General features: G+C 47.6%; 2 protein-coding genes across 6 annotated transcripts; one reads left to right on the forward strand and one right to left on the reverse strand.

Annotated features, from left to right (window-relative positions):
* Window positions 1–546: 546 nt before the first annotated feature.
* LOC116981469 (zinc finger protein 239-like) lies at window positions 547–11,684 on the forward strand. The gene is made up of 4 exons (XM_033034521.1): window positions 547–657; window positions 8,455–9,462; window positions 9,539–9,687; window positions 11,667–11,684. Exons 2-4 carry the CDS (start codon window positions 8,568–8,570, stop codon window positions 11,682–11,684), a joined length of 1,062 nt encoding a protein of 353 aa, XP_032890412.1. The 5' UTR covers window positions 547–657; window positions 8,455–8,567.
* An 11,575-nt stretch (window positions 11,685–23,259) lies between these two features.
* LOC116981401 (NACHT, LRR and PYD domains-containing protein 3-like) lies at window positions 23,260–39,965 on the reverse strand. Of its 5 annotated transcripts, none has more exons than XM_033034456.1 (8): window positions 39,962–39,965; window positions 25,944–26,548; window positions 25,364–25,450; window positions 25,044–25,214; window positions 24,854–24,890; window positions 24,396–24,529; window positions 24,073–24,240; window positions 23,260–23,895 (listed from the first exon to the last, which is right to left on the reverse strand). In XM_033034456.1, exons 2-8 carry the CDS (start codon window positions 26,519–26,521, stop codon window positions 23,808–23,810), a joined length of 1,263 nt encoding a protein of 420 aa, XP_032890347.1. In that variant the 5' UTR covers window positions 26,522–26,548; window positions 39,962–39,965; the 3' UTR covers window positions 23,260–23,807. The 5 variants fall into 5 exon arrangements, with proteins under 5 accessions (XP_032890347.1, XP_032890343.1, XP_032890344.1 ...); XM_033034452.1 differs by having other exon boundaries at window positions 24,396–24,566; window positions 24,720–24,890; XM_033034453.1 differs by lacking the exon at window positions 25,044–25,214 and having other exon boundaries at window positions 24,396–24,566; window positions 24,720–24,890.
* Between the last annotated feature and the right edge of the window lie 31,866 nt (window positions 39,966–71,831).

Raw genomic sequence — 71,831 nt, forward strand, 5'->3', positions numbered from 1 at the left:
CAGGAGGCGGGCCGACTGGGCGGGGCACGGCGGTGACGTCATCACGCCCCGCATTTGGGCGGGGCACGGCGGTGACGTCATCACGCAACGGCACGCCGGGCGGTGACGTCATCGCGCAACGCCACGCGCTGGGCGTACGTCGTCGGGACGCAGGCCGAGGCCCCGCGCGATGTCGGCACCAGCCCCGCACAACTCCATACGACTCCGCGCTTGGAAGCGGCCCGTACGCCTCAGGCGACCACGTTTGGAGAGAGAGAGGAGAGAGAGAGGAGAGAGAGAGAGAGAGGGAGAAAGGGAGAAAGGGAGGAAGAGGAGAGGGCGACAGGGAAGGATGCGGGACGATGCAGAGCGATATCACTCCGTGATGGGAGCCAGCGGTCGGTCCTCCAGGCCGGGTGAGCCGAACGGCGGCGGGTCGATGGCAGTCTGGCCTGACGGGGGCGGGGCCTGAGCGCGAGGGGGCGGGGCCTGAGAGACAGGGGCGGGGCCTGGGCCTGAGCGAGGCCTTTGCGCGAGGGGGCGGGGCCTAGACCTGAGCGAGGGGGCGGGGCGGCCGCGGGTGAGTGACGTGTCCAGCGGGACGATGAGGCCGGAGACCTGGTCTTGGCCCAGATGGAGGCGGCGCCCGCACTGACCGGCCGGCGGCTGGATGGATGGATGGGTGAGTGGCCGGGATCAGGCTCATGGCGGCGCCGGGGGGGAGGAGGGAGGGAGATGGAGTAGGAGAGAGAGAGAGAGAAGGGGAGAGAGGGAGGCAGGATGTGGGATAGTTAACTAAAACCAGAGAATGACATTTGTCAACTGGAACAAAGTTTGACAAGTAGCCGAGTGTCCCGACCTGAAACGTTGCCCATAGTCTTCCCCCATCACGTGGTGCCCATCTGTGTCAGACACAAGGAACTGCAGATGCTGGTTCATACACAAAAAGACACAAAGTGCTGGAGGCAGCATCTGTGGAGAACATGGATAGGTGGCATTTCACAGCGTGCTGGAGTAATGCCCCTGTCCCACTTAGGAACCTGAATGGAAACCTCTGGAGATTTTGCGCCCCAGCCAAGGTTTCCGTGAGGTTCCCGGAGGTTTTTGTCAGTCTCCCTACCTGCTTCCACTACCTGCAACCTCCGGCAACCACCTGCAACCTCCGGCAACCACCTGCAACCTCCGCACGGAAACCTTGGGTGGGGCGCAGAGTCTCCAGAGGTTTCCGTTCAGATTTCCTAAGTGGGACAGGGGCATTACTCAGCGGGTCAGGCAGCATCTGTGGAGAACATGGATAGGTGACGTTTCACAAAGTGCTGGAGTGACTCAGCGGGTCAGGCAGCATCTGTGGAGAACATGGATGGGTGAGGTTTCACAAAGTGCTGGAGTAACTCAGTGGGTCGGGCAGCATCTGTGGAGAGAAGGAATCTTCTTCAGACTGAGAGTCACAGGAGAGGGAGACACAGAGATCAGTATTTATTTAATATTTTAACTGAGTACTTGCATACACAGATGAAACGAAAAAAACGTTTCTCGATCAGTTTCCATTCAGTGTAGTTAATAAAAACAGGATAAATACATAGAGCTTTAAAAAAAATTTAAATGACCATATCTAAAAACAGAAAGTAGGCCTAAAATTTACAATAAAATAAAAACAGACATTCCGACCGACAGTGGCTATGTTTTGACAGGTGGCTAGCTGTCAAAGTATGGGCGAGGTTAGATGTGTTGATGAACGATATATGGGGAGGGGACACAGTCCGTTAACCAGTCTTATTGCCTGTGGGAAGAAGCTGTGGAGCATCCTGCTGGTTTTGCAGCTGATGCTCCTGTATCTCTTCCCAGATGGCAGAATGGAGAAGATGTGGAAGATAAGGAAGTGTAAGGTTTTACTCCAGCACTCTGTTATCTAAGTGGTATCAGGTTAGGAAAAGAGGAAGTACAGCGAGGCCTGGGTGTCCTTGTACATCAGTCACTGAAAGTAAGCATGCAGTAAAGGGCATAATTGAGCAAAGGGGACTATGGAACCATGAGGGAGGAGCTGGCCAACGTTGACTGGAAAGAGACCCTAGCAGGGATGACAGTGGAATAACAATGGCAGGTATTTCTGGGAATAATACAGAAGGTGCAGGATCAGTTCATTCCAAAGAGGAAGAACGTTTCTATGGGAGTAAGATGAGTGGGAAAGCAGAGGACTGGGCAACGTTTAAAGAGCAACAGAAGATAACTAAAAAGGAAATACGGGGGGGAAAAAGACGAGGTACGAGGGTAAACTAGCCAAGAATATAAAGGAGGATGGTAAAAGCTTTGTTAGATATGTGAAGAGGAAAAAAATAGTTAAGACAAATGTGGGTCCCTTGATGACAGAAACAGGTGAATTTATTATGGGGAACAAGAAAATGGCAAACGAGGCGAACAGGTACTTTGGATCTGTCTTCACTAAGGAAGACACAAACAATCTTCCAGCTGTACTCGTGGCCAGAGGACCTAGGGTGACGGAGGAACTGAAGGAAATTCACATTAGTCAGGAAATGGTGTTGTGTAAACTGATGGGACTGAAGGCTGATAAATCCCCAGGACTTGATGGTCTGCATCCCAGGGTACTTAAGGAGGTGGGTCTAGAAATCGTGGACGCGTTGGTGATCATTTTCCAATGTTCTATGGGGGTGTTGCACGCAAGGTCACTGGGTCATAGGGCTTGACGCACGGAGCCGCTCAATCCATCTGGAGGACATCCGTAACTTCCGGTATATGTTATTAATGCAAGAAACGCGTACTTTCCTACCTGTTGAAAACCGCCAAAATGTTCAATATTTGCGCTGAAAAAAATTGTGGAAGCCGGGGTAAGTGTGAGAGACATGTCCCCAACTTTAGAATTCCAAAAGTGAAGCGAAATGTAGGTAAATAGAAGCGAGAGCTGAAGGGCCAACAACAGCTAAAGTGCTTGGCAAACATTGGCCGTGCAGATATAGGAATTGAAAATATTGGGAATTATTGCGTTTGCTCACTGCATTTCATCAAAAGTAAGGCATTATTTGTGTTTTTTTCTTGATTCCTTTGGTATCTAAAAAGTCTCAGGTCATAAATCTGGCTGTAAATTTTGCTTCAGATGCGATTTCATTTTGTATGCAAAAACCCACTTGAGAACCATGGGTGATTTAAAACATTTTCAGCCAGATTTATCATTTCTGAAACTTTTTAGATGCCAAAGGAATCAAGAAAAAACACAAATAATGCCTTAGTTGATGAAATGCAGTGAGCAAACGGCCAATGTTCGCCAAGCACTCTGGCTGTTGTTGTCCCTTCAGCTCTCGCTTCTATCTACCGTCATTTCTCCTCACTTTTGGAATTCTGAAGAAGGCTAAATGTCTCTCACGCTTATCCCGATTTCCATAATTATTTACAGCGCAAAAATTGACAATTTCAGCGGGTTTTAACGGGCCCACTACGCTGGAAACAATGGTAAGTGCCTACCTGCAGTTCATCGCGTGTAATCCATTTGGAGTAACGTAGCAACAGTACGGGTCATGGGTCCTGACCCGACTGCCGTGAAACCTCCCTATAGATTCAGGATCAGTTCTGTTAATTGGTGGATAGCTAATGTTATCCCATTTATTAAGAAAGGAGCGAGAGAGAAAACAGGGAATCAGAGACCAGTTTGCCTGACATTGGTGGTGGGGAAGATGCTGGAGTCAATCATAAAAGATGAAATAGCGGCACATTTGGATAGCAGTAACAGGATGGATTTACGAAGGGGAAATCATGCTTGACTAATCTTCTGGAATTTTTTGAGGATTTAACTCGGAAAATGGACAAGGAGAGCCAGTGGATGAAGTATAGTTGACTTTCAGAAAGCCTTTGATAAGGTCCCACATAGGGGGGGGGGGGCAACCCCTACAGGCCAAACACAAATAAATATAATACATTTATTGACAGCTCCCTAGCCCAATCACAAAGTACCCCATTACATTGTTTTCACAGAAGGTTCTAGTTGGAAGACAGTTCACCAAAGTAAAGAAACATTTCCCCAGGTGGTATAAACATTGTGAACAAGTCTCCATACTTTGACCAATCACAAGATAACATAGAAACATAGAAAATAGGTGCAGGAGTAGGCCATTCGGCCCTTCGAGCCTGCACCGCCATTCAATATGATCATGGCTGATCATCCAACTCAGTATCCTGTACCTGCCTTCTCTCCATACCCCCTGATCCCTTTAGCCACAAGGGCCACATCTAACTCCCTCTTAAATATAGCCAATGAACTGGCCTCAACTACCTTCTGCGGCAGAGAATTCCAGAGATTCACCACTCTCTGTGCAGTACAAACACTCTGCAACATAATGAACAATACTTTACAACATACCATTCTATAACCAATCCTAATCATGCATTTGCAACCCTGCTCAGCTCTTTCTGCAAAACCCTCATACATATTATCAATAGGGAGGACATCTGGACATCACCTTGTACTTAACTTCTTCCCAGGGTCCAGAGACTCATGGCCCTGCAGCTTTTCACAGAAACAGAACAAGCAGGCTTTGCAAATACAGAGATCCTCCATTTTATGACATATTTATTTGGTCAATAGTATCAAGACCACACCTGAAGTATTGTGTGTAGTTTTGGTCTAAATTGAGAAAGGATATTCTTGCTATTGGGGGAGTGCAGCGTGGGTTCACAAGGTTAATTCCCAGGATGGCGGGAATGATGAAAGAATGGGTCGTCTGGGCTTAAGGATTTCAGTATAGGAATAAAGAGGTTTTTCTGCAGTTGTATAGGGCTCTGGTGGGCAACATCTGGAGTATTGTGTACAGTTTTGGTCTCCTATTTTGAGGAAGGACATCCTTGTGATTGAGGCAGTGCAGCGTAGGTTCACGAGATTGATCCCTAGGATGGCGGGACTGTCATATGAGGAAAGATCGAAAAGACTAGGCTTGTATTCAATGGAATTTAGAAGGATGAGAGGAGATCTTATGGAAACATGTTAAATTATTAAAGGATTGGACAAGATAGATGCAGGAAACATGCTCCTGATGTTGGGGGAGTCCAGAACCTGGGGTCACAGTTTAAGAATGAGGTGTAGGCCATTTAGGACTGAGAGAGGGAAAAACTCACCCAGTGAGTTGTGAATTTGTGAAATTCTCTGCCACAGAAGGCAGTGGAGGCCAATTCACTGGATGTTTTCAAGAGAGAGTTAGATTTAACTCTTAGGGCTAACAGAATCAAGGGATGTGGGGAGAAAGCAGGAACAAGGTGCTGATTGTGGATGATCAGCCATGATCATATTGAATGGCGGTGCTGGCTCGTAGGGCTGAATGGGTAGAGCGGCGAAACACTAAGGGGCAGAAAACGCTAGTGGGAGTTGTGTACAGGCCACCTAACAGTAGTAGTGGAGTTGGGGATGGCATCAAACAGGAAATTAGAAATGCGTGCAACAAAGGTAAAACAGTTATAATGGGTGACTTCAATCTACATATAGATTGGGTGAATCAAATTGGCAAGGGTGCTGAGGAAGAGGATTTCTTGTAAGGTATGCGGGATAGTTTTCTAAACCAACATGTAGAGGAACCAACGAGAGAGCAGGCTATTCTAGACTGGGTATTGAGTAATGAGGAAGGGTTAGTTAGCAGTCTTGTTGTGCGTGGCCCCTTGGGCAAGAGTGACCATAATATGGTTGACTTCTTCATTAGGATGGAGAGTGACATCGTTAATTCAGAAACAAGGGTCCTGAACTTAAAGAAAGGTAACTTTGAGGGCATGAGACGTGAATTGGCCAAGATAGACTGGCGATTGATTCTTAATGGGTTGACGGTGGATATGCAATGGAAGACATTTAAAGACTGCATGGATGAACTACAAAAATTGTTCATCCCAGTTTGGCAAAAGAATAAATCAGGGAAGGTAGTACATCCGTGGATAACAAGGGAAATCAGGGATAGTATCAAAGCGAAGGATGATGCGTACAAATTAGCCAGAAAAAGCAGCATACCGGAGGACTGGGAGAAATTCAGAGACCAGCAGAGGAGGACAAAGGGCTTAATTAGGAAAGGAAAAATAGATTATGAAAGAAAACTGGCAGGGAACATAAAAACTGACTGCAAAAGTTTTTATAGATATGTGAAAAGAAAGAGATTAGTTAAAACAAATGTAGGTCCCTTGCAGTCAGAAACAGGTGAGTTGATCATGGGGAACAAGGATATGGCGGACCAATTGAATAACTACTTTGGTTCCGTCTTCACTAAGGAAGACATAAATAATCTGCCGGAAATAGCAGGGGACCGCGGGTCAAAGGAGTTGGAGGAATTGAGTGAAATCCAGGTTAGCCGGGAAGTGGTGTTGGGTAAATTGAATGGATTAAAGGCCGATAAATCCCCAGGGCCAGATAGGCTGCATCCCAGAGTACTTAAGGAAGTAGCTCCAGAAATAGTGGATGCATTAGTAATAATCTTTCAAAACTCTTTAGATTCTGGAGTAGTTCCTGAGGATTGGCGGGTAGCAAACGTAACCCCACTTTTTAAGAAGGGAGGGAGAGAGAAAACGGGGAATTACAGACCAGTTAGTCTAACATCGGTAGTGGGGAAACTGCTAGAGTCAGTTATTAAAGATGGGATAGCAGCACATTTGGAAAGTGGTGAAATCATTGGACAAAGTCAGCATGGATTTACAAAAGGTAAATCATGTCTGACGAATCTTATAGAATTTTTCGAGGATGTAACTAGTAGCGTGGATAGGGGGAGAACCAGTGGATGTGGTGTATCTGGACTTCCAGAAGGCTTTCGACAAGGTCCCACATAAGAGATTAGTATACAAACTTAAAGCACACGGCATTGGGGGTTCAGTATTGATGTGGATAGAGAACTGGCTGGCAAACAGGAAGCAAAGAGTAGGAGTAAACGGGTCCTTTTCACAATGGCAGGCAGTGACTAGTGGGGTACCGCAAGGCTCAGTGCTGGGACCCCAGCTATTTACAATATATATTAATGATCTGGATGGGGGAATTGAAGGCAATATCTCCAAATTTGCGGATGACACTAAGCTGGGGGGCAGTGTTAGCTGTGAGGAGGATGCTAGGAGACTGCAAGGTGACTTGGATAGGCTGAGTGAGTGGGCAAATGTTCGGCAGATGCAGTATAATGTGGATAAATGTGAGGTTATCCATTTTGGTGGCAAAAACAGGAAAGAAGACTATTATCTAAATAGTGGCCGACTAGGAAAAGGGGAGATGCAGCGAGACCTGGGTGTCATGGTACACCAGTCATTGAAAGTAGGCATGCAGGTGCAGCAGGCAGTGAAGAAAGCGAATGGTATGTTAGCTTTCATAGCAAAAGGATTTGAGTATAGGAGCAGGGAGGTTCTACTGCAGTTGTACAGGGTCTTGGTGAGACCACACCTGGAGTATTGCGTACAGTTTTGGTCTCCAAATCTGAGGAAGGACATTATTGCCATAGAGGGAGTGCAGAGAAGGTTCACCAGACTGATTCCTGGGATGTCAGGACTGTCTTATGAAGAAAGACTGGATAGACTTGGTTTATACTCTCTAGAATTTAGGAGATTGAGAGGGGATCTTATAGAAACTTATAAAATTCTTAAGGGGTTGGACAGGCTAGATGCAGTAAGATTGCTCCCGATGTTGGGGAAGTCCAGGACAAGGGGTCACAACTTAAGGATAAGGTGGAAATCCTTTAAAACCGAGATGAGAAGAACTTTTTTCACACAGAGAGTGGTGAATCTCTGGAACTCTCTGCCACAGAGGGTAGTCGAGGCCAGTTCATTGGCTATATTTAAGAGGGAGTTAGATGTGGCCCTTGTGGCTAAGGGGATGAGAGGGTATGGAGAGAAGGCAGGTACGGGATACTGAGTTGGATGATCAGCCATGATCATATTGAATGGCGGTGCAGGCTCGAAGGGCCGAATGGCCTACTCCTGCACCTAATTTCTATGTTTCTATGCACCTGTAGTCTATGTTTCTGTGAAATGTCACCTATCCACGTTTCTCACAGACGCTGCCCGATCCGCTGAGTTACTCCAGCATTCTGTGACCTTCTTCCCATGATGCATGACGCCCCCCCCCCCCCCCCCCCACGTGGCTCAGCGTCAATCACTGGCGGGGCGGTGCCGGCAGTCCCCCTCGTATTGGGGGTGATGTCAGGGCGGTGGTCGTGCGCGCCATACGTGTGGCGGCGTCACGGCGCAGGGCAGCTGGCTGGAGGACGTGCGTGCGGCTCGACACACAGCCCGGATGCTCGGCGCCCCAGGTCAATGTGCCCCCCCCCCTTCTTCCACTGGTCTCCTCACCCCCCCCACCCTTCTCCCCTCCCCTCACTTCCAATTATCCCCCTCACTCCCCCTTAACCCCCCTCCCCCCCACCCTTGCCCCCTGCCCATTCCCCCCCTTCAAGCACTAGTAATGTTCACGAGTTAGTAATGTACCTGTTTGCCAGCTTGTTGACCCTCTGTGTTCCCCTCCTGCAGGGTTTAGGAGCCGTTGCTGTGGACGGAGAGATGGGGATGTGAGGGCGGTTAGGGTGCCGGGGAGCCCCCCCACATCTGCTCGGTGTGCGGACTGAGCTTCGGTGGGAGACCACATGACGGGGCACAACAAGGAGAAGCGTTATGAGTGTGACGTGTGTGGCAAGGCCTGGCAGCGCCCGAGCCAGCTGGAGATCCACCGGCGGGTGCACACGGGCGAGAAGCCCTATGACTGCTCCACCTGCGGCAAGGGCTTTGCCCACTTGTCGGGGCTACGGCAGCACCGGCGGGTTCACACGGGCGAGAAGCCCTATGGCTGCTCCACCTGTGGCAAGAGCTTTGCCTGGTGGTCAGGGCTACAGGAGCACCAGCGGGTGCACAGCAGTGAGCGGCCCTTCACCTGCTCCGACTGCGGCAAAGGCTTCAAATCGTCGCCGGACCTGTTGATGCACAGGCGCCTGCACACCGGGGAGCGGCCTTACACCTGCAGCGACTGCGGCAAGAGCTTCACCCGCTCCACTATCCTGCTGGTTCACAAGTGCACCCACACCGGCGAGCGCCCGTACACCTGCGCCCAATGCGGCAAGGGCTTCACCTGCTCCACCTATCTGCTGTCTCACCAGCGGATGCACGCCGTTGACCGTCCCATCCACAGGCCCTTCGGCTGCTCTGACTGCGGCAAGGAATTCAAGAGGGCAGACAAGCTGAAGATTCACCAGCGGGTTCACACGGGCGAGATGCCCTATGGCTGCTCCGACTGCGGCAAGAGCTTCAAGACGACGAATGAGCTGAAGGTCCACAGGCGGATGCACAGCAGTGAGCGGCCCTTCACCTGCTCCGACTGCGGCAAAGGTTTCAAGTCGTCCACGCACCTGCAGATCCATATGCGCCTGCACACTGGGGAGCGGCCCTACACCTGCAGCGACTGCGGCAAAGGCTTCACCCAATCCGGCAGCCTGCAGCTGCACCAGCGCACCCACACCGGCGAGCGCCCCTTCACCTGCACCCAGTGCGGCAAGGCCTTCACCCGCTCCACCTATCTGCTGTCCCACCAGCTGGTACACGCCGGTGACTGTCCCGTCCCCAGCCCGGTGTGTGGAGAGCGCTTTGCCACGGCCTCCCACGCCCAGTCTCACCAGCGCGTGCACACCAGTGGTCAGCCCTATGATTGCCCACACTGCGGTGAGGCGTTTGACAGCTCGCGGGGGTTGCGGCAGCACCGGCGGATCCACGCCGGTGAGCGGATGTTCCCACTGCAGCAAGCGTTTCAAGAGAGCACAGGGGCTGCGGGAGCACCAGCGGATACACACCAGAGAGAGACCCTTTGTGTGCGCTGAGTGTGGCAAGGGTTTCACCCGCATGCTCAGCCTGTGTCAGCACCGGCGTACCCACAGCGGTGAGCGTCCCTTCCCCTGCCCGTCCTGTTGCAAGGGCTTCACCCACCTTGATCACCTGCTGGAACACCGACGAGTCCACACCGGCCAGCGCCCCTTCACCTGCCCACTCTGTGGCAAGGCCTTTGTCCGCTCCTCCAGCCTACTGGCACACCGGGACGTGGATAGGCACTGTTTAGGTAGACACAAAATGCTGGAAGGAATGGGTAACGTTTCAGGTCGAGACACTTCTTCAGCCTCAACCCGAAACGTCACCCATTCCTTCTCTCATGAGATGCTGCCTGTCCCGCTGAGTTACTCCAGCACTTTGTGTCGTGTTCTGTAAACAAGTATGTGCAGTTCCTTGTTTTTAATCCATTCTGGTTAACCATCTCTGCACCTTCCCCAAATCCTCCACACCAGTCCTGTAATGGAGTGACCAGAACTGTAGGCAATACTCCAAATGCTATCTGACCAATGTCCCTTAATGCTGCACAGATACATTCCTCTCTCCTTATCTCACACCCTTTTATCTCCTTATTTTCTCTCACCTCTGTCACTTACTCCACTCATCTGCCGATCACCCCCTCATCTGTAAACATAGTGTCAGTCTGAAGAAGGGTCCTGACCTGAAACATCACCTATCGATGTTCTCTACAGATGCTGCCTGACCCGCCGAGTTACTGCAGCACTCTGAGAAACGTCACCTATCCATGTTCTCCACAGATGCTGCCTGACCCGCTGAGTTATTGCAGCAGTTCGTGTTAGAGCCACAGTGTGATACAGAGCGGAAACAGGCCCTTCGGCCCAACTTGCCCGCACCGACCAACATGTCCCAGCTACACTCGTCCCACCTGCCTGCGTTTGGTCCATATCCCTCCAAACCTGTCATATCCATGTACCTGTCTAACTTTTTCTTCAACATTGGGATAGCCCCGGCCTCAACTACTTCCTCTGGCAGCTTGTTCCATACACCCACCACTCTTTGTGTGGAAAAGTGACCCCTCAGATTCCTATTAAATCTTTTTCCCTTCTCCTTGAACCAATGTCCTCTGGTCCTCGATTCCCCCACTCTGGGCAAGAGATTCTGTGCATCTAACTAAATTGTGTTCTATGCAAGATTCCAGCATCTGCAGTTTCTTGTGTCTCCCTCACCTATATCCATCTTCACTGCTGAAGATGGGTCTCAACCTGAAACCTGTCCCACTGAGTTACTCCAGCATTTTGTGTCAACCTATCACTTGCCAGACTTTGTCCAGCCCCCATCTCTCTTTTCCAGCTTTCTCCCCCCACCTCCACCAAGCGGACTTCAACTTCACGGGGCCTGTGATCCTTTGCCGAGGATCGCCTGCGAAGAGCTCCAAACGTGGGGTCTGTGGACTTTAACACCGTGAAGCCCACGGTCTCTCCGGTAAGAAGAGGCCGACTCGGGAGCTCCGTGCTGCGGAGTGCTCCAATCCGTCCCGACGCCGGAGTTTCCATCATCCCGACCCGAGGGCTTCGGACATCGGACCATCGGCAGCGGCGACTGCGGAGGGTTCTACAGCCCCGACCACGGGTGAACAAACGAGGAAGATGATTGAACTTTATTACCTTCCATCACAGTGAGGAATGTGGATTCCGCTGTGGTGGATGTTGATGTTACATTTTATTTTATGTGTCTGTGTGTCTTGTTGCTTTTTACTTAGTATGGCTGTATGGTCACTCCAATATCACTGTTCCTTAATTTGTGCATGTGACAATAAATTCAAACTTGAACTTGATGAGCTTTCGTCTATATATTAAAAAAAGAATAATGCTAACTGATCGTGCACGATTGTGACGGCTTGATTTCACTGCCAGGGCAGGGACATTCCCTGAGGGACTCGGGGGGGTTGGAAGAGGTTTCTTCTGTGTTTTTCCCCTCAGTTGTTTGTGGAGGAAGGCGGTGGCACTCGGCCCGTCGGGGCTAGGTTGCGCGGGAGGAAGGCTGAGCTTGGATTGAGGCTTGGAAGGCTGAGCTCGCCTCCCCTGCCCCGACGGGCTGGGGGGGGAGGGAGCGTGCAAACTCCACACGGACAGCGTCAGTGGTCGCCCTGCCTCAGAGACAGGCCCTTCGGCCCCTTGTCCGTGCTACCCCGGGCTTTCTCCAACACAGCCTTGCACTGTTCTGCACTGGATATTGCATTTATTGCATTTGTCATCACCGTGTGTGCACTGTTTCCTCTGGCGGCTGCGTGTGAACGGGCGATTTCAATGCGCAGAACAACAAACTAATGAAGCATCTGGAACACAGTTCTCATTGGTTGCTGCAGGCCCACAGCACAGAAACACACAGCCATGGCTATCGAAGCTAGTCCCACATGCTCGCGTCTGGCCCCTAACCCTCTTTGCCTTTCCCATCCAAGCCTTTCGAAAGGAGTTGAGGAGGAATTTCTTTAGCCAGAGGGTAGTGAATCTGTGGAATTCATTGCCACAGACGGTGGTGGAGGCCAAGTCACTGGGTATTTAGGCTTGTATTCACTGGAGTCTAGAAGGATGAGGGGGTGTCTTATAGAAAAATATAAAATTATAAAAGGACTGGACAAGCTAGATGCAGGAAAAATGTTCCCAATGTTGGGCGAGTCCAGAACCAGGGGCCACAGTCTTAGAATAAAGGGGAGGTCATTTAAGACTGAGGTGAGAAAAAACGTTTTCACCCAGAGAGTTGTGAATTTATGGAATTCTCTGCCACAGGGCAGTGGAGGCGAAATCACTGGATGGATTTAAGAGAGAGTTAGATACTCTTGGGGCAAGTGGAGTCAAGGGATATGGGAAGAAGGCAGGCACGGGTTATTGATAGGGGACAATCAGCCATGATCACAACGAATGGCGGTGCTTGCTCGAAGGGCCGAATGGCCTCCTCCTGCACCTATTTTCTATGTTTCTATTGTTTAGATTTTAGAGATACTGTTCTCCTTTCATTGAATTTCTTCAACAACAGAATGGTTGAACCACAAATTTAAAAGCGATGCTTGGGTTGGGTTAGCGGGTGTAGGGAAGGATAGTGGGATATATCTCCTGGTTTTTTTCCTCTTTTTATTCTCTCACTTCTTTGTCAGTTCAGGGGTTTTTGCTTCTCTCTTTTTTGTATCTTCTTTCTCTTCATTCTTTCCTTTTTACTTTTTTTCCGATTCATTTATCAGGTTATAAAACGTTAAAACTGAAGCTGTACAAAAATTGTATCATTGTTATGTCGGTTGCTTTCTTCTTGTACAATTGCTTCTAAAAAGTAAAAAAGATTTTAGAGATACTGCGCGGAAACAGGCCCTTCGGCCCACCGAGTCCTTGCCAGCCAGTGATCACCCCGTACACTAGCTCCATCCTACACACATTAGGGAAAATGTTACAGAACCCAATGTACGTCTTTGGAATGCGGGATAAAACCAGAGCACCCGGAGAAAACCCACGACGGTCACAGGGAGAACGTGCAAACTCCGTACAGACAGCACCCACGGTCAGGATGGAACCCGGGTCTCTGGCGCTGTGAGGCAGAAACTGTACCGTTGCACCACCGTGCCGCGCATTTTAAAGCGGGGATTGTCAGGTTCCTGATTAGTACGGATGTCAGGGGTTATGGGGAGAAGGCAGGAGAATGGGGTTGAGTGGGAGAGATAGATCAGTCATTGAATGGTGGAGCAGACTCGATGGGCCGAATGGCCTAATCATAAACAGAATCACACTTTATTAGCCAAGTATGTTTTGCAACATAAGAGGAATTTGATTTGCTATACAGTCATACCAATAAAAAGCAACAAGACATACAAAATACATTTTAACATAAACATCCACCACAGTGACTCCTCCACATTCCTCACTGTGATGGAGTCTTTTTTGTTCTCCCGTAATCGGGCACTTGAACCTTCCGTTGTCGGGGCGATCTTGGCTACCGTAGCCGGTGATCGGGCCCTCCGATTCGGGGCAATCAAGCTCCCGCATCAAGAGGATGTCAGCTCCCCGCGCCGGGTGATCGGACCCCGGGTCAGGGCCAGTCGAACCTCCTGCGACTTGGAGATTCCCGACATCAATCTCTACCCGAGACTGCGGGCTCCTCGATGCTGAAATCCGCAGGACAAAGATGGGAAGAACAGGAAAGGCTGTGAGAGAAGATGAGCAGAATGTGAAGCCAGAGAAAGAGATATTGGTGAAAGTGAAGGGAAAAGGGGGAAACGGGTCACGTTCAGGTGGGGCACAGGGAAGAGAGGGAAAAAAAGGGGAGAGACAAAAATCTGGAATAAGTCAGCAAGTCAGACAGCATCGCTGGAGAAAAGGAATGGGTGACGTTTTGGGTCGAGACCCTTCTTCAGACTGAGTTAGGGAAGAGGGACACTAAAGATATGGAAGGGTGAGATGTGAAAATGACAGAACAAAGCAGATGCTAAGGATATCTTTGGAATGTATGCGGGATAATTATCTAAATCAACATGTAGAGGAACCAACGAGAGAGCAGGCTATTTTAGACTGGGTATTGAGTAATGAGGAAGGGTTAGTTAGCAGTCTTGTTGTACGTGCCCCCTTGGGCAAGAGTGACCATAATATGGTTGAGTTCTTCATTAGGATGGAGAGTGACATTGTTAATTCAGAAACAATGGTTCTGAACTTAAAGAAAGGTAACTTTGAGGTTATGAGACGTGAATTGGCCAAGATTGACTGGCAATTAATTCTAAAAGGGTTGACAGTGGATATGCAATGGAAGACATTTAAAGACTGCATGGATGAACTACAAAAATTGTTCATCCCAGTTTGGCAAAAGAATAAATCAGGGAAGGTAGTGCATCCGTGGATAACAAGGGAAATCAGGGATAGTATCAAAGCGAAGGATGATGCGTACAAATTAGCCAGAAAAAGCAGCATACCGGAGGACTGGGAGAAATTCAGAGACCAGCAGAGGAGGACAAAGGGCTTAATTAGGAAAGGAAAAATAGATTATGAAAGAAAACTGGCAGGGAACATAAAAACTGACTGCAAAAGTTTTTATAGATATGTGAAAAGAAAGAGATTAGTTAAAACAAATGTAGGTCCCTTGCAGTCAGAAACAGGTGAGTTGATCATGGGGAACAAGGATATGGCGGACCAATTGAATAACTACTTTGGTTCCGTCTTCACTAAGGAAGACATAAATAATCTGCCGGAAATAGCAGGGGATCGCGGGTCAAAGGAGTTGGAGGAATTGAGTGAAATCCAGGTTAGCCGGGAAGTGGTGTTGGGTAAATAAATGGATTAAAGGCGATAAATCTCCAGGCCAGATAGGCTGCATCCCAGAGTACTTAAGGAAGTAGCTCCAGAAATAGTGGATGCATTAGTAATAATCTTTCAAAACTCTTTAGATTCTGGAGTAGTTCCTGAGGATTGGCGGGTAGCAAACGTAACCCCACTTTTTAAGAAGGGAGGGAGAGAGAAAACGGGGAATTACAGACCAGTTAGTCTAACATCGGTAGTGGGGGAAACTGCTAGAGTCAGTTATTAAAGATGGGATAGCAGCACATTTGGAAAGTGGTGAAATCATTGGACAAAGTCAGCATGGATTTACAAAAGGTAAATCATGTCTGACGAATCTTATAGAATTTTTCGAGGATTTAACTAGTAGCGTGGATAGGGGAGAACCAGTGGATGTGGTGTATCTGGACTTCCAGAAGGCTTTCGACAAGGTCCCACATAAGAGATTAGTTTACAAACTTAAGCACACGGCATTGGGGGTTCAGTATTGATGTGGATAGAGAACTGGCTGGCAAACAGGAAGCAAAGAGTAGGAGTAAACGGGTCCTTTTCACAATGGCAGGCAGTGACTAGTGGGGTACCGCAAGGCTCAGTGCTGGGACCCCAGCTATTTACAATATATATTAATGATCTGGATGAGGGAATTGAAGGCAATATCTCCAGTTTGCGGATGACACTAAGCTGGGGGGCAGTGTTAGCTGTGAGGAGGATGCTAGGAGACTGCAAGGTGACTTGGATAGGCTGGGTGAGTGGGCAAATGTTTGGCAGATGCAGTATAATGTGGATAAATGTGAGGTTCTCCATTTTGGTGGCAAAAACAGGAAAGCAGACTATTATCTAAATGGTGGCCGACTAGGAAAAGGGGAGATGCAGCGAGACCTGGGTGTCATGGTACACCAGTCATTGAAAGTAGGCATGCAGGTGCAGCAGGCAGTGAAGAAAGCGAATGGTATGTTAGCTTTCATAGCAAAAGGATTTGAGTATAGGAGCAGGAGGTTCTACTGCAGTTGTACAGGGTCTTGGTGAGACCACACCTGGGGTATTGCGTACAGTTTTGGTCTCCAAATCTGAGGAAGGACATTATTGCCATAGAGGGAGTGCAGAGAAGGTTCACCAGACTGATTCCTGGGATGTCAGGACTGTGTTATGAAGAAAGACTGGATAGACTTGGTTTATACTCTCTAGAATTTAGGAGATTGAGAGGGGATCTTATAGAAACTTACAAAATTCTTAAGGGGTTGGACAGGCTAGATGCAGGAAGATTGCTCCTGATGTTGGGGAAGTCCAGGACAAGGGGTCACAGCTTAAGGATAAGGGGGACATCCTTTAAAACCGAGATGAGAAGAACTTTTTTCACACAGAGAGTGGTGAATCTCTGGAACTCCCTGCCACAGAGGGTAGTCGAGGCCAGTTCATTGGCTATATTTAAGAGGGAGTTAGATGTGGCCCTTGTGGCTAAGGGGATCAGAGGGTATGGAGAGAAGGCAGGTACGGGATACTGAGTTGGATGATCAGCCATGATCATATTGAATGGCGGTGCAGGCTCGAAGGGCCGAATGGCCTACTCCTGCACCTAATTTCTATGTTTCTATGTTTCTATGATATGCAAAAAAAAGGGAAAAGGCCATTGTTAGCTGTGGGCGAGGTGAAATCGAGTTACTGACAATGAGACTCAACACGATGACTTTGAAGGTTGACACAAAATGCTGGACATGGCCGTCCGAAGGGAGGGGGGGGGGGGGGGGTGCGACCCCCAGAGTAAAAAAAAATTCAGAGGAAAAAGAAAAAATGACGCGAAATTGGGGAAATTCTGGTTCCGGCCGCGGGATGATTTTGAAAAATATATATTTGCGTCTATCCGCGCCTGCGCAGTGGGGGGAAGCTGGTGACAAATGACGCAATATGACGCGGTCTCTCCGCGCGTGCGCACATTGGGCGGGATCAGAGGGCCGCCATTTTGAATGCATCGCCTCGACGCCCCGGGCCTAGTCTGGGTGAGTGAAGCCTGAAATATTAAACTACCCGCGATATAAGGGTCCAATCCCACCCCCCCTGCCCCGCCCGGTCCCTCGCACCCGCCCCGCCCGGTCCCTCGCCCCCGCCCCCCCCCCCGCCCCGCCCGTCCCTCGCACCCGCCCCGCCCGGTCCCTCGCACCCGCCCCGCCCGGCCGGTCCAGCGGCTCCATCCTCAGCGCGGGAGCGGGAGCGGCCCCATCGGTCAGCCTGGCGCCTGGGCCTAGTCAGCGGGTCCCGTCCCGTCCGCTGCCGTTGGTCGCTCCGTCTGTCTGTCCGGGGAGACCGTTCTCCCGTCGCCGGCCGGGCGGGAAGCGGGAACGACTGACTCTGAACCCCAGTCCTGGCTGCGGCCGTGACCCGACAACAGGCGCTGCTCCGGCCGGGTCTACGCCCCCCCCCCCCCCCCCCCTCGCCTTTCCCCCCCCCCCCCCTTCCCACCCCCCCCCATGCCTTTCCCACCCATCCCCCTCGCCTTTCCCACCCCCCCCCTCGCCTTTCCCCCCCCCCTTCCCACCCCCCCCCATGCCTTTCCCACCCATCCCCCTCGCCTTTCCTAACCCCCCCCCTCGCCTTTCCTACCCCCCCTCGCCTTTCCCACCCCCCCTCGCCTTTCCCCTCGCCTTTCCCACCCCCCCCTCGCCTTTCCCACCCCCCCCTCGCCTTCTATTCATCCTGCACTGATCTCCCTATCCACCTCGCATTGATTCTCCTGCCACCCCCCCCCCCATCCATCCTACACTGGTCCCCCAATTCATCCTGTACGGACCCCCTTTCCAACCATCCTGCACTGTCTTCCTCCATTCATCCTGTACAGACCCCCCATTCATCCTGCACAGACCCCCCCCCGATCCACACTGTACTGACCCACCCCCATTCATCCTGTACTGAACCCCCCCTTCATCCTACACTGAACCCCCCCCCGATCCATCCTGTACTGATTACCCCCATCTATCCCGTACTGCCCCACTGACATCCCCCGTATTCTTCCCTCACAATTTTACCTACTCAACCAACACGCACTAATTCCCCTGCCTCAATCCATCCATTCTGCACCGATTGCCTTCTCAACCCCCCCCCCCCCCCCATCTATCCATCCCGTGATGATTCACCCACCCCACCCCCCCCCCCTGACCTTACTGCGTTGGAAATGTCTTCAGAGCGAACATTGACAATGTTTGATAATGGAATGCAGTCAAATGTGTTTTAATTCTCAATGTTATTATTTGTTTTAATCTATAAAGATGGATTAATTAAATTATGAACAAGTGAAACATTAAAACTGCAGTGTTCAATTGTCACTGCTACCGTTGATACGTTATTACAGAAATCATTTTAACGGCAAATCAATGCTCTTAATATGGAGTATCTGTACTGTAGTTATTTATTGAGCAACATTCACAGCTGTATGTTGGATTTATCCAAGTTTTACTTCTACAGTTGGTCATATACATCACAAATTTGGTCTGGAGATACTTCAATTGTAATTTTAACGTTATTTCTGAAGTGGGAATGATGGCAATATATTTTTTAAATCTGGTGCGTACAAACTGGATATCTTCATTGCTGTTCACAACACATTCATCTAATCTGAATGTCCGGTAACGTGGCGTTTTGACACCTTTAAACATATTGCCAAAAGAACATCTCTTGTCAGTTAGTGTAATGTTTAACCTGTCAGATGGGTATAGTCGGTTTTAACAGCTATTATCATAAAATGCCTTTAGAAAATTCCTTGCAACCTGTATATTTTGTTGTGGATAAATTATGCGGGAAGCGAGAGTGTTTCTGTACCAATAGCAATAACGACCCATGCTATGGCCATGTTATGATAATTTTTGGTCCTTCACAGAAAACATGCTTGCATCAATCTGTAGTGTGCATGGTTAAGCATATATGTTACCGTGGTCCAGGATTTATTGACACAGGTTGATCATACTCTGAATAATCCAACCACATTTTTGTTTGGAAGTGGAAAGAAATAATAGAAATTGCATTAATTGCCACGTGTAAAAAGAGTTGAGATACTGTATTATAATTTTGCTGCATGTCATTGTGGGATATATCATGTCTAGATTGGTGGATATGTTTAGTTTGTGCCTATTTGAAGCAGAAATAATATATGAATGCTTGATTGAGCATAATTCTGACTGGTAACTACGCACTTCGTCTGAGCACATTATCGCACGCGTCATGCAAACCGTCTTAAATGACCACCTCAACTGTCATTTGACAATCTAAAAAGCTGCCTAGGTTGCCTGGCTGGCAACAGGAGAAAAAAGTTAAGTGAGGGCCCTGGGGAGTGGAGAAGGGGGAGAATAGTGGAGCGGGGGGCAGGGAAGAAGGGGGGAGGAGAAGGGTAGGGGGGGGGGGGGGGGGTGAAGGAGGGATTGGGGCGGGAGGAGGGAAGTGGGGGGTGGAGGGGAGGGGGTAGTTCAGTTACACCCACTGAATCCATCCCTGTGAAAAGTTAGAGATGGTGATTGGATCTGGAAGCGGACCAATACATCTATAAATAATTGTTTAAGAAGGAACTGCAGATGCTGGAAAATCGAAGGTAGACAAAAATGCTGGAGAAACTCAGCGGGTGCAGCAGCATCTATGGAGCGAAGGAGATAGGCAAGGTTTCGAAGGGTTTCGGCCAGAAACATTGCCTATCTCCTTTGCTCCATAGATGCTGCTGCACCCGCTGAGTTTCTCCAGCATTTTTATGTACCATCTGTAAATAAAACTGGACAGACATCTTTTCATTTGCACAATTGATTTTATTGTATTAATTTGTAATATATTAATGTTTAACATCCATGCATTGAAGGAAGAATATTTGACAGCCCATCTGTGGTCCCTAACCCTAACCGGTCGTCACCCGCAGGACAGCATACGTCAGCGCACCACATGATGAGACAGCCAGATGTCGCCCCTGGATTTTAAACATTCCAAAATCTAGAGGTGACAGGGAGTCACCGCGTGTCACTACATGTGTCACCACGCATCAGGCCGTGTCACGACCCGACCACGACGCGACAACCTCTTTTCAGGCAGTCGCCGAAAATGTCACCCAAGTGGGACAGGCCTCTCACGCTGCGAAACTTGAGGGCAAGGCTTTCGAAGGCGGCGTCGGCGGCAAACTTCTCCCTGGCCAGGTTCTAGATCACCTCGGGCTCGAGTCCGCAGTGCTCTAAGAAACTGTCCAAGCCCGAGCAGGCTCGGGAGAAGCGGCAGCTGAGGACGGAGTGCGAGCGCCATAATCCGCCTACACCAACCTGCCGCTTGAGCGGCTCCTTGGGGCGACTTACCCCTTATTCATAAACTATGACCCCTGGTTCCGGACTCCCCCAACATCGTGAACATTGTTCCTGCATCTAGCCTGTCCAATCCCTTTTAAAAAATGTATGTTTCTTTCAGGTCCACCTCTCATCCTTCTAAATTCCAGTGAATATAATTCCACTCGATCCATTCTTTCATCATATGACAGTCCCGCCATCCCGGGAATTAACCTGGTGAACCTACGCTGCACTCCCTCAATAGCAAGAATGTCCCTCCTAACGATAGACATAAAAAGCTGGAGTAACTCAGCGGGTCAGGCAGCATCTCTGGAAAGAAGGAATAGTTGACGTTTCGGGTCGAGACCCTTTTTCATACAGGTTAGGGATAAGGGAAAAGAGAGATATAGATGATGATACGGAGAGATATATAATAAAAATAAACTTTATTACGGACTCGAGGTCCAGACAAGGGGCAACATTATATTTTTTTAAATGCATTGCATATTAAAAAAATATCATAAAGTACTTATAAAATCTTAGTATATCACTTATAAAAGGATCATAAATTATATGTTTAAAAAAACACAATACATGAATTAAAATCCAGAATAAAAGATGATCAATGTCCTACAACGAGACCAGTGTCTCCACAGCTGGGATGTTTGACAAGGCCACAATAATCACATTTTTAGAGTCATTTATCCTGCAAATGAATTTATACATGTGATTCCTTAGGATAGCTTCTAAAGTACTGACTCCTGCAGCCACAAACATGTTACTAGAACTACACCATCTAGGTTTCCTAAGCAGTGTTCTCATCGTTATATGCCACCTTTAGTCTTTGCAAACTTGTTTTTCCATAGTTCGACCATAGGTAGGTTGAATAAGTTAGGTCTTTATTCTCTGGAGCGCAGAAGGTTAAGGGGGGACTTGATAGAGGTCTTTAAAATGATGAGAGGGATAGACAGAGTTGATGTGATCAAGCTTTTCCCTTTGAGAATAAGGAAGATTCAAACAAGAGGACATGACTTCAGAATTAAGGGACAGAAGTTTAGGGGTAACATGAGGGGGAACTTCTTTACTCAGAGAGTGGTAGCGGTGTGGAATGAGCTTCCAGTGGAAGTGGTGGCGGCAGGTTCGTTGGTATCATTTAAGAATAAATTGATAGGCATATGGATGAGAAGGGAATGGAGGGTTATGGTATGAGTGCAGGCAGGTGGGACTAAGGGAAAAAATTGTTCGGCACGGACTTGTAGGGCCGAGATGGCCTGTTTCCGTGCTGTAATTGTTATATGGTTATAGGTGCGCAGTGTAGAGTGGTGTGCAATATGCTCTAAATAACGACATCTTCACCACACCTGCACACACCAAATTTACACAAGAGAATATTCGCCTGTACATACAGCATGCGTCGTTGCCTATAAATATCCTCATCATTTGTCATGAACAATGAATGAAAGATATGCAAAAAAAGTAATGATGATAAAGGAAACTGGCCACGTTAGCTGTTTCTTGGGTAAAAAGAGTTGGGTGAAAAAGAGAAGCTAGTGCGACTTGGGTGGGGGAGGGATAGAGAGAGAGGGAATGCCGGGGCTACCTGAAGTGAGAGAAATCAATATTCATACCACTGGGCTGTAAGCTGCCCAAGCAAAATATGAGATGCTATTCCTCAAATTTTCGTTTAGCCTCACTCTGACAATGGAGGAGACCGAGGACAGAAAGGCCTGTGTGGGAATAGGCGGGAGATTCAAAGTGTTGGTAACCGGGAGGTCAGGTAGGTTCAGGCGGATTGAGCGAAGGTGTTCAGCGAAACGTTCGCCAAGTCTACGTTTGGTCTCGCCGATGTAAAAGAGTCTACATCTTGAACAACGGATACAGTAGATGAGATTGAAGGAGGTGCAAGTGAACCTCTGCCTAACCTGAAAGGACTGTCGGGGTCCCAGGACAGAGTCGAAGTGGGAGGTGCAGGAACAGGTGGTGCATTTCTGCGGTTGCAGGGGAAGGTACCTGAGGAGGCGGTGGTTTGTGTGGGAAGGGACGAGAGAGTTGCGGAGGGAACGGTCTCTGCAAATTAGGAGAACAAAACTGCACATTAAAAGACATAAAAAGCTGGAGTACCAGCTTTCTAAGAGGGTTCTCAACACGAAACCCCACCCTTCCCTGCAGGGATGCTGCCTGTCCCGCTGAGTTACTCCAGCACTTTACCATCAATGGGTGCCGTACTTTTTACACAACTTGAAGACCTTGGTCCTTATCTCATTCAAGACCTGGGAATTAAAATACTGGGGGACAATTCCTTGGTGAAAACGTAGGCGGCCCATGTTGGCACTGACGTTGGAACTGAAGTTGGGAGGTCTTGTTGTAGTTGTATAAGACGTTGGTGAGGCTGCATTTAGAGTATAGTTATCAGTACTGGGCACAGTGTTATAGGAGAGATATTGTCAAACTTGAAAGGTTTCAGAGAAGATTTACGAGGATGTTGCCAGGACTAGAGGATGTGAGCTATAGGGAGAGGTTGAGCAGGCTGGGTCTCTATTCCATGGAGCGCAGGAGGAGAGGAGATCTTATAGAGGTGTACAAAATCATGAGAGGAATAGATCGGGTAGATGCACAGACTTTTGCCCAGAGTAGTTGAAATGAGGACCAGAGGACACGAGTTCAAGGTGAAGGGGAAAAGATTTAATAGGAATCTGAGGGGTAACTTTTCCACACAGTATGGAACGAGCTGCCGGAGGAGGTAGTTGAGGCTGGGACTATGCCAATATTTAGGAAACTGTTAGACAGGCACATGGATAGGACAGGTTTGGAGGGATATGGGCTAAACACAGGCAGGTGGGACTTGTGTAGATGGAGCATGTTTGTTGGTGTGGGTAAGTTGGGCCGACGGGCCTGTTTCCACACTCTATGACTCTCGGGAGTCTAGAATTGCCAAGTGTTTATTGAGTTCTGCAAATATTAGTAGGCCAGACATCCACTGACACAATATTTATTACTGCAATCAACTATTTACATGTGATTTACAGATGATAAAGCAGTAACAGACATTGCTGTGTGAATGAACAGTTTGAACAATGCTGCTGATGTCATCATCAATCCGCAACAGGAGCGGGGGCTGATGATGATGTCACATCTGGGATCCTGTAATTCCCCCGTCCCCCACTGGGGGCAGCACCGGATATCCGTCACCAGCAGCAGCGCCGCGTATCCGGGTCACGTGACAGCGGGCAGGGCTGCCTGACTTCACCGCCCACCCGGCCCGGGAACTGCTGGCGTTTAAACCCGGAGTGTGGCCATTTAAAGGGGAGGGAGGGCGGCCGTTTAAAGGGGAGGGTGGGCGGCCGTTTAAAGGGGAGGGTGGGCGGCCGTTTAAAGGGGAGGGTGGGCGGCCGTTTAAAGGGGAGGGAGGGCGGGGAATCGGCCAACAATATTCCCGTCCCCAGGGGGCGGTGACGTTTACACCCCGATATGTTCACACGGCCACATTCAGTCCGGTTCTGATTCCCTGCAGACACTGCAACTGGTTCCGTCCATCTGCACTGAACTGATTCGCCCCCAGCCTGAAACAGTCGAGGAATATAGAGGAAATAAACAGATGAAACAAGTGTCAATAACAGGGACTGGGGTAAATATTTCAACAACATTTACAGAATAAAATCACAGGAGAAAGAAGCCCACGGTTGGATGGATGGATCCCCTGATATTTTATCACATTAGACATTAACACAAACACTCACATGATCTGCTCCAGACTCGGGTGGTTCCGTATGAGGCGGCAGAGAGCGGGGACACATCCGTCTGTGAGGGAGTTGTGTGTCAGGTCCAGCACCGTCAGTGAGGGGCTTGTACTGAGAGCGGAGGCGAGATCCTCGGCTCCAGAATCTGTGAGACCGACCTTGTCCAGCCTGGAGATGAGAGAGATTGAGGGTGAGGGACACAGAGAGACAGGAGACGGTGCAAATCCCCAGTGTTTATCAGTGACACAATTACTGATCATATTAATGTTCAGTGTCAGACACCCAGTGAGTGTAAACACAATCTCTCACAGTCTGGGACTTACCCCGGTGCCAGTATTTTACAGTCTGGTTTCCCGAGAGCCGCAGACACCAGTTTCACTCCGGAGTCTCCCAGGTTGTTACCACCCAGTCCCAGCTGTGTCAGTGAGGGGTTTATACTGAGAGCGGAGGCGAGATCCTCGTCTCCAAAATCAGTGAGACCCACACCGTCCAGCCTGGAGATGAGAGAGAGAGAGTGAGGGTGAGGGACACAGAGAGACAGGAGACGGTGCAAATCCCCAGTGTTTATCAGTGATAACATTACTGATCATGTTCAGTGTCAGACACCCAGTGAATGTAAACACAAACGCTCACAGTCTGGGACTTACCACAGTGCCTGTATTTTACAGTCCGGGTTCCTCAGAGCCACAGACACCAGTTTCACTCCTAAATCTCCCAGGTCATTCCCACGCAGGCCCAGCTTCGTCAGTGAGGGGCTTGTACTGAGAGCGGAGCCGAGATCCTCGGCTCCAGAATCTGTGAGACCGACCTTGTCCAGCCTGGAGATGAGAGAGTGAGGGTGAGGGACACAGAGAGACAGGAGACGGTGCAAATCCCCAGTGTTTATCAGTGATAACATTACTGATCATATTAATATTCAGTGTCAGACACCCAGTGAGTGTAAACACAAACTCTCACAGTCTGAGACTTACCCCAGTCTCAGTATTTTACAGTCCGGGTTCCTCAGAGCCACAGACACCAGTTTCACTCCTAAATCTCCCAACTTATTATCACTCAGGTCCAACTCCGTCAGTGAGTGGTTTGTACTGAGAGCGGAGGCGAGATCCTCGGATCCAGAATCTGTGAGACCGACCTTGTCCAGCCTGGAGATGAGAGAGAGTGAGGGTGAGGGACACAGAGAGACAGGTGACGGTGCAAATCCCCAGTGTTTATCAGTGATAACATTACTGATCATGTTCAGTGTCAGACACCCAGTGAATGTAAACACAATCTCTCACAGTCTGGGACTTACCACAGTGCCTGTATTTGACAGTGCCGGTTCCTCAGAGCCACAGACACCAGTTTCACTCCGGAATCTCCCAGGTCGTTGTCTCGCAGTCTAAACACAAACAGACAGAGTAAGAAACAAACTGATACAAACCCCGTGGCTGAGATAGATAACTTCTCCCAAACGGATATTTCTGGAAACACCTCAGCGAATGATTGAATAAATCTCTGGTTGCGGTGTTTGGTGACTTTCACCATTTATTCTCCTTCCCCGACGACCGGGAAATGTTCCCCGTGCAGAGAACGGCTGCAACACGCGTGACCCGGGGGAGGGGGGGACGGAGTCGACCACTGGTAACCCGGGGGAGGGGGGAACGGAGTCGACCACTGGTGACCTGGGGGAGGGGGGGACGGAGTCGACCACTGGTGACCATGGGGAGGGGGGGGACGGAGTCGACCACTAGTGACCCAGGGGGCGGGGGAGGGAGTAGGAGAGGTGCCCCCCGTACAGAGTGACGACCCACCCCATAGAAGGGATGCTGGACGGAACAACAAAATAGTGAACCAATTTTACAGTTCAGTGTTAGCATCAAACGAACAGTTACCCCAAGCGCTGGCACTTGTGCAGAGCCGGTCCCAGCCGCTGGAGACCTTCACACTGGATGCCGCAGCTGCACAGATCAAGATGTTTGATTGTATTACAGCGGCTGATGACATGAGACAGGACCGCACAGCCAATCGGGGTCATTCGCAGTCCACTGAATGAAAGTGTTTCCACAGATCCCAGGATATGCTGAGGCAGTGCAGGATTCTTAGACTCAAACAGGTAGTGCAGCGTGTTCAGGAGGCTCCGTTTACCAGCTTCACTCCCTGCATTTGTAATCTGACGTTGAACCTCCTCCTTCACCCAGTCAATCACTCGGCAGGTTGTATCATTAGGAAATGGACCCAGAAACTCCTCCAGGATCCGAGCTGACTGGGGCGAGGAGAGACCAGCGACAAAACGGAGAAATACTTCAAATCGCCCGTCTGTCTTGCTGTGGGCTTCAGTGAGGAATTTCACGATATTCCCGGGATCTACAGTCAGAAATTGTGTGAATGCGGCTACAAACTCTTGGATGGTGAGGTGCGGGAAGGTGTACACCACGCTACGGGCTGAAGCCTCTCTCTCCAAAAGTTCCATCAGGAACCCGGACAGGAACTGGGAAGGCTGCAGATTGTATTTAATCAAATCTCCATCTGTGAACACAATCTTCTTCTCGGCTACTCAGTGAAGGCCATCTGACCAATCCTCAGTAACACCTCACGGAGGCTCTCAATCTCACGGCCGTGGTTTTTCAGGATGTTGTAAAGAAAGTAGCAATATAGTTGGGTGATGGTCTTGGGAACTCGCTGCGGGCCCCGGTGTGTTTGTGTGAAGAAGGGGCCCAGTGTCTGGCCGAGGATCCAGCAGTAGGAGGGGTTGTAGCTCATGGTGTACAGGATCTCGTTCTCCTCCACGTGTTTGAAAACAGCTGCTGCCACCGTCTGATCTTCAAAATACCTGGTGAAATATTCCTTCCGTTCCTCACCTTTTCCAGTAAATGTAACGCAGTGGGGCGGGTGGTCACTAGCACTGAACACCCTGGGAGCAGCTTGTGCTGGATTAAACTGTAGACAATGTCAGACACTTCACACCACCACTCGGGATCTGGGCACTGGTGCTTAGGTTCTGTATCTCTCCGACTGTCAGCAAAATCGATTCTGCCCTTGAATTCATCCAGACCATCGAATATAAAAAGCAATCCCTCTGGGTTCTTCCAGACCTCTCCCAGGATATTCCCAAAGTAAGGATACTGATCCAGAATCAGTTCCCTCAGGGTTATTCTGTCTTTAATCATGTTCAAATCCCGGAATTTGAAACTGAAGACAAATTGGAATTGTTGGTATATTTTCCCCGTGGCCCAGTCATGAACAATCTTTTGCATCATTGTTGTTTTTCCGATCCCCGCGACTCCGGCCACTGATGCTGAACTCCCAGATCGGGATTTACTCCGGGTAAAGCTGCTGTGGAACAATTGATCTGTCCTGATTTTTTCCAGTTTTTCCCGGAGACATTGCCCTCTCCACTCTTCATGGTCCCGGCCTCTTGCCAGCAGCTCATGTTCCACCAGTGTCCGATCTCGAACAGTGGAGATGATTGTGAGCTCAGCGTATCGATCAAGCAGCTGGAAATTCTTAACCTTCTCGTTCATCAGGATGCTGTTCACGATCAGTGTTTCAGTCTGTGCTCGCAGAGTCTCCTTGTGTTTCTGTTGAACATCTTGCACAGGAACAGGCAGATAATGGACACAATGTTAGATGGCTCAACTCAAAACTCAACATTCATGATTATAAGAGTGAGTTTACTGCCCTTCAATTAAATCAGTCTACTGATGGGAGGAAAGAGGTGAAGAGATGGACAGGGTAGAGAGAGGGAGTGAAGAGAGAAAGAGAGAGAAACAAGGCTGCAGGGGAGGGTAAAGGAGAGTGATGTCCGGGAGGGGCAGAGGAGGGCAGTGGGAATGGGAGGTGATTGTCACTGGGATGTGAGAGTGGAGATTCAATAATAATAATAATAATAATAATAATAATAATAAGGAGGAGATGAAGGCATGGATGAGTCTTTCAGCAGCGGGAGGTGTGAGAGAGGGTCTGAGTTTGGCGATGTTGCGGAGATGATAGAAGGAGGTTTTAATGACATGGCGGATATGAGGCTCAAGGTAGAGGGTGGAATCAAAGATCACGCCAAGGTTGCGGGCCTGGTGAGATGGGAGAAGGGGGAATGGGTTTGGGATGGGGGAGCGCTAGAATGAGAGGGGGGAGCGTGAAAGGGCGACGGAAGGGGAAGGTTGACATTGATAATTGAAACGTGTGTTGAATTTTGATTCCAGAAGGCTGCCGCTCATTTCACTGGGAGATGATGTGCTGATTCACAAATCACCCAGGGTTTGTTTGCTGCACCAAAGTTAGATGGGACAGGGTAGAACTGAGATGGAGAACTAACACTACGGTCAATTGTACAGAATCGCCCTTGAAAACTGAAGGCAGCTTCACCTGGAAACACATCTTGGGTTGCTGAAGTGGAGAACGGGCAGATGCTCACGGGGAAGTGACATTAAACATGGAACAGCTGCTGGAGATGAAAGGCCGGACAAGGGAGTCACGAAGGAAATAATCCAGTGGAAAGGCTGATAATGCAGGTCCATATTTTGTATCTGATGATGGGATGTGTTGTGAGTTGTCAAAACATTTGTGTTTTTTGTCGATAATGTACATCCCTTATTCAAAAAATATAGGACTTTCGACAACTGGCGCTGTTCCATCGGCAAGCAGCAGTATGGGAAATTAAATAGCGAACAAGGCAATGATTTAGAATGTAGAAAAAAGGATTTACAGCCGCCCGTTTACAAAACGGACAAAGTTCTATAGTCTCCTAATCTGAGGAAAAACATTCTTGCCATAGAGGGAGTACAGAGAAGGTTCACCAGACTGATTCCTGGGATGTCAGGACTTTCATATGAAGAAAGACTGGATAGACTCGGCTTGTACTCGCTAGAATTTAGAAGATTGAGGGGGGATCTTATAGAAACTTACAAATTCTTAAGGGGTTGGACAGGCGAGATGCAGGAAGATTGTTCCCGATGTTGGGGAAGTCCAGGACAAGGGGTCACAGTTTAAGGATAAGGGGGAAATCTTTTAGGACCGAGATGAGGAAAACGTTTTTCACCCAGAGAGTGGTGAATCTGTGGAATTCTCTGCCACAGAAGGTAGTTGAGGCCAGTTCATTGGCTATATTTAAGAGGGAGTTAGATGTGGCCCTTGTGGCCAAAGGGATCAGGGGGAATGGAGAGAAGGCAGGTACAGGATACTGAGTTGGATGATCAGCCATGATCATATTGAATGGTGGTGCAGGCTCGAAGGGCCGAATGGCCTACTCCTGCACCTATTGTCTATGTTTCTATGTTTCTAACTCAGATACCAGCATTTCTGAAGTACGTAGATACGTCAGGACCCTTCTAGAGACTGAACAGTATATATGTATGAAATCTACGATAGGTTGAAAAGTTTCGCAGGTGCAGGTTTCCAAGCAACATGACCCCTCTGCTCAAGTGCCCAACTCTGCTACTTTCCAATCAGGACTGCTGAAACCAGTCTTGTCACCAGATCCTTTGATTCGCCAGCTAATTAATATTTGACATCACCGTGCTAATGTATGTTTGATCAATCCCCTGTGGTTAATTTTGAAGGGAAAGGAACGTCAGGAAAGTGTAGTGTTTTTAAACGGTCTACATACAAGAGACCAGGACAAGCATCTTTCTATTAGAGCAGGGCAGATGGGCATAAGGAAGCTTGGATGACTGGGGCTATCAGGCTCTGCTCAAGAGTAAGAAGGAAGCATTGGGCAAGTATAAGCAGCTGGGACCAAATCTGTCCCTGGAGGAGTTTCGGGAATTGAGGAGCAATCTAAAAAAGGAGATCAGGAGAGTATAGAGGGGACATGCAATAGCGCTTGCAGACAGCATTAAGAATTATCCCAAGAGACTTTATAGGTACATAAAGGGAAAGGAGGCAACCAGAGAGAGAATAGAAGCCGTCAGGAATCACACTCTGTGTGGAGAGACAGGAGATGGGCAAGGTCCTCAATGAGTATTTCTCCTCTTTTGTTACCATGAAGGACATGATGAGTGGTAAATGGATCAGCCAATCGCAATGTCTTGATAATAGTCAGTATAATGGTCGAAGGGGTGCTGGAGCTCCAGGCACGCATGTAGGTAGACAAATCCTCCAGGCCTGATTTAAATAGTAGGCTAGAATGGAAATTGCAAGTACTCTGCCTGAGATTTATAGGTCATTATTAAATACAGATGGTGCCAGAAGAGTGGAGCGTGGCAATATTGTGCCTTTATTCAAGAAGGTATTTGGAAAGTTACTGGAGAGTATTCTGCAGGATAGGATATACATGTACTTAGGGACAGCAAACATGGTTTTGAACGTGCGATGTCGTGTCTCACAAATCTGATTGAGTTTTTTGAAGATGTGAGCAAAAAGGTCGATTGACTAGGATAATATTAGTTTTAATCTGCAATTTGAGAAGGAGAAGGTTAAATCAGAAGTGTCAGTGATGCAGTTGAACAAAGGGGACTATGAAGGCATGAGAGGGGAGCTGGTCAAAGTAGACTGGAAAGGGATCCTAGCAGGAATGGCGGTGGAACAGCAATGGCAGGAATTTCTGGGCATAATCCGGAAGACGCAGGATCATTTAATTCCAAAAAGGAAGAAAGATTCTAAGGTGAGTAGGAGGCAACCGTGGCTGACTAGAGAAGTTAGGGATAGAATAAAACTAAAAGAAAAGATGTATAACACAGCAAAGAGTAGCCGGAAGCCAGAGGATTGGGAAACTTTCATAGGACAACAGAAGGAAACAAAACGGGCAATACGGGCTGAAAAGATGAAGTGCGAGGGGAAGCTGGCCAGGAATATAAAGAAGGACAGTAAAAGCGTCTTTAGATATGTTAAGGGAAAAAGAGTAGCAAAGTCAAATGTGGGTCCCTTGAAGGCAGACACGGGTGAAATTATTACGGGCAACAAGGAAATGGCAGAAGAGTTGAATAGGTACTTCGGATCTGCCTTCACTAAGGAAGATACAAACAATCTCTTGGATGTACTGGAGGACAGAGGATCTAAGGGGGTAGAGGAACTGAAAGAAATTTTCATTAGGCGAGAAATAGTATTGGGTAGGCTAATGGGACTGAAGGATGATAAATCCCCTGGGCCTGATGGTCTGCATCCCAGGGTCCTCAGGGAGGTGGCTCTAGAAATAGTGGATACATTGGTGATCATTTTCCAATGTTCAATAGATTCAGGATTAGTTCATGTGGATTGGAGGATAGCTAATGTTATCCCACTTTTCAAGAAAGGAGCGAGAGAGAAAACGGGGAATTACAGACCAGTTAGCCTGACTTCGGTTGTGGGAAAGATGCTGGAGTCAATTATTAACGAGGTAATAATGGGGCATTTGGATAGCAGTAAAAGGATTAGTCCAAGTCAACGTGGATTTATGAAAGGGAAATCATGCTTGACTAATCTTCTGGAATTTTTTGAGGATGTGACAAGTAAAATGGATGAAGGGGTGCCAGTGGATGTAGTGTATCTAGACTTTCAGAAAGCCTTTGATAAGGTCCCGCACGGGAGACTGGTGACTAAAATTAGAGCACATGGTATTGGGGGTAGGGTGTTGACATGGATAGAAAATTGGTTGGCAGACCGGAAGCAAAGAGTAGGAGTGAACGTGTCCTTTTCAGAATGGCAGGCAGTGGCGAGTGGAGTGCCGCAAGGCTCGGTGTTGGGGCCGCAACTGTTTACCATATATATTAATGATTTGGAAGAGGGAATTAGGAGCAACACTAGCAAGTTTGCGGATGACACAAAGCTGGGTGGCAGTGTGAATTGTGAAGAGGATGTTAGGTTTCAGGGTGACCTGGACAGGTTGAGTGGGCAGATGCGTGGCAGATGCAGTATAATTTAGATAAATGTGAGGTTATCCACTTTCGTGGCAAAAACAAGGGGGCAGATTATAATCTCAATGGGGTAAATCTAGCAATTATAGACCTGTTAGTTTGACGTCAGTGGTGGGCAAATTAATGGAAAGGATACTTAGAGATAATATATATAAACATCTGGATAAACAGGGTCTAATTAGGAACAGTCAACATGGATTTGTGCCTGGAAGGTCATGTTTGACTAATCTTCTTGAATTTTTTGAAGAAGTTACTCGGGAAATTGATGTGGGTAAAGCAGTGGATGTTGTATATATGGACTTCAGTGAGGCCTTTGACAAGGTTCCTCGTGGAAGGTTGGTTAAGAAGGTTCAATGGTTGGGTATTAATGGTGGAGTAGCAAGATGGATTCAACAGTGGCTGAATGGGAGATGCTAGAGAGTAATGGTGGATGGTTGTTTGTCAGGTTGGAGACCAGTGACTAGTGGGGTGCCACAGGGATCTGTGTTGGGTCCACTGTTGTTTGTCATGTACATCAATGATCTGGATGATGGTGTGGCAAATTGGATTAGTAAGTATGCAGATGATACTAAGATAGGTGGGGTTGTGGATAATGAAGTAGATTTTCAAAGTCTACAGAGAGATTTATGCCAGTTGGAAGAGTGGACTGAAAGATGGCAGATGGAGTTTAATGCTGATAAGTGTGAGGTGCTACATCTTGGCAGGACAAATCAAAATACGACGTACATGGTAAATGGTAGGGAATTGAAGAATGCAGGTGAACAGAGGAATCTGGGAATAACTGTGCACAGTTCCCTGAAAGTGGAATCTCATGTAGATAGGGTGGTAAAGAACGCTTTTGGTGTGCTGGCCTTTATAAATCAGAGCATTGAGTATAGAAGTTGGGATGTAATGTTAAAATTGTACAAGGCATTGGTGAGGCCAATTCTGGTGTATGGGGTACAATTTTGGTCGCCTAATTATAGGAAGGATGTCAACAAAATAGAGAGAGTACAGAGGAGATGTACTAGAATGTTGCCTGGGTTTCAGCAACTAAGTTACAGAGAAAGGTTGAACAAGTTAGGGCTTTATTCTCTGTAGCGCAGAAGGTTAAGGGGGGACTTGATAGAGGTCTTTAAAATTATGAGAGGGATAGACAGAGTTGACGTGGATACGTTTTTCCCACTGAGAGTAGGGAAGTTTCAAACCAGGGGGAGACTTGAGAATTAAGGGACAGAAGTTTAGGGGTAACATGAGGGGGAACTTCTTTACTCAGAGAGTGGTGACTGTGTGGAATGAGCTTCCAGTGAAGGTGGAGGAGGCAGGTTCGTTTTTATAATTTAAAAATAAATTGGATAGTTATATGGACGGGAAAAGAATGGAGGGTTATGGTCTGAGCGCAGGTATATGGGACTAGGGGAGAATACGTGTTCGGCACGGACTAGAAGGGTCGAGATGGCCTGTTTCCGTGCTGTAATTGTTATATGGTTATATGGTTAGGTTAGGTAAGGGGGAGGTGCAGCGAGACCTGGGCGTCCTTGTACACTGAAAGTTGGCTTACAGGTACAGCAGGCAGTGAAGAAAGCTAATGGAATGTTGGCCTTCATAACAAGAGGATTTCAGTATAGGAGTAAAGAGGTTCTTCTGCAGTTGTATAGGTCTCTGGTGAACAACAATGGTCCCAATGTTGGGCGAGTCCAGAACCAGGGGCCACAGTCTTAGAATAAAGGTGAGGTCATTTAAGACTGAGGTGAGAAAAAACTTTTTCACCGAGAGTTGTGAATTAATGTAATTCCCTGCCACAGAGGGCAGTGGAGGCCAAATCACTGGATGGATTTAAGAGGATGATCAGCCATGATCACAATGAATGACGGTGCTGGCTCGAAGGGCCGAATGGCCTACTCCTGCACCTATTTTCTATGTCTCTATGTTTCTATGACAACATGGATTTGTCGGGAGTGCAGCGTAGGTTCACCAGGTTAATTCCAGGATGCTGGGACTGACATAATGTATCGACTCACTCATATTCACTGGAATTTAGAAGGATGCGAGGGGATCTTATAGAAGCAAAAACATTCTTAAAGGATTGGACGGGCTAGATGCAGAAAAAAATGTCCCCGATGTTGGGGGAGTCCAGAACCTGGGGCCACAGTTTAAGAATAAGGGGTAGACCATTTAGGACTGAGATGAGGAAAAACATTTCCACCCAGAAGTTCTGAATCTGTGGAATTATCTGCCACAGAAGGCAGTGGAGGCCAATTGACAGTATATTGGTGTTGAATATTGCCCTTAGGGCTAACAGAATGAGGTGATACGGGAAGAAAGCAGGAACCAGGTACTGATTTTGGATGATCATATTGGAAGGTTAGATCACATGGGAAACGAGGAGAGCTGTATGAACATTGGTTTCATGGAAGAAAACGAAGGATGATGGTGGAACTTCACGGACTGGAGGCCTGTGACTAGTGTTGCCTCAGGATTTGGTGCTGGGTTGATCAATGATTTGGATTAGATTGTACGTGGTATGGTTAGCAAATTTGTAGAGGACACAAAAGTGGGTGTTATTTTAGATAGTGAAGATCGGTGTAAAAAATTGCAGCAGGTTCTTGATCGGTGGACAGCTGGGCTGAGGAATTGTTGATGGAATTGAATACAGAGAAATGTCAGGTGTTGCATTTTAGGAGAGCTAACATGGGCAGAACCTACACAGTGAATGGAACGGCTTTGGTGAGTGTTGTAGAGCAGAGGGATCAAAGAGAACAGGTACATAGTTCGTTGAAACTGGCATTACAGGTAAATAGGATGGTCAACATTGGTCTTCATCAGTCTGAGCATTGAGTATCGAAGTTTGGAAGTCATGTTGCAGTTGTATAAGACGTTGGAGAGGACACATTTAGAGTATTGGATTCAGTTCTGGGCACCGTGTTATGAGTAATATGTTTTCAAGCTGGAAAGGGTGCAGATAATATTTACGAGGAGGTAGCCAGGACTCGAGTGCCTGAGCTATGGGGAGAGGTTAAGCAAGATAGGACTCTATTCGTTGGAGCGCAGAAGGTTGAGGGGTGATTGTATAGAATCATGAGAGGAATAGATCGGGTAGGCGCCCAGTGTCTCTTGCCCAGAGTAGGGGAATCGAGGACAAAGAGGACACGGGTTTACGGTGAAAGGGGAAAAGATTGAATAATACTCTGATGGGTAACTATTTCACACAAAGGCGGGTAAGTGTGTGGAACGAGCTACCAATGAGATAGCTGAGGTTGGTACTACTGCAATGCTTCATTATTATTGAGGGGGATACGAGCCAAAGGTAGATAGGTGAGACTAGTGTAGAAGGAACATGTTGGTTGATGTGGGCAAGTTGGGCCGAATGGCCTGTTTCCACACTGTATGCCTCTGTGACTCTATCTGGAACTCTGTGACAGCAGATTCAGTGACATGTGCAGCAGAAGCACAAGCATCATCTGTTGCTGGGAACAGGCGCATCATTCCTTACCTTTTAGACAACTGGGAACAGCGGTTACATTGTGGGCGAGTTTTACTCGATCATAAGGGACAGTACCTGTTTGAATATAAACATTTCAGAAAATTAACCCCGTACAATTGTAGAGTGTGCAGTGTTTGAATCTGAAAAATGAGTACATTTCTGAAATGATCTCACCATGTTCCTGTATCTCTTTTAGTAATTTGTCCAACTTTGGGACAGCATTCCGCATTTTCACAAATGATTCCCACATCACTCTCTGGGCCCGTGGTTCTCTCTCCATCACCAGCTTCAGGAGGAGTTTGGAACTCTCCGCATGCTCTCCCCGATCAACGAGATCAGTGACTTCCTATGAAGATAGTGGATATATTGAGGAGGGAAATATCGAACAAACGTGAAGACAGCATTAAAGGCGGATAATTCAGGGAGGGTGATGGATCTCCGAGAAGCTGCGGATGTGTTGATGTGATCAACCTCCTCAGTCCCCTGGTGTCCAACATGGCATGACCGATGATGCACTGGTTTTCCCTGATTTCCTGCTGCCACATTCCCTAATGCTCCCGATGAAACGGCAGTTCCGTCACACTTACACAAATTACATTTATTTGAGTCCATACCATCGTTAACCATTCTCCTCCCTCTAGATTCCAACCAGTCCAACTGATTGGAATCCAGATTCTGATTCACAATATTTTCATTATTCATGAGCCAGGTGATTGTTTTTCTACATTAATACGCAGTGCCTCTGATCTCTGACATCCCGTTACTCCCGGGGGAATCTTATAGAAACGTACAACATTCTTAAGGGGTTGGACAGGCTAGATGCAGGAAGATTATTCCCGATGTTGGGGAAGTCCAGGAAAAGGGGTCACAGCTTAAGGATAAGGGGGAAATCCTTTAGGACCGAGATGAGGAAAACATTTTTCACACAGAGAGTGGTGAATCTCTGGAATTCTCGGCCACAGAAGGTAGTTGAGGCCACAGTTCATTGGCTATATTTAAGAGGGAGTTAGATGTGGCCCTTGTGGCTAAAGGGATCAGGGGGTATGGAGAGAAGGCAGGTACAGGATACTGAGTTGGATGATCAGCCATGATCATATTGAATGGCGGTGCAGGCTCGAAGGGCCGAATGGCCTACTCCTGCACCTATTTTCTATGTTTCTATGTTTACTCCTGTGATGTGTAAATAACACAAACTTGCACCCTCCCCTTCCCACTCACCTGATGGTCCTGATAACTGAAATGATTCTTATATGTTAACAAAGCGCTGACTCCGCACACCCCATGTTCCATCGCCTGTTCCAGCCGGTCGCGGTAGAATTCCGTCAAATGCAACAGCTTGAAATCGTCCCAATCCTCCAAGAGCTCAGTAATTACTGAGCTCGGATCTGTGAAGGGAAACGGAGAAATCTGAAGACATTCTTCTGAGCAGTAACATTATCTCAGGAATCAAATGGTGGAGGTGCAGTGATTCACCCACAACACCGTTCCTGTACGCATTGCTTCATATTGTCATATTACGAAGGTCGCTCAAAAGCAAACAGAACGATTGGTCTAAAGGCAACCCAGCCCAGACCCTGCTGGAATATCGGGGTCACATGATGTTCACTCTATCAGTGAGTTAACTGCCAGCCCACCCGCCGTGAGTGAGTCAACTGCCAGCCCACCAGCCGTGAGTGAGTCAACTGCCAGCCGACCAGTCGTCAGTCAACTGCCAGCCCATCAGCCGTGACTGAGTCAACTGCCAGCCCACCAGCCGTGACTGTGAAGTGCCAGCCAACCAGCCGTGAGTGACTGAACTACCAGCTCACCAGCCGTGAGTGACGGAACTGCCAGCCCACCAGCCGTGAGTGACTGAACTGCCAGCCCACCAGCCATGAGTGACTGAACTGCCAGCCCACCAACCGTGAGTGACTGAACTGCCAGCCCACCAGCCGTGCCTGACTGAACTGCGAGTCCAAGAATCCATTCGGCCCACAATGCCCATACTAGCCTCCTGGAAACCAGTCCCTTTGGCCCACAACACCCAAACAAGTGCTCCAGACCCCCCCTCCCCCCACTGACCACCAATATTGGAATTAGTGGAGAGGAGGAATATTGCGTTGGGTGACCAGCTCTCCCGTGTGAGAATTAGTCTAGTAATTACCCAATTCAGCAATTTGTCGTGAAGCGGACAAAGATAACTTTAGAGTGTGAAGTGGGATATCGCCGAGGTGGAATGGCCATTCAAAAAATCTTTCGACTCTGAAACAGTTTCTGCGGTTTTAACCATAGCTAATAAGTTCTAAATGGTTATTTTTAAAGTAGAAAATTAATTGGGAGTTGTTGATTGATCATTTCAAATCAACGTTATAGACCATACGATTCAGCAGATGCAATAGGAGAGAAATGGCAAACGTCTGCACCAGCCACTGAAGGTAGGTTATGGAGTCATAGCGTATTGAATAGTATTGAATCGTAGTGTTATACAGCGTGGAAACAGGCCCTTCTGCCCACGCCGGCCAACATTTCCCAGCTGCACTCGTTCCACCTTCCCACGTTTGGCTCATATCCCTGCAAACCTGTCTTATCCATGTACCTGTATAACTGTTTCTTAAACGTTGTTATAGTCCCTGCCTCAACTATCTCCTCTGGCAACTTGAACCATACCTCATCACCCTTTGTGTGAAAAAGCTTTCTACTCTGGGCAAGTAATTGTGCATCTAGCAGATCTATTCTCCTCAGGATTTTGTACACCTGTTTTAGATCACCCTTCATCCAACTACGCTCCAAGCAATAATGTCCCAGCCTATTCAACCTCTCCCTGGAGCTCAGACCTTCTGGTCCTTGTAACATCCTCGTAAATCTTCTCCATATCATTTCCAGCTTAACAACATATTTCCTATGACAAGATACCATAAACTGAACACAATACTTTAAATGTGACCTCACCAACATCTGATGTGATTGTAACATGACCTCAACTTCTACACTCAATACTCTGGCTGATGAAGGCTAATATGCCAAAAGCCTTTTTGACCACCATATCTACCTGCGAATTCACCTTCAAGGAACCATGCACCTGGACTACTAGAACCCTCTGCTCGACTTGTAGACATAATTGGTAAACATACAAATGCAACAGGCAATGAAGACATCGAGAGGACATTCGGGGATAGTTGATTCGAGATCAATGAACAAGAATATCTTGCTTAAATAATACGGTGCCTTGGTGAAACAGCACTCGGATATTACGGTCTGAAGGAGGGTTTCGGCCCGAAACGTCGCCTATTTCCTTCGCTCCATAGATGCTGCTGCACCCGCTGAGTTTCCCCAGCAATTTTGTGTACCTCGGATATTACCCGCAGGTTGACTTCCTTATGCGAGGAAGGGTGTTCGAGAAGGGAATTCAACAAACCTTCACCAGTTTGATTCATGGGATGGTAGTATTGGTGAAAGAACTGAAATCGGATGCACAGGTCTGAGCTCAACGGAGGTTAGAACAAAGTGAGCACAGTTCACAGAGACTGACAAAACACTGAAAGGGATGGCCAAAATAGATTTAGAAAGATTTTCCTGAAGTGTCAAAGTCTTAGGATCAGATACCTAAATATCGGACGCGATGGACCGACATAATTTTCTATGGCATTGGATTAATATCTTGCGTCTTCAACAATCAGTCCTGCTTTACACTCGCTCAAACCTAATGAAAGCCAGTCGCAAATTCTTGCAGTAATTGCGATATTCCTTTTACCCCTCTCTCTGTTCAGTCCCATCGCATTTCGGTTGTGGTCTGCGCTTAAGTCAATGTGTATCATTTGACAGAGTTGTGCAACATACCTGTGTCCTTTTTAGTTGTTGCCGTGGCCGGTTCTCCCCGCCTGTCCGCGTCTTCAGCCATGTTGGTGGCAGGAGTTCCCAAAGGCTTGGGCTCTGTGAGAAACACAAAATAAACAGTAAGGTCAGATATGACTTGAAATGAAAAGGAAGACATTGAGTTTTGTTCACAACGTTATACTCTTCCTAATCTCTTGCGCTCATCCACCCCGGGTCACAAGAGGCCTACATGTGCATTAAACCTATATTACACCCCGTGAAACGGTTGACGGTGTTCCCACTAATCTTGTTTCAATAACTAATCGCGCAACCTTGCCCAGGTTGCTAGGAAAAACGACGAGGACCTTGTCGGAACCATAGGGCTAAACGGACGATGCCGCGGTTACAGCCATCCGGTCCTCTGGGCGATGCGAGCGTGGCCGATTTATAGAGTTGAGCAGATAACTCCCTCTGGTTTGTCACTCTCGTGTTCTGGACACGCTGACGCTTTCATGACAGAGGGAAGATTGAAATGTAGAAATAAATAACTGCAGATGCTGCTTTATACAGAAAGGTAAACAAAATGTGGGAGTAACTCAGCATGTCAAGCAGTAATCTGGAGAACGTGAATAGGTGACGTTTCATATTGAGACCCTACTTGGACATGCTTAGTGCTCATGTTCATGCTGAAAAAGACTTAGTTAATCCAGCGACTTTGTCCCTCTGGTGTTTAAAATACATGATAAATGTTAAATATACACAATGTACACGGATCAATGGTGTTTAAAATACATGATAAATCGAGTTATAGGGAACAACGACATGCCACGAGGAGCACACATTAAAGCCTTAATTTCCTTCCCAATGTATGATGACTGTAACATATACAATTCTATTCTTATGATCCCGACAATGTATTATATTATATAAGACATGTTTTGATACATGAGAAAGTTATTAGAAAGTCTTCTTTTATAGATCTAGACTTAACACAATAATAAAGGTAGACAAAAGGTAGAGAATTTCTCCAGCATTTTTGTCTACCTTCGATTTTCCAGCATCTGCAGTTCCTTCTTAAACAATAATAAAGGTATCAATTTTTACACTGCTGTACATTTTTGGTTTTGTTCTTGTTGTAAGGCATGCATGGTATTGTAAGCTCTTCTACATTTAAGGTGAATTGACCTATTAGAGTGAAAATGCACCTTCAATACACATGTCTCTCCCCACCCCTGAAAACAATTGCATTTAAGTGACATATCATCAATTCTGCAGTTATTGTAGTTATAATCAGATTTGTTCTTATAAGTTAATTCTATACGACATTTTACTGTAAATTCAGATGTTGACAGCGGGTCCAGAATACTCGTTGACAAGATCTCCTACACTGAACTACGGAGTACTTGTCAAAGAACTGCCGTCTTTGTTCTGAACGCCCTGTATATCTCGCACATAAAACAATAAATTATTTAAATCTTACCATAAATGACAGAAATAAAAGGTGTTATCCTTGTTCATGAATTTTGATGTAGAATTATTTAAAATTGAGTGGATTGCTGCAATATGCTGCTAACCCACAAATGTTTAGTTATGAGATATTCACATTTAAGAACTCACTCAGAGCTCGGGTGGCTGCGAGCGGCTGCAGGGACCGGACAGCGGAACCGCAGCTTGACCCGGGGCTCGCAGGTGACCTGAGAACTGCAGCTAGTCCAGGAGGGTCCTGTTTGTGATTGGAGTTTTATAGATCCTAACAATGAGTGAACACACCCCTACTAAAGTTCAGCTCAATACACAGTAATAAAGCAGGACTTCAGCCTCATCAGCAAACACGTCTACAACCTGATCCCTGATGCTGATACAGAATTACACAAAGACTCTTTCAAACCAAGAGTTCAAACACGTTGCTTGATCAAAACGTACAGCATCAGCGCATGGTAACTATAACCACTTCTCCACACCAATTGTAACAGCTTCAGGTCTTCACCCTGCACCCCAATTCCTCACCAGTCTTATTTTAGTGACATCGGACGTTACTCTCAAAGTCCTGCATCATAATATTTTACATAACTCCCCCCCCCCCCCCCCCCTCAATTCCACTCACACGACCCCATAGTCTATCCAAACTATGCCCCTCATAACTTTATATTTGTTTTTTCTGGTTGCAAATCTCTAGAATGTTCCGTTGTCCTGTGCAAAACACTATTGTTCACTGTCATGTGGCAGGGAATTCCACAGATTCACAACTCTCTGGGTGAAAAAGTTTTTTCTCACCTGTCTTAAGTTTTGTCATGTTTGCTCTGTAGGAATGATAGTGGAGGCCAAGTCACTGGATGGAGTTAAGAGAGAGTTAGATAGAGCTCTAGGGGCTAGTGGAATCAAGGCATATGGGGAGAAGGCAGGCACAGGTTATTGATTGGGGATGATCAGCCATGATCACATTGAATGGCGGTGCTGGCTCGAAGGGCCGAATGGCCTCCTCCTGCACCTGTTTTCTATGTTTCTATATTCCTTACTTTTTATTATAGACTGAAGGTCCAGATAAAATACAAGACATTACATAGAATAAATTACATACAGAAGCACAGTACTTGGTTTAATATTAAGATCGAGACCATTGAACAGTTTCATAAAAATGTGAAGAGGCTGTTTTATTTTTCTACTGCCCTACATTGTAAAATTTCCCGATTCCCATCGCAGCTTTATGGGCTCTGACGGTAAATTAATAAACGCTGGGCAAAGCTCATCTCTGTCTGATAATGTTTAACTGAGTTCACAGTTTGATCAGATTATGCCTCCACACCCTGTGTCCAAGACATGGGATTGTTCTGAGCCGTGGTCCGAGCGGTTCGGTTTGTTGAAACAAGTTGCCCGTTTTCTCAACTTGCCTGGGTTATTTACAGTGCGGTGAACGATGAATACTCTTGCTCACTGTCTGTTACTTTCAGCAGATCCTGGCGGTACACGCTATTGGGGACAGGAAAAATCACATGGAGAGTGGCTGTAGGAAGCAGCTCAGGAAGAAGAAACATAGAAACATAGAAAATAGGTGCAGGAATAGGCCATTCGGCCCTTCGAGCCTGCACCATGGCTGATCATCCAACTCAGTATCCTGTACCTGCCTTCTCTCCATACCCCCTGAACCCTTTAGCCACAACGGCCACATCTAACTCCCTCTTAAATATAGCCAATGAACTGGCCTCAACTACCTTCTGTGGCAGAGAATTCCAGAGATTCACTACTCTCTGTGTAAAAAATGTTTTTTTCATCTTGGTCCTAAAAGACTTCCCTCTTATCCTTAAACTGTGACCCCTAGTTCTGGACTTCCCCAACATCGGGAACAATCTTCCTGCATCTAGCCTGTCCAACCCCTTAAGAATGTTGTACGTTTCTATAAGATCCCCCCTCAATCTTCTGAATTCCAGCGTGTACAAGCCGAGTCTATCCAGTCTTTCTTCATATGAAAGTCCTGACATCCCAGGAATCAGTCTGGTGAACCTTCTCTGTACTCTATGGCAAGAATGTCTTTCCTCAGATTAGGAGACCAAAACTGTACGTAATACTCCAGGTGTGGTCTCACCAAGACCCTGTACAACTGCAGTAGAACCCCCCTGCTCCTATACTCAAATCCTTTTGCTATGAATGCTAACATACCATTCGCTTTCTTCACTGCCTGCTGCACCTGCATGCCTACTTTCAATGACTGGTGTACCATGACACCCAGGTCTTGTTGCATCTCCCCTTTTCCTAATCGGCCACCATTGAGATAATAGTCTACTTTCCTGTTTTTGCCACCAAAGTGGATAACCTCACATTTATCCACATTATACTGCATCTGCCATGCATTTGCCCACTCACCCAACCTATCCAAGTCACCTTGCAGCCTCCTAGCATCCTCCTCACAGCTAACACTGCCCCCCAGCTTCGTGTCATCCGCAAACTTGGAGATGTTGCATTCAATTCCCTCATCCAGATCATTAATATATATTGTAAATAGCTGGGGTCCCAGCACTGAGTCTTGCGGTACCCCACTAGTCACTGCCTGCCATTCTGAAAAGGATCCATATACTCCCACCCTTGTTCTGGACTTCTCCAACATCGGGAACAATCTTCCTGCATCTAGCCTGTCCAACCCCTTAAGATATCTTTATCTTATGATAACCCCTTATGATATCTTTATCTTTATTTCGAACGATTTAAAAAAAAAGATGAAAATGTATTAAATAAAAGGAAAATTATATATATATATACATACATATTTACATAAATACATACACACATACATGTACATGTACATATATACATACATATACACATATACACACATACACATATACATAACATATATGTACATACATAAATTAAAAAATCAAAAGCCAATTTCAACATAATACACATTAGACTCATTCGAAAAGGGGTGCGAAGAAGCCTATGCTTGTCAAGTCCTACCCCCATTCTTCATCATTAACAAATGCAAAATTCAATAAAATAAACTAAAAAGACAATTCAAATAAAACTACTCCAATCAAGCTATTAAGAAAAGAAGAACAAAAAAAGAAAAGAACAAAAAGATCAAGCACCAATAATCTGAAGAAGGGTTTCGGCCCGAAACGTCGCCTATTTCCTTCGCTCCATAGATGCTGCTGCACCCGCTGTGTTTCTCCAGCATTTGTGTCTACCCAAGCACCATTAACATCTGTGAGATTTACATTCTCCTTCCTCATTACTGTACTTTTCAAAGATATATCTTTTGTACATTTTATTAAATTGCATTATATTCATACTTTGTTTAATCGTTTCGTCAAGACCATTCCACAAAACCACCCCACAAATGGAAATACACATACTTTTTAAATTGGTCCGACCGAGCATAATGTTTAGTTTCCCTCTAAAGTTATAACCCCCCTCTCTGTCTTTGAACAGTTTTTGTATGTTTACAGGTAGCAATTTATTTGTTGCTTTATAAATTATTTGTGCAGTTATTATATGGTTATATATGGTTATGTATTCATATACATATATATCACACATATATACGTATCATATATACATATAATGAATATATGTGTTTATATATATAAGAAATTAGAGAAATATGTATGCGTGTTATATAAGTCTATACATCAATATCACATTTACATATGTGTGTGCATCATATATATATATATATATATATACGTGTTTATAATATATAAATATACGCAAATATATTGGCTTATGGCTTAAGTTCCTTATATCTTATAGGCAAAAAGATAAAGGAAAATGTAATTGCCTTTATGGCTCATGTACATCATGAGTTGCTTTAAATCAAAGTTGCTTCTGATCCATGAGGAACTTTGAAATATATAATCTCTATCTTGCCTCTCACACACAGAAACACACACATACCGTCCCCCCACAAAGATCATAGAATGCATATGGTCCAGAGACCTTTCATTGCGCATTGACGCCCATTTTATAGGGGGGTGTGCACGTAAGGTCACTGGGTCATAGGGCTTGACGCACGGAGCCGCTCAATCCATCTGGAGGACATCCGTCACTTCCGGTATATGTTATTAATGCAAGAAACGCGTACTTTTCTACCTGTTGAAAACCGTCAAAATGTTGAATGTTTGCGCTGTAAAAAATTGTGGATGTCGGGGTAAGTGTGAGAGACATGTCCCCAACTTTAGAATTCCAAAAGTGAAGCGAAATGAAGGTAAATAGAAGCGGGAGCTGAAGGGACAACAGCAGCTAAAGTGCTTGGTAAACATTGGCCGTGCAGATATCGGAATTGAAAATATTGGGAATTATTGCGTTTGCTCACTGCATTTCATCAACAGTAAGGCATTATTTGTGTTTTTTTCTTGATTCCTTTGGTATCTAAAACGTCTCAGAAGTGATAAATCTGGTTGTAAATTTTTCTTCAGATGCATTTTCATTTTGTATGCAAAAACCCACTTGGGAACCATGGGTGATTTAAAAAATTTAGAGCCAGATTTATCACTTCTGAAACTTTTTAGATGCCAAAGGAATCAAGAAAAAACACAAATAATACCTTAATTGATGAAATGCAGCGAGCAAACGGCCAATGTTGGCCAAGCACTCTGTCTGTTGTTGTCCCTTCAGCTCTCGCTTCTATCTACCGTCATTTCTCCTCACTTTTGGGATTCTGAAGTAGGCTAAATGTCTCACACGCTTATCCCGATTTCCATAATTATTTACAGCATAAAAATTGACAATTTCAGCGGGTTTTAACGGGCCCGCTACGCTGGAAACAATGGTAAGTGCCTACCTGCAGTTCATCGCGTGTACTCCATTTGGAAGTCCAGGGGCGGCACGCACACCCCCATCCACATTAACGGGACGGAGGTGGAACGTGTTTCTAGCTTCAGGTTCCTGGGAGTCAACATCTCCGATGACCTCTCTTGGACCCACAATACCTCAACTCTGATCAAGAAGGCTCACCAGCGTCTCTTCTTCCTGAGGAGACTGAAGAAGGTCCATCTGTCTCCTCAGATCCTGGTGAACTTCTACCGCTGCGCCATCGAGAGCATCCTTACCAACTGCATCACAGTATGGTATGGCAACTGCTCTGTCTCCGACCGGAAGGCATTGCAGAGGGTGGTGAAAATTGCCCAACGCATCACCGGTTCCTCGCTCCCCTCCATTGAGTCTGTCCAAAGCAAGCGTTGTCTGCGGAGGGCGCTCAGCATCGCCAAGGACTGTTCTCACCCCAACCATGGACTGTTTACCCTCCTACCATCCGGGAGGCGCTACAGGTCTCTCCGTTGCCGAACCAGCAGGTCCAGGAACAGCTTCTTCCCGGCGGCTGTCACTCTACTGAACAACGTACCTCGGTGACTGCCAATCACCCCCCCCCCCCCCCCGGACACTTATTATCACTTATTATTATTTATTTAAATCATTTGCTATGTCGCTCTTCCAGGGAGATGCTAAATGCATTTCGTTGTCTCTGTACTGTACACTGACAATGACAATTAAAATTGAATCTGAATCTGAATCTGAGTAGCGTAGCAACAGTACGGGTCATGGGTCGTGACCCGACTGCCCTGAAACCTCCCTATAGAAGATATAGATGGACCATAGGTCAGAACAGAGCAGTTACATGTTCTGGCTTCGGCACACAATGACCGATCCAAACATGATGCCAAGTTAAGCTGACTTCCTTTGTATGTCCGTTATCAATATCTTAGCATCATCTGCATACCCTTGCGCCTATGTGAAAAGTATCTTAAATGATACAATCGGATGTGCCTACACCAACCCTCCTGGTAGTATGTTTAGTCATCCATCTCTCTCTGTGTAAATAAAAACACATAGGACAACTATTTTAAACTGTCCCACTGCCTTCTACTTTTCTGAACTTCACCCCTGGTAAAATGTAGACTTGTATTCACTGGAGTTTAGAAGGAAGAGGGGGAATCTTATAGAAACATATAAAATTAGAAAAGGACTGAAACATAGAAACATGGAAAATAGGTGCAGGAGTAGGCCATTCGGCCCTTCGAGCCTGCACCGCCATTCAATATGATCATGGCTGATCATCCAATTCGGTATCCTGTACTTGCCTTCTCTCCATACCCCCTGATCGCTTTAGCCACAAGGGCCACATCTAACTCCCTCTTAAATATAGCCAATGAACTGGCCTCAACTACCTTCTGTGGCAGAGAATTCCAGAGATTCACCACTCTCTGTGTGAAAAATGTTTTTCTCACCTCGGTCCTAAAATATGACCCCTTTATCCTTAAGAGGCATTGTCGGCGGTTACTTGGAACATGCTGTTCGGCCACAATGTAGGTCAACAGGAAAGGTCCCGAGATCTTAAACCTGCTCATAACTTGGAGCAACGAGTTGTAACAGTATTGTCGGAAGCAGCTGAGTATACATGAGGAAGTTCCGGTTTGAATATTAGGAATCACCATTTTGTAAAAACAAAAACTATTTATTTGCCTGACCATAATTAAAACACTAACCTAGAGACTGTTTCACAGCTTCATATATCTATTGGCGTGGCAGGAATTCCTGTGAAAACGCCACGATGTTGCCCCATATGGTTCGTGTTCCCACCTTGCTCTGAGCTCCTGATTCTACTTCAACTGAATCAGAGTGAGTGAGTTTTATAGGTCCCAGCAGTGAGTGAACACACCGTATGTAAAACCCAGTTTATAGTACAGTTATCAAGCTGCACTTCTTCCTCATCAGCAAACTGGTCCACACCCTGACCCCCGATGCTGGTATTGAACCACACAAACTCATTGAAGTGAATACTTCTAACACAGCGATGAAGATGAACACAATTAGATCTTGTAATCGTGCTCAAGGTAAATTATACATATTAATTCCAAGAGCTGCGTTACCCCACAAAATGTCCCCCTGACCATTAGAGACATAGAAAAATAGACAACAGGTGCAGGAGTAGAGGCCATTCGGCCCTTCGATCCAGCACCACCATTCAATGTGATCATGGCTGATCATCCCCAATCAGTACCCCGTTCCTGCCTTCTCCCCATATCCCCTGACTCCGCTGTCTTTAAGAGCCCTATCTAGCTCTCTCTTGAAAGTATCCAGAGAACCGGCCTCCACCGCCCACTGAGGCAGAGAATTCCACAGACTCACAACTCTCTGTGAGAAAAAGTGTTTCCTTGTCTCCGTTCTAAATGGCCGACCCCTTATTCTTAAACTGTGGCCCCTGGTTCTGGACTCCCCCAACATCGGGAACATGTTTCCTGCCTCTAGCGTGTCCAATCCCTTAACAATCTTCTATGTTTCAATGAGATCCACTCTCATCCTTCTAAACTCCAGAGTGTACAAGCCCAGCCGCTCCATTCTCTCAGCATATGACAGTCCCGCCATCCCAGGAATTAACCTGGTGAACCTACGGTGCACTCCCTCACTAATAGTGTTATAATAACACTAATTGTTATAGCTGTTGTATCATTCAAGGGCTCTCTCCGCATTAACCCACCACCCCCACAGCGACAGTTATTGTCCACGATGACCCGTTGCCACAGTCAGGTCGTGCATGTCATCAAGAAAGGTGTCAAGATTTAAAACTTGCTTATCACTGGGAGCAAGGGATTGAAATGTATTACCAGCAGCTGCTGAGATTACAATTGGTGCACGGCCGCTTTCACTGTGAGAGAATGCAATAAACTTCAGTCATCTCTGGAGCCCTCCCGCAGTCTCCGCTACGGGCGGCCCGATGTTCAGGCCCTCTCGCCGGGATGATGGAATTCCGACATCAGAACGGATGAACACACTCAGCGGTTCGGAGTTTCATAATCGGCCGCTTCCTGCCGGAGACTGCGGATCCCGGTAGTCCACAGGCCGAGCTGGACGGAGCTCCAACACTGGCGACCCCCGGCAAAAGGTCCCAGGACTCGGCGATGTTAAAGTCAGCGTCGCCCGCGGCTGGAATCTCCGCAGACCACAGCTCCACGGTGTTAAAGCAGCTGGCCCAACACTCCGGAGCTCCGATTACTCCAGGAAGTTTGGTTTTGAATTTTGAGAAATAGATTTTTATTGAACAAAACGTTTTCCCTTGCAGACCCATTATTGAAACATTAATCTAGTGACATGGTTGAGCACCTGCAGAAACAAGCTACCATGGAAGGTTTTCCTATGAACTCGCAATGCTGTTGCCCCATATAGCTTTTGTTCCTACCTGGCGCGGTCCTCACGATTCTGCTTCAAGCCAATCCGAGTGATTGGAGTTTTATAGATCCTAACAATGAGTGAACACACCCCTACTAAAGTTCAGCTCAATACACAGTAATAAAGCAGGACTTCAGCCTCATCAGCAAACACGTCTACAACCTGATCCCTGATGCTGATATAGAATTACACAAAGACTCTTTCAAACCAAGAGTTCAAACACGTTGCTTGATCAAAACGTACAGCATCAGCGCATGGTAACTATAACCACTTCTCCACACCAATTGTAACAGCTTCAGGTCTTCACCCTGCACCCCAATTCCTCACCAGTCTTATTTTAGTGACATCGGACGTTACTCTCAAAGTCCTGCATCATAATATTTTACATAACTCCCCCCCCCCCTCAATTCCACTCACACGACCCCATAGTCTATCCAAACTATGCCCCTCATAACTTTATATTTGTTTTTTCTGGTTGCAAATCTCTAGAATGTTCCGTTGTCCTGTGCAAAACACTATTGTTCACTGTCATGTGATACGTAATACTCCAGGTGTGGTCTCACCAAGACCAAGACCCTGTACAACTGCAGTAGAACCTCCCTGCTCATATACTCAAATCCTTTTGCTATGAATGCTAACATACCATTCGCTTTCTTCACTGCCTGCTGCACCTGCATGCCTACTTTCAATGACTGGTGTACCATGACACCCAGGTCTTGTTGCATCTCCCCTTTTCCTAATCGGCCACCATTGAGATAATAGTCTACTTTCCTGTTTTTGCCACCAAAGTGGATAACCTCACATTTATCCACATTATACTGCATCTGCCATGCATTTGCCCACTCACCCAACCTATCCAAGTCACCTTGCAGCCTCCTAGTATCCTCCTCACAGCTAACAATGCCCCCCAGCTTCGTGTCATCCGCAAACTTGGAGATGTTGCATTCAATTCCCTCATCCAGATCATTAATATATATGGTAAATAGCTGGGGTCCCAGCACTGAGCCTTGCGGTACCCCACTAGTCACTGCCTGCCATTCTGAAAAGGACCCGTTTACTCCTACTCTTTGCTTCCTGTCTGTGAGCCAGTTCTCTATCCACATCAATACTGAACCCCCAATACCAAGAGCAGGATCTCAGAACGTAAAAGAACAGACACTCTCTTTAAGGTAGACAAACATGCTGGAGAAACTCAGCGAGTGAGGCAGCATCTATAGAGCGAAGGATATAGGCGACGTTTCGGGTCGAGACCCTTCTTCAGACTTCACATTCTCTTTAAACTGGTTTTGTTTTCCTTCCTCAGTTTGGACCCTTGCATTTTTCTGTCCCATGCTATACTCAACAGACAATAAAACCCCACACAGGCTGTGGTATACTTAACCCCATGGTCTTGTTCAGAAAGCCTTCAACACTGCTCAGATTGTAGGATCTGCAGACCCCAACAGTGGAATCCGTCTGCAAGATCACCAAGTCACTACAGCTCTGTGACTGCGGGATTCCCCCTACAGCATTTCTCAGACTGCTGCATTAACTCCATGAGATGTCCTTGGTGAGTGGGATTAGGAAGAGAATCGCAACACACTTTGTACACACATCACAAGCAAGATGTTGACTAGGAGGGTTTAGGACCATTCAAGGACAGAGAAGGGGATTTAATGCCAGAAGCCAGAGGAAGAGAGTTTAAATGTGTACTTTGTATCAGTGGGCATCAGTGAACGTGAAGGTTGTTACATCATGTTGCCCAGCAAGTTGATATCAGGAGGAGGAAGTGTTGGGTCCTTTAATGGATGTACAACAAGATCTGGAGAGCCTTGTTCATCAGATCAGATTCAGATTCAGATTCAACTTTAATTGTCATTGTCAGTGTACAATACAGAGACAACGAAATGCAGTTAGACAACGTAATGCACAAATCAGTCAATGAAAGTAAGCATGCAGGTACAGCAGGCAGTAAAGAAAGCGAATGGCATGTTGGTCATCATAACAAGAGGAGTTGTGTATAGGAGCAAAGAGTTGTACAGAGCCCTAACGAGACCATACCTGGAGTATTGTGTGCAGTTTTGGTCCCCTAATTTGTGGAAGGACATTCTTGCTATTGAGGGAGTGCAGCATAGGTTTACAAGTTTAATTCCCGGGATGGCGGGACTGTCATATGCTGAGAGAATGGCGCGGCTGGGTTTGTATACTCTGGAGTTTAGAAGGATGAGAGGGTATCTTATTGAAACATGTAAGATTGTTAAGTGTTTAGACACGCTAGAGGCGTGAAACATGTTCCCTATGTTGGGGGAGTCCAGAACCAGGGACCACAGTTTAAGAATAAGGGGTAAGCCATTTGGAACGGATTTTTTGAGGATGTGACAAGCAAAATCGATGAAGGGGAGCCAGTGGATGTAGTGTTTCTTGACTTTCAGAAAGCCTTTGATAAGGTCCCGCACGGGAGACTGGTGACTAAAATTAGAGCACATGGTATTGGGGGTAGGGTGTTGACATGGATAGAAAATTGGTTGGCAGACCGGAAGCAAAGAGTAGGAGTGAACGGGTCCTTTTCAGAATGGCAGGCAGTGGCGAGTGGAGTGCCGCAAGGCTCGGTGTTGGGGCTGCAACTGTTAACCATATATATTAATGATTTGGAAGAGGGAATTAGGAGCAACACTAGCAAGTTTGCGGATGACACAAAGCTGGGTGGCAGTGTGAACTGTGAAAAGGATGTTAGGAGGTTGTAGGGTGACCTGGACAGGTTGAGTGAGTGGGCAGATGAAGTATAATATAGATAAATGTGAGGTTATCTACTTTGGTGGCAAAAACAAGGGGGCAGATTATTATCTCAATGGGGTTAGGTTAGGTAAGGGGGAGGTGCAGCGAGACCTGGGCGTCCTTGTACACCGGTCACTGAAAGTTGGCGTGCAGATACAGCAGGCAGTGAAGAGAGCTAATGGAATGTTGGCCTTCATAACAAGAGGATTTCAGTATAGGAGTAAAGAGGTTCTTCTGCAGTTGTATAGGGCTCTGGTGAGACCACATCTGGAGTATTGTGTACAGTTTTGGTCTCCTAATTTGAGGAAGGATATCCTTGTGATTGAGGCAGTGCAGCGTAGGTTCACGAGATTGATCCCTGGGATGGCGGGACTGTCATATGAGGAAAGATTGAAACAACTTGGCTTGTATTCACTGGAGCTCTAGGGGCTAGTTGATTTGGGACGATCAGTCAGGATCACAATGAATGGCGGGGCTGGCTCGAAGGGCCGAATGGCCTCCTCCTGCACCTATTTTCTATGTTTCTATTAGTTTGTTGTTCTGCACATCGACCGCGAGGCGATGAAATCGTCCGTTCACACGCAGCCGCCAGAGCAAACAGTGTACACACGGTGATGACCAACTCAATAAATGCAATATCCAGTGCAGAACAGTGCAAGGCTGTGTTGGAGAAAGCCCGGGGTAGCATGGACGAGAGGGGCCGAAGGGCCTGTATCCGGGCAGGGTGACCACCGGCGCTGTCTGTGTGGAGTTTGCACGCCCCCTCCCCCCCAGCGCGTCGGGGCAGGGGAGGCGAGCTCAGCCTTCCAAGCCTCAATCCGAGCTCAGCCTTCCTCCCGCGCATCCTAGCCCCGACGGGCCGAGTGCCGCCACCTTCCTCCCCAGACAATAACTGAGGGGAAAACACAGAAGAAACCTCTTCCAACCCCCCCCCCCCCCCCACCCCCCGGATCCCTCAGGGAATGTCCCTGCCCTGGCAGTGAAATCAAGCCGTCACAATCGTGCACGATCAGTTAGCATTATTCTTTTTTTAATATATAGAGGAAAGCTCATCAAGTTCAAGTTTGAATTTATTGTCACATGCACCAATTAAGGTACAGTGATATTGGAGTGACCATACAGCCATACTAAGTAAAAAACAACAAGACACACAGACACATAATATAAAATGTAACATAAACATCCACCACAGCGGAATCCACATTCCAAATCCTGGCATCACATCACTCCAGTCCTCAAACAACTTCACTGGCTTCCAATCTCCCACCGGATCACCTACAAAATCCTGATCCTCACCTACAAAGCCCTCCACCACCTTTTGGCCCCCCCATATCTCACTGACCTCCTCTCCCCCTACCAACCCTCACGGTCCCTCAGATCCACATCAGCCGGTCTCCTCTCCATCCATACGTCCAATCTCCGCAGTTTTGGGGACAGAGCCTTCCCCAGGGCAGCTCCCAGGCTCTGGAACTCCCTCCCCCAACTGATCCGCAATTCCGTGTCCCTCACCATCTTCCAGTCCCGCCTCAAGACCCATCTCTTCACCTCTGCCTATCCTTAGCCCCACGTCCCCCTCCCTTTTCATCTGTGCATTAATTGCCTCATATTGTGTTTTGAATTGAATTCTGTCTTTACTTTGTGTACTAGTCATGTCTCTACTATTTATTTCATTCCCCTTACATGTTTTTCCTCTACCTGCTAAATTTTTGCAAGGTGTCCTTGAGACTCTTGAAAGGTGCCCATAAATAAAATGTATTATTATTATTATTATTATTATTCCTCACTGTGATGGAAGGTAATAAAGTTCAATCATCTTCCTCGTTTGTTCACCCGTGGTCGAGGCTGTAGAACCCTCCGCAGTCGCCGCCGCCGACGGTCCGATGTCCGAAGCCCTCGTGTCGGGATGATGGAAACTCCGGCGTCGGGACGGATTGAAACACTTCGCATCATGGAGCTCCCGAGTCGGCCTCTTCTTACCGGAGACCGCTGGCTTCACGGTGTTAAAGTCCACAGGCCCCGCGGTTGGAGCTTTTCACAGGCGATCCTCGGCAAAGGATCACAGGCTCTGTGATGTTAAAGTCCGTGCGCCCGCGGCTTGAAGCTCTGGGCCGGTCTTCAGGAAAGGCCGCACCGCTCCACGTTGTTAGGCCACAAGGGGGACGGAGATACGACACGGAGAAAAATCGCATCTCCGTCGAGGTAAGTGACTGAAAAAAAGTTTCCCCCAATTCCCCCCCCCCCCCCCCCCCCCCCCCCAAACTTAAAACAAACCAACACTAAAACATACTTTTAAAACATACTTAAAATAATAAAAACAGTAGAAGGGACAGACAGACTGTCGGCGAGGCAACCAGTGCTGGTGGCGCTACCCGATTGACCCTGATTATTTGGGGGCCTATCTACATTTTGTTTTTGCTTGAAAAAAGACATTTATTCCATTGGAACACAACTTGGCTCCAGCGGGTTAACGGGCAAAAGCCATTGTTTACCACGGCCAGAGTCTTGCGGACGACCAAGGGCGGGAACGAGATCCCACCGTTCGGAGTTGAGGGGGAACGGCCGGTGGATGGGGAGCGGTGACTCCGGATTAATCCTGACGCCTTTCCCCAGCGAGCAGACAGAGGAATGACGGAGAGATGGCCCACGGGGGTGGGGGGTGGAGAAAGTTGGAAAGGAGCGGTGGGAGTGTTCGCCTTTGATTCCCTTCCCTCTACAGATGCGGCCTGACCCACTGAGTTCCTCCACCGGTTTAGACCGAATAGACAGATGACGTTTTGAGTCAGGACCCTTCTTCAGACTGATTGGAGAGGGTGGGGGGAGGAAGCTGGAAAAGAGAGATGGGGGCTGGTCAAAGCCTGGCAAGAGACAGGTGGACACAAAATGCTGGAGTAACTCAGCGGGACAGGCAGCATCTCTAGAGAGAAGGAATGGGTGACGTTTCAGGTTGAGACCCTTCTTCAGCAGTGATAGGTGGATATAGGTGAGGGAGACACAAGAAACTGCAGATTCTGGAATCTTGCGTAGAACACAATCCAGTTAGATGCACAGAATCTCTTGCCCAGAGTGGGGGAATCGAGGACCAGAGGACATGGGTTCAAGGTGAAGGAGAAAAGATTTGATAGGAATCTGAGGGGGAACATTTTCACACAAAGGGTGGTGTGTGTATGGAACGAGCTGCCAGAGGAGGTATCTAAGGCTGGGACTATCCCAGCATACAAGAAACAGTTAGACAAGTACATGGATAGGACAGGTTTGGTGCGATGTGGGCCAAAAGCGGGCATGTGGGACTAGTGTAGTTGGGACATGTTGGGAGGTGTGGGCCAGTTGGGCCGAAGGGACTGTTTCCACACTGTATCATTGTAACAGGAGGTGCTGCATTAACTTAGCGCGTCAGGCAGCATCTGTGGAGAACATGGATAGGTGACGTTTCACAGAATGCTGGAGTAACTCAGCGGGTCAGGCAGCATCTGTGGAGAACATGGATAGGTGACGTTTCACAGAGTGCTGGAGTAACTCAGCGGATCAGGCAGCATCTGTGGAGAACATGGATAGGTGACGTTTCACAGAGTGCTGGAGTAACTCAGCGGGTCAGGCAGCATCTGTGGAGAACATGGATAGGTGACATTTCGGGTCGGGACCCTTCTTCAGACTGACACACTGTTAACAGACGAGGGAGTGATCGGCAGATGAGTGGAGTAAGTGACAGGGGTGAGAGAACATTAGGAGATAAAAGGGTGTGAGATAAGGAGAGAGGAATGTATACGTGCAGCTTGAAGGGACATTGGTCAGGTAGCATTTGGAGTATTGCCTACAGTTCTGGTCACTCCATTACAGGACTGATGTGAATGTTTTGGGGAAGGTGCAGAGATGGTTAATCAGAATGGTTTAAAAACAAGGAACTGCTGATGCTTGTTTTGAAAAAAGGACACAAAATGCTGGAGTAACTCAGCGGAACAGGCAGCATCTTTGGAGAGAAGGAATGGGTGATGATTCGGGTCGAGTCTGAAGAAGGGTCTCGACCTGAAACGTTCCCCATTCCTTCCAGCATTTTGTGTCTACCTCTCCACGTGGCGGTGTGCCAGCAGGCTGGAGGAGCGGGCAAAGGCCTTGCCACAGAGCGGGCAGGTGAAGGACTCGTCGGTGCTGCAGCAGGTGGTCACGGTGGGTGAAGCCCTCACCACAGAACAGTCAGGGGAAGGGACGGTCACCACTGTGGGTACGCCGGTGCTGCCACAGGCTGCACATGCGGGTGAAACGCTTGCCACACTCAGCGCACACAAAGGGTCTCTCTCCGGTGTGTATCCGCTGGTGCTCCTGCAGCCCCCGTGCTCTCTTAAAACGCTTGCCGCAGTGGGAGCAGCTGCTCGCCGTCATGGGTTCGCCGGTGCTGCCGCAACGCCCGCGAGCTGTCAAACGACTCACCGCAGTACGGGCAGTCGTAGGGCTGGCTACCGCTGGCCACGGGACGGTCGCCGGAGTGCACCCGTTGGTGGGACAGCAGGGTGAAGGAGTGGATAAAGCCCTTGCCGCACACGGTGCAGGTGTGGGGGTACTTGCCGGTGTGGATTCGTTGGTGCACCAGCAGGCTATTGGAGAGGGTGTAGCTCTTGCCGCACTGGGCGCAGGTGAAGGGACGCTCGCCGGTGTGGGCGCGCTGGTGCTCCAGCAGAATGCTGGAGCGATTGAAGCCCTTGCCGCACTGGGCGCAGGTGTAGAGGTGCCCGCCGGTGTGGGTGCGCAGATGCTCTCGCAGCCTGGCGGAGTAGGTGTATCCTTTGCCGCACTGGGCGCAGGTGTAGGGGCGCTCACCAGTGTGGGCGCGCTGGTGCATCTGCAGGCTGGTGGAGCGGGTGAAGCTCTTGCCGCAGTCGCTGCAGGTGTAGGGCCGCTCCCCGGTGTGCAGGCGTCTGTGCATCGTCAGTTGCGCGGACAATTTGAAGCATTTGCCGCAGTCGGAGCAGGTGAAGGGCCGCTCACTGCTGTGCACCCGCCGGTGCGACGACAGCCCCGACTCCTGGGTAAAGGTCTCGCCACAGGTGAAGCAGCCATAGGGCTTCTCGCCCGTGTACATCCGCTGGTGGACTTTCAGGCTATACGCTGCCTTGAAGCTCTCGCCGCAGTCGGAGCAGGTGAAGGGCCTCTCGCTGGAGTGCAAGCGGTTGTGCCGCAGCAGCCTGTCATATCTGTGGAAGTTCTTGCCACACTCCGAGCATTCGAAGGGGCGTTCTCCCGTGTGCACCCGCCGCTGAATCTCCAGCTTGCATGCGTGCTTCCAGGCCTTGCCACACACGTCGCACTCATAACGCTTCTCCTTGTTGTGTCCCGTCATGTGGTCCTCCACCGAAGCTCAGCCCGCACACCAGCACCCTGGCCGCTCTCAATGGCCGCCCACGTCCCCGTCTCTCCGTCCACAGCAACGGCTCCTAAACCCTGCAGGAGGGGAACACATAGTGTCAACAAGCTGGCAAACAGGACATTACTAATGCATGAACATGACTAGTGCTTGAAGGGGGGGGAAGGGGTCAGGGGGTCAGGCAGGGTGGGCTGGAGGAGGGGATGAAGGGGTGAGTGAGGTGGGTGGGGCGTTGAGTGAGGGGGTCGACGACCATCCAGGAACTGCGTCGAGCCGCTCGCCCGCACATCCGCCCGCCATGCGTCGTGACGTCAGCCGCTCATACGCACGTACAGCCCCGCCCCCTAACATTGTGCAGAATCACATGGGGGTGGCGTGCATCATGGGAAGAAGGTCACAGAGTGCGGGAGTTACTCAGCGGGTCGGGCAGCGTCTGTGGAGAAGGAATACGTGACTTCAGTCTGATGGGAAATACAGAGATAAGGAAGTAAAGTAAAGGAAAGTAGTAAAGTAGTAAAGTATCCTTTATTGTCATTCAGACCTTTCCGTCTGAACGAAATTTCGTTGCCTTGCAGTCATACATATAATAAAATAGACAAAAACACACAATAAACACAAATCCACCACAGTGAATAAACACATCCACCACAGTGAGTTCACCAGGCACCTCCTCACTGTGATGGAAGGCATACATCTTAAAGTCCTCGCCTCTTCCCTCCTTGTTCTCCCTCTGCTCCGAGGCGACCTGTGAGCTCCCGAGGTCAGGTCGCCGCTGCCGCCGGAACGCCACAGTACCGATGTCGCGCCGCCGCTGCCGCTACCGCCGGAACGCCACAGATCCGTTGTCGTGTCGCCGCCGCCGCCGGAACGCCACAGCTCCGATGTAGGGTCGCCGCTGCCGCTACCGCCGGAACGCCACAGCGCCGATCTCGGGTCGCCGCTGCCGCTACCGCCGGTACGCCACAGTACCGATGTCGGGTCGCCGCTGCCGCCGGTACGCCACAGTACCGATGTCGGGTCGCCGCTGCCGCCGGAACGCCACAGCTCCAGGACGCCACAGGAAGTGTAAGGAGTGAAAATAGGGCAAAGGGAATGGAGTTCAAGGAACATGTAGAATAGGTCATTGTTAGATGGGTGAAGGTAACATAGACAATAGGTGCAGGAGTAGGCCATTCGGCCCTTTGAGCCAGCACCGCTGTTCAACATGACCATGACTGATCATCCAGAATGAGTACTCCAGGCGGACAAGGGTGACAATGTACAAATGGGGCTACATCGAGGGTACAACAACCTGTGACTGTGGCACACAGACCCAGACAATGCAACACCTACTGCAATGCCCATTGCTGGATAATCCATGTACTACTGCAGTCCTTGCACTTAAAACTCCAATAGCACAACGATGTGTACAGCAGTGGCGAGTCACTATATAGCATAAGGACACAAAGTACCCCGTTCCTGCTTTCAATTCAATTCAATTCAATTCAATTCAATTCAATTCAATTCAATTCAACTTTATTGTCATTGCACAGATACAAGTATGGGTACAACGAAATGCAGTTTAGCGTCAGTCCGTAGTAATAGTGCAATATAGAAATAAAAATACAGAATGAGCAAACAATGTGGACGGAGAGACTGGAGAAATCTATCGGCGGGACTCCGAGTTCAGCAATGTGATAGTGTTGTTGTAGAAGCTGTTCCTCATCCTACTAGTAGGAGACCTGAGGCTCCTGTACCGCCTCCCTGATGGGAGGAGGGCAAACAGTCCATGGTTAGGGTGGGAGGGGTCTTTAATGATCTTCCCGGCCCGTCTCAGACACCGTTTTCGGTGGAGGGCATCCATGGCAGGGAGCGGGGCACCGATGATGTACTGAGCGGTTTTCTCCACCCGTTGTAGTGCCTTCCTGTCCGCTACGGTACAACTGCTGTACCATACCGTGAAGCAGGTGGTCAGGATGCTTTCGATGGTACAGCGGTAAAAGTTGGTCAGGATCTGGGGGGACAGGTGAGCTTTCTTGAGCCTCCTCAGGAAGTAAAGGCCCTGCTGCGCCTGTTTGATCAGCTTGGAGGTGTTGAGGGACCGGGACAGATCCTCCGAGATGTGTACCCCGAGGAATTTGTAGTTGGAGACGCGCTCCACCTCAGTCCCGTTTATATGGATGGGGGTATGTCTGCCCCCTCTGTTCTTCCTGAAGTCAACAATAATTTCCTTCGTCTTCTTGGAGTTGAGGACGAGGTTATTGTTGGCACACCAGGTTGTCAGGTGCTGGACCTCATCCCTGTAGGCTGACTCGTCGTTGTCACTGGTCAGTCCTACCACCGTGGTACCGTCGGCAAATTTAATGATGGCGTTGGATCCATTCTTAGGGATGCGGTCATGGGTGAAGAGGGAGTAGAGGAGAGGGCTGAGCACACGGCCCTGTGGCACGCCGGTGTTCAATGTTATAGTGGAGGAGGTGAGGTTGTTGACCCTAACAGACTGTGGTCTGTTGGTGAGGAAATCCAGTGTCCAATTGCAGAGGGAGGTGGAGATGCCAAGTCCGCTGAGTTTGGTGATCAAGCTTGCGGGGATGACAATGTTAAAGGCAGAGCTTTGAGCGGCTGATCTTGGCTCACCTCAAAGCAAGCCTCCCCCCCACACTGGACCCCCATCAGTTTGCCTACCGGACCAATAGGTCTACAGAGGACGCCATATCGGCGGCCCTACACTCTGCCCTGACCCACCTGGACAGCAATAACACCTACATCAGGATGCTGTTCACCCCATATCCCTTGATTCCGTTAGCCCTAAATCTAACTCTCTCTTGAAAACATCCAGTGAATTGGCCTCCACTGCCTTGTGTGGCAGTGAATTCCACAGATTCACAACTCTCTGGTTGAAAAACGTTTTCCTCATCTCAGTCCTAAGTGGCCGACCCCTTATTCTTAAACTGCGACCCCTGGTTCTGGTCTCACCCAACATCAGAAACATGTTTCCTGCATCTAAACTTCCTGAGGCGCAACTTTCATCATTGTTCAACTTATGTCAAGGAGAAGCTATACGTCACACTCGTTAGACCTGATTTGTACTACGCAGTTGCAGCATGGGACCCATACACAAATAAAAACATTTCTTCCATCGAACGTGTCCAAAGACAGGCAGCTCGATTTGTTATTAACATCTACGAGAGAGAAGTGAGTGTCACCAAACATCTGAATTTTCTGGGGTGGAACCCTCTCCAAGACAGACGTGAAGCTCACCGTTTCACCTGTTTTTACAAAATGCTAAATGGTCAGCTCGACATAGATTACAAGACCTACACCAAACCCAAACCAATTAGAAGCAGACGAGGGCATTCGATCCAATTTGTGATCCCAGCTACAAAGACAGAGGTGTACAGCAATTCGTTCTTCCCCCGCACAATTAAAGCATGGAATAATCTCTACCCAACTATAGTTACCCAACCAGATGCAACTACATTTAAAGTAGCTTTTTCTTCCCAATAACCCTTTCTTCCGTAAGTCCTCCCTTCACCACCTCCAGTTTAAATTCCATTTGGAATATTTTGGAGGACCAAGAACCAAGAACCTGTCCAATCCCTTAATGAATTTATATGTTTCCATAAGAGCCCCTCTGATTCTTCTAAATTCCAGTGAACACAAGCCCAGTCGACTGAAGGAGTCAAGGGGGCAGGTAAAGCGACAATTGTCCCTCCCCTGGTACTTTCCCTTCAAACCGCAGGAAATGTTACACTTGTCGCTTTACCTCCCCCCTTGACTCCATCCAACGACCTAAGCAGTCTTTCCAGGTGAGGCAGAGGTTCACCTGCACCTCCTCCAACATCATCTATTGCATCCGCTGCTCTAGGTGTCAGCTGCTCTACACCGGTGAGACCAAGCGCAGGCTTGGCGATCGTTTCGCCGAACACCTCTGCTCAGTTAGCAACAACCAACCTGATCTCCCGGTGGCTCAGCACTTCAACTCCCCCTCCCATTCCGAATCCGACTTTTCTGTCCTAGGCCTCCTCCATGGACAGAGCGAGTCCCACCGTAAATTGGAGGAGCAGCATCTCGTATTTTGCTTGGGCAGTTTACACCCCAGCGGTATGAACATTGACTTCTCCAATTTCAGGTAGTCCTTACTTTCTCCCTCCTTCCCCTCCCCTTCCCAGCTCTCCCACAGCCCACTGTCTCCGCCTCTTCCCTTCTTCTTCCCGCTCCCCAACCCCCACATCAGCCTGAAGAAGGGTCTCGACCCGAAACATCACCTATTCCTTCGCTCCATAGATGCTGCATCACCTGCTGAGTTTCTCCAGCATTTTTGTCTAACACCAGATAATGCTAGCATTTACACAAAATCCAGATAATAATGAAGTCTTTATTTGTTTAAAAACTTGGTCAGTAAATGATTTCATGCAGTATAAACAGGTGCAGATGCCTGTGCCAAGATTGGTGAATATTGCTGATATTGCAGAGATTACTAATAACTTGTTATTGGTTCAGCTTGATATAGGTCCAGCCTTTCTTATTTCCTGCAAGGCGACAGAATCTTTCAATCATGCTTTATCAGTTTTCGTAGGTGTGATTATCGATAAGAAATTACTATAATGCCCCAGTCCCACTTAGGATACCTGAACGGAAACCTCTGGAGACTTTGCGCCCCACCCAAGGTTTCCGTGCGGTTCCCGGCGGTTGCAGGTGTTTGCCGGAAGCATGTAGGGAGACTGACAAAAACCTCTGGGAACCGCACGGAAACTTGGGTGGGGCACAAAGTCTCCAGCGGTTTCCATTCAGGTTTCCTAAGTGGGACAGGGGCATTAACTGTACTAACTTTCCATTGTTCAGAAAATGTGCGACAGGGGAGCTAATGTGCTTGAAGCACACTCCCACTAGCGAATAAAAGAATCTTGCCTTAAGTGGTGTTTGACATGTCTGTGGTAAATAATCGTCCTTTAACACTAGGGTCTCTTCCAGTCAGTTTTGGTTAGCTCCTCCCTCATGGCTCCTTAGTCCCATTTCCTCAACTATAATACTGACACTTACCATATTATGGTCACTACCTCCTAATGGCTCCTTTACCTCGAATTTCCTTTATCAAATCCCGTTCATTACACAACACTATATCTAGAATTGCCTTCTCCCTGGTAGGCTCCAGTACAAGCTGCTCTAAGAATCCATCACGAAGGCACTCTACAAAGTCCCTTTCTTGGGGTCCAGTGCCACCTGATTTTCCCAGTCTACCTGCATGTTGAAATCTCCCATAACAACCGTAGCATTACCTTTACTACATGCCAACTTTAACTCCTGATTCAACTTGCACCCTATGTCCAGGCTACTGTTTGGGGGCCTGTAGATAACTCCCATTAGGGTCTTTTTACCCGTACAATTCCCTAGTTCTATCCACAATAACTCCACATCTCCTGATTCTATATCACCCCTCACAAAACAGATCCCAGTGGTCTAAGAATCTATTCACTGGTCCCTGCACCAGCTCCTTAGCCACACATTCAGATCCCCTATCTCCCTGTTCCTGCCCTCACCAGCACAAGGAACTGGAAGCAAACCGGAGATAACCACCCTGGATGTCCCGCTTTCCAGCCTTCTTTCGAGCTCTCTGAAGTCACACTGCAGAATATATTTCCTCTTCTTCCCGACGTCATTTGTGCCGACATGCACGGCCAGTTCCGGCTGCTCACCTTCACCCTTGAGGATGCTCTGCGATCGGTCCGTGATGTCTGGGATCCCAGCACCAGGGAAGCAACACATCATCCTTGAATCCCGCCTGTTGCCGCAGAAACCCCCATCTGTACCTCTCACGATGGAGTCCCCGACTACCACGGATGTGCCTGTCCGAAGGGCCTGTTTCCGCGCAGTGTCTCTAAAATCTAAACAATACCCGGTGACTTGGCCTCCACCGCCGTCTGTGGCAATGAATTCCACAGATTCACCGCCCTCCGGCTAAAGAAATTCCTCCCCATCTCCTTTCCAAAGGCATGGGTGGGGAAGGCAGAGAGGGTGAGGGGCCAGATGTGGGACTAGGTTCGATGGGCATGGCTGTGTGTTTCTGTGCTGTGGGACTGACGGGGCTCAACAGGGTAGTAGTTTGATGCTTCAGCCTGCAGCAACCCAGGAGAACTGTGTTCATAGAAACATAGAAAATAGGTGCAGGAGTAGAGGCCATTCGGCCCTTCGAGCCTGCACCGCCATTCAATATGATCATGGCTGATCATCCAACTCAGTATCCTGTACCTGCCTTCCCTCCATACCCCCTGATCCCTTTAGCCACAAGGGCCACATCTAACTCCCTCTTAAATATAGCCAATTAACTGTGTTCCAGGTGCTTCATTAGTTTGTTGTTCTGCACATTGACCGGGAGGCGATGAAATCGTCCGTTCACACGCAGCCGCCAGAACAAACGGTGTACACACTTTAGTCACAAACGCAATAAATGCAACATCCAGTGCAGAACAGTGCAAGGCTGTGTTGGAGAAAGCCCGGGGTAGCACAGACATGAGGGGCCGTAGGGCCTGTCTCTGGGCAGGGCGACCATCAACACTGTCCGTGTGGAGATTGCGCGCTTCCCTTCGTGGTGGACCAGATGTAGGTCGGGGCAGGGGTGGCGAGCTCAGTTTTCCAAGCCTCGATCCGAGCCAACCCTAACCCTCCCCTGACATCAGTCTGAAGGAATGTGGGAAAGAACTGCAGATGCTTGATAAAATCGAAGGTAGACACAAAATGCTGAAGAAACTCAGCGGGTGAGGCAGCATCTGTGGAGTGAAGGAATAGGTGACGTTTCGGGTCGAGATCCTTCTTCAGACTATTTCAGTGTCATTCACCCTTGATTCTTTATCACAAAATTTCATTCACCCGCGACTAAATGTTCTTATGTATTTGGGTAATTTTCATCTTATTCTCCCTTGTCTATCATTTTATATAGAATTTATTTTGCCACATGAGCAAAAAACATTAATTAACTCATTTCTTAAGTGTTTGTTTTATTCAACTTTTTCAACATCCTAAAAATACAGTAAATTTGGGAAATATCCTGTAACTTTGAAATTAGAAAATTAGGTAGAGAGAAAAAAACATCATATTTCCAGCTCCACTGACATTAAAACCAATAAGAGCTTACTCACCACTTTAATGACAATGCCTTTATTTAAGTCTCTCTCTCTTTCTCTCTCTCTCTGTCTCGCTCTCCCTGTCTCTCTGACTCTCGCTCTGCCTCTCTCTGTCTGTCTCTCTCTGTTTGTCTCTCTCTATCTCTATGTCTCTCTCTGTGTCTCTCTCTCTATCTCTCTCTCTATCTGTCTCTCTATCTGTCACTCTCTCTGTGTCTCTCTCTGTCTCTGGGATGTCTCTGTGTCAAATGGGATAGTCGAGGACGGAGTTAAAGGGAAAGAGAGTTGGTTAGTGACCCCAGAATTAACGGGAAAGGAAGCTCACAAAGGGATAGGAGAGTATGGCAAAGTTTAATAGGGATCGATGTTAAAGGTGAGATGCGTAAGGAATTAAAAGTATTGTATAAGAATGCGCGAAGTATAAGAAGTAAAGTAGATGAACTTAAGGCTCAGTTAGAGGTTGGTAGATATGGCATTGTGGGGATTACTGAGTCGTGGCTGCAGGAGGATCGGGCCTGGGAACTTAATATTCAGGGTTATACATCCTATAGAAAGGACAGGCAGGTGGGCAGAGGAGGGGGGTAGCTCTGCTGGTGAGGGATGGAATTCAGTCCCTTACAAGGGAAGACATAGGGACTGACGAGGTAGTCACTGTGGATTGAGTTGAGGAATTGTAAAGGCAAGAAGACACTAATTGGTGTTATCTACAGACCCCCAAATAGTAGCCCGGATGTAGGGTGTAAGTTGCAGCAGGAGTTAAAACTGGCATGTAACAAAGGTAATGCCACTGTGGTGATGGGGGATTTCAATATGCAGGTAGACTGGGAAAATCAGGTTGGTTCAGGACCCCAAGAAAGAGAGTTTGTAGAATGCCTCCGAGATGGATCCTTAGAGCAGCTTGTAATGGAGCCGACCAGAGAAAAGGCAATTCTGGATTTAGTGTTGTCCAATGAACCAGATATGATAAGAGAACTCGAGGTAAAGGAACCGCTTGGAGGTAGTGATCATAATATGATTAGTTTTAATCTGCAATTTGAGAAGGAGAAGGTTAAATCGGAAGTGTCAGTGATGCAGTTGAACAAAGGGGACTATGAAGGCATGAGAGGGGAGCTTGCCAAGGTAGACTGGAAAGGGATCCTAGCAGGAATGACGGTGGAACAGCAATGGCAGGAATTTCTGGGCATAATCCGGAAGACGCAAGATCATTTCATTCCAAAAAGGAAGAAAGATTCTAAGGGGAGTAGGAGGCAACCGTGGCTGACAAGAGAAGTTAGGGATAGAAAAAAATAAAAGAAAAGATCTGGGGGTCCTTGTACATCAGTCTATGAAAGTAAGCATGCAGGTACAGCAGGGAGTGAAGAAAGCGAATGGCATGTTGGCCTTTATAACAAGAGGAGTTGAGTATCGGAGCAAAGAGGCCCTTCAGCAGTTGTACAGGGCCCTAGTGAGACCACACCTGGAGTATTGTGTGCAGTTTTGGTCCCCTAATTTGAGGAAGGTCATTCTTGCTATTGAGGGAGTGCAGCGTAGGTTTACAAGGTTAATTCCCGGGATGGTGGGACAGTCATATGCTGAGAGAATGGAGCGGCTGGGCTTGTACACTCTGGAGTTTAGAAGGATGAGAGGGTATCTCATTGAAACATATAAGACTGTTCAGGTTTTGGGCATGCTAGAGGCAGGAAACATGTTCCCAATGTTGGGGGAGTCCGGAACCAGGGGCAACAGTTTAAGAATAAGGAGTAAGCCATTTAGAACAGAGACGAGGAAACACCTTTTCTCACAGAGAGTGGCGAGTCTGTGGAATTCTCTGCCTCAGAGGGCAGTGGAGGCAGATTCTCTGGATACTTTCAAGAGAGACCTAGATAGGGCTCTTAAAGATAGTGGAGTCAGGGGATATGGGGAGAAGGCAGGAACGGGGTACTGATTGTGGATGATCAGCCGTGATCACATTGAATGGCGGTGCTGGCTCGAAGGGCCGAATGGTTCTCTCTGTCTCTCTTGGTCATTCTCTGTCACTCTCTATGTTTCTCAGTCTGTCTCTCAGTCTCTCTGTATCTCTATCTCTCTCTCTCTGTCTCTCTCTTTGACTCTCTCTGTGTCTCTGCCTCCCTCTCTCTGTCTCTCTATCTGTCTCACTCTTTGTCTATATTTATCTGACTCTTTCTCTCTCTCTCTCTGTCTCTCTCTGTGACGGTCTGTTCTCCCTGTCTCTCTCTCTCTGTGTCTCTCTGTCTCTGTCTATCTCTGTCTCTCTCTGTTTGTGTGTATCTCTCTCTCTGTCTCTCTCTCTATCTATCTCTCTGTCTCTCTCTCTGTCTAGCTCTCTATTTCTCGCTCTGTCTATCTCTATATCTGTCTATCTATCTCTCTCTCTGCCTGTCAGGACAGCTGTGATTAAAATGCATGTGAAGGGCACACTGAGAACAACATCCTCCACCCCCCCCCCCCCCCAGACCCAGGCTCACCTTAAACCAATAGTGTCACAAATATCAAAGAGAATCCAACAATTTGTTCTATTTCCTTTCTTTTGCTGGCCTTTGTTATTTTGACTATTTATTTTAAATGCTGATGACATCATTTGGTGAAGGCGGTTTGGAGAATTTCCTGGGCATTTAAATGCAAGGGAGGGGGGATTCATCAACACAGCAAGATAAAGCTACAGTTAATTTCATCATCTTTGTCCATTTCACAAAGAATGTTAAGTACCGGGCCCACCTATTTCTACCCCCACAGATAGCAACAGGATATTTTCTGGGCACAAAACACAAATTAGGAATCCTTCCTTCTGTAGCTGAAATGCCAGGCACATTTGCCTGGGCTGGGCTTGTATACTCTGGAGTTTAGAAGGATGAGAGGTTATCTTATTGAAACATATAACATTATTAAGGGTTTAGACATGCTAGAGGCAGGAAGCATGTTCCCGATGTTGGGGGAGTCCAGAACCAGGGGCCACAGTTTAAGAATAAGGGGTAAGCCATTTAGAACGGAGATGAGAAAACATTTTTTCACTAAGGGAGTTGTGCGTTTGTGGAATTCTCTGCCTCAGAGGGCGGTGGAGGCCGGTTCTCTGTATAAAATACAGCAGGCATTTAATGTACAGCTTTAACCCAAAATCAGAAAAATAATTGGGTAATTTATCAATGTAAATGCGAGGTTATACAGGACACTGGGAGCTAGACAAAAATGCTGGAGAAACTCAGCGGGTGAGGCAGCATCTATGGAGCAAAGGAATAGGCAACGTTTCAGTCTGAAGGGTCTCGACCGAAACATCACATATTCCTTCGCTCCATAAATGCTGCCTCACCCGCTGAGTTTCTCCAGCATTTTTGTCCACCTTCGATTTTTCCAGCATCTGCAGTTCTTTCTTAAACAAAAGGAAACTGGGAGATCACCCTTCACCTTCTATAAATAGTCCCCTGGATCTTTAATGCACACTTGAACAAATGAAGCAGCTTCAAGCCTTTAGTTCATATCCGAGGAACGTATAGCCATACATAGATCTTGAGGTCCACATGTCTGATGCTGCTCGATCTGACTTGAATACTCATTAGTGCGCACAGCTTTGGTCTCCTAATCTGAGGAAACACATAGAGGGAGTACAGAGAAGGTTCACCAGACTGATTCCTGGGATGGCAGGACTTTCATATGAAGAAAGACTGGATAGACTCGGCGTGTACACGCTAGAATTTAGAAGATTGAAGGGGGATCTTATAGAAACTTACAAAATTCTTAAGGGGTTGGACAGGCTAGATGCAGGAAGATTGTTCCCGATGTTGGGGAAGTCCAGAACAAGGGGTCACAGTTTAAGGATAAGGGGGAAGTCTTTTAGGACCGAGATGAGATTTTTTTTCCACACAGAGAGTGGTGAATCTGTGGAATTCTCTGCCACAGAAGGTAGTTGAGGCCAGTTCATTATCTATATTTAAGAGGGAGTTAGATGTGGCCCTTGTGGCTAAAGGGATCAGGGGGTATGGAGAGAAGGCAGGTACAGGATACTGAGTTGGATGATCAGCCATGATCATATTGAATGACAGTGCAGGCTCGAAGGGCCGAATGGCCTCTACTCTTGAACCTATTGTCTATGTTTCTATAATAGGCAGTCATGTTGACTGATTGCTCCCCTGGGCCAGGAAGTTGAAAACCACCTCCAGGTTAGAAGCTGGAATTAGTTTGAGGTTAACTGGGCAGTGAGCTGATGGGCAAGTTTGCAGACAGCACCAAGATAATGTACTAGAGTTGAGGCTGTCAGTAGCATTTGCCTGCAACAGATGTATCTTGATGTATTGGGGACAGGGATTCAGATTTCACTCTGACGAGCTGCAAGAATGCTGAACATGCACCTTGTGGGGAAAAGAATAGAACCTGCAGAAAAAACATCTAGAAAAAGAGAAAGATCTGACTTATTCTTACACGAAGATCTCTCAGTATTCAAGAACAACAAAGTGACAAAGTGAATAGGTCGCAGTCGGTGGAAAGTGCCCTCTTTAGGGAATGCTTATCGAATCACAGGCAATTTGTTTTAGCACGAGAACTAACCCGGAGTTGTTGCTTACCGTGTGTCCTTGGCCACAGAGGGGAGCCTCCCCTGGGGATAAGTAGGGACCAAAGGAACTGTCGACAAGATCCAAACTCACAGATCAGGCCGCAGAAATTCACAGCGAAATTCACTGGCAGCCTCGTGAAAATCACATCCAACGGCAATGAAACCAAACTTGCTTCAGATCAACAGGACACTCCTGCTGCTCTCTGTATAACATGTAGATGCTAACTACAGATACAACTCACACAAGAAGAAAGGGGGCGGAGAGGTTTCCAGCTCCGATTGTGCCTGCTCTCTGTCTCTTGCTTGCAACGACTGCTCAGATCAGGATATGAAGCCAATCTGTGAGGGGGGGAAACAGCTTGCGAGGCGCGCACTAATTCCCAAACTCAGAATCACAGGATGGAGACATGTGAACAGTCAGGAAACCAGTGGGGTCTCAGAGAAGAATAACTGCCGGCTGCAGGCTCTGAGATAACAACACGTTGTTTACCCACTCCACCGGCTTCACTCATCAATCAGGACCTTGCCTTAAACAGGGAGAAGCTGGCTCCCATGTAGAAGGGGGCAGATCCCCAGTGAACTGGATGCAGTTGGCAGCATCGCAGACGGAAATTAACCCTCTCTTTGGCCACAAACACTGACTTAGAATTTTTGGGACAGGAAAAAAACAGATGGAGAGTTGCTGTAGGAAGCAGCTCAGGAAGAAGAGCAGGATCTTAGAACCCAAAAGAACAGACACTCTCTTTAAACTGGTTTTATTTTCCTTCCTCAGTTTGGACTCTTGCACTTTTCTGTCCCATGCTATACTCAACAGGCAATAAAACTCCGCACAGGCTGTGGTATACTTAACCCCAGGGTCTTGTTCAGATTATCGAATGCTGAAAGCCTTCAACACTGCTCAGATTGTAGGATCTGCAGACCCCAACAGTGGAATCCGTCTGCAAGATCACCAAGTCATGACAGCTCTGTGACTCCGAGATTCCCCCTACAGCATTTCTCAGACTGCTGCATTAACTCCATGAGATGTCCTTGGTGAGTGGGATTAGGAAGAGAATCGCAACACACTTTGTACACACATCACAAGCAAGATTTTGACGCGGGAGGGTTTAGGACCATTCAAGGACAGAGAAGGGGATTTAATGCCAGAAGCCAGAGGAAGAGAGTTTAAATGTGTACTTTGTATCAGTGGGCATCAGTGGCAAGAACATGAAGGTTGTGGCATCATGTTGCCCAGCAAGTTGATATCAGGGAGAGGAAGCGTTGGGTCCTTTAATGGATGTTAAGGTGGATCAGTCTCCAGATCTATCCCAAGTTATTAAGAGAGGCAAGAGGGGAGATTGTTTGGTCCTTGGCAGGGATCTATAAACTCCCTTCCCTTCACATTCTCCTAAGCTGCAGTGAATATGTTTAATGTCCAACCTTTCCTCAAAACAACCCACTCGTTCCCAGAGCAAATCTGGCAGCTAGTTTTATTCTTCCTTAAATATTATCTAAATGGTGGCCGATTAGGGAAAGTGGAGATCCAACGAGACCTGGGTGTCATGGTACACCAGTCATTGAAAGTAGGCATGCAGGTGCAGCAGGCAGTGAAGAAAGCGAATGGTATGTTGGCATTCATAGCAAAAGGATTTGAGTATAGGAGCAGGGAGGTTCTACTGCAGTTGTACAGGGTCTTGGTGAGACCACACCTGGAGTATTGCGTACAGTTTTGGTCTCCTAATCTGAGGAAATCCGAGGAAATAGTTCATATCCGAAGAACGTATAAGCATGCATAGATCTTGAGGTCCACATGTCTGATGCTGCTCGATCTGACTTGAATACTCATTAGTGCATACAGTTTTGGTCTTCTAATCTGAGGAAAGACATTATTGCCATAGAGGGAGTACAGAGAAGGTTCACCAGACTGATTCCTGGGATGTCAGGACTTTCATATGAAGAAAGACTGGATAGACTCGGCATGTACTCGTTAGAATTTAGAGGATTGAGGGGGGTTCTTATAGAAACTTACAAAATTCTTAAGGGGTTGGACAGGCTATATGCAGGAAGATTGTTCCCGATGTTGGGGAAGTCCAGGACAAGGGGTCACAGCTTAAGGATAAAGGGGAAATCCTTTAAGACCGACATGAGAAAAACATTTTTCACACAGAGAGTGGTGAATCTCTGGAATTCTCTGCCACAGAAGGTATTTGAGGCCAGTTCATTGGCTATATTTAAGAGGGAGTTAGATGTGGCCCTTGTGGCTAAATGGACCAGGGGGTATGGAGAGAACGCAGGTACAGGATACTGAGTTGGATGATCAGCCATGATCATATTGAATGGCGGTGCAAGCTCGAAGGGCCGAATGGCCTACTCCTGCACCTATTTTCTATGTTTCTATGTTACTATATGCAGGATTGTAGGTGGGCAATGTCCTACATAACAGAATCACAAACTCCCTACTTTTGTATTCAATTCAAAAATTAATGTTTCTGTTATAGAAACATAGAAAATAGGTGCATGAGGAGGACATTAAAAAAGACTGGTCTGCCCCAACAGCTGCTGACAACCTTCTACCGCTGCACCACAGAGAGCATATTAACGTATGGCATCTCTGTGTGGTATCTCAGCTGCACAGAGGCGGAGAAGAGAGCTCTTCAGCGCGTCGTCCACAGAGCGCAGAGGATCATTGGGACACAGCTACCAGCCTTGGAGGGCATCTACCACACACGGTGCCTCAGGAAGGCCGTCAGCATTCACAACGACTCCTCACACCCTCGTAATGGACTGTTCGAACTACTTCCATCCGGCAGACGTTACAAGGCCTTCTAAGCCCGAACCTCCAGACTCAGGAACAGCTTCATTCCCAGAGCTATAGCGGCTCTGAACCGGCCCTGCTGAGTGCCCCCCATCCCCCCTGGACTGTCCCCCTCAGATGGTCACGTCGCACAGACACATCTGCACTTTAGTCTGTTTGAACTGTTTTGACTATTTTACTGTTCTTCTACAAACCATGTTCTCGGGGAATCTAAATCTAAATTTTATTAGTTATTTAAGTTATGACATCGGATGGAAGCTGCATACCCAATCTCGTTGCCGTTATGTGCAATGACAATAAAATATATTATTATTATCATTAGGCCCTTCGAGCCTGCACCGCCATTCAATATGATCATGGCTGATCATCCAACTCAGTATCCTATACCTGCCTTCTCTCCATACCCCCTGATCCCTTTAGCCACAAGGGCCACATCTAACTCCCTCTTAAATATAGCCAATGAACTGGCCTCAACTACCTTCTGTGGCAGAGAATTCC

Source organism: Amblyraja radiata, chromosome 15, assembly GCF_010909765.2.
Source record: "Amblyraja radiata isolate CabotCenter1 chromosome 15, sAmbRad1.1.pri, whole genome shotgun sequence".
In the NCBI taxonomy this organism is placed as follows: Eukaryota; Metazoa; Chordata; class Chondrichthyes; order Rajiformes; family Rajidae; genus Amblyraja; species Amblyraja radiata.

What these genes read in the sequence shown, in the direction of transcription:
- LOC116981469 (XM_033034521.1), top strand. Translation starts at nt 8,568, where the DNA reads ATGACGGGGCACAACAAGGAGAAGCGTTATGAGTGTGACGTGTGTGGC. An exon ending in CCCCTTCACCTGCACCCAGT is followed by an intron (nt 9,463 to 9,538) that starts GCGGCAAGGCCT and finishes TCCCGTCCCCAG; the next exon opens with CCCGGTGTGTGGAGAGCGCT.
- LOC116981401 (XM_033034452.1), bottom strand. Translation starts at nt 26,521, where the DNA reads ATGGAACTTTTGGAGAGAGAGGCTTCAGCCCGTAGCGTGGTGTACACC. An exon ending in CACAAGTGCCAGCGCTTGGG is followed by an intron (nt 25,451 to 25,943) that starts GTAACTGTTCGT and finishes GTTTGTGTTTAG; the next exon opens with ACTGCGAGACAACGACCTGG. An exon ending in CCGAGTCTGGAGCAGATCAT is followed by an intron (nt 23,896 to 24,072) that starts GTGAGTGTTTGT and finishes CGACTGTTTCAG; the next exon opens with GCTGGGGGCGAATCAGTTCA.